Source organism: Dromaius novaehollandiae, chromosome 12 (assembly GCF_036370855.1).
Source record: "Dromaius novaehollandiae isolate bDroNov1 chromosome 12, bDroNov1.hap1, whole genome shotgun sequence".
Taxonomy (NCBI): domain Eukaryota; kingdom Metazoa; phylum Chordata; class Aves; order Casuariiformes; family Dromaiidae; genus Dromaius; species Dromaius novaehollandiae.
This window is the reverse complement of record NC_088109.1, coordinates 25976872-26041173: the sequence shown is the minus strand read 5'-3', so window position 1 is coordinate 26041173 and position 64302 is coordinate 25976872. Positions and strand designations below refer to the sequence as shown.

General features: G+C 50.1%; 2 protein-coding genes across 8 annotated transcripts; one reads left to right on the top strand and one right to left on the bottom strand.

Annotated features, from left to right (window-relative positions):
* Positions 1–4658: 4658 nt before the first annotated feature.
* Positions 4659–42935, bottom strand: LMCD1 (LIM and cysteine rich domains 1). Of its 2 annotated transcripts, XM_026099665.2 has the most exons (6): positions 42827–42935; positions 25292–25380; positions 22710–22965; positions 15499–15828; positions 9314–9529; positions 4659–8762 (listed from the first exon to the last, which is right to left on the bottom strand). In XM_026099665.2, exons 2-6 carry the CDS (start codon positions 25378–25380, stop codon positions 8604–8606), a joined length of 1050 nt encoding a protein of 349 aa, XP_025955450.1. In that variant the 5' UTR covers positions 42827–42935; the 3' UTR covers positions 4659–8603. The 2 variants fall into 2 exon arrangements, with proteins under 2 accessions (XP_025955450.1, XP_064375310.1); XM_064519240.1 differs by lacking the exon at positions 25292–25380 and having other exon boundaries at positions 42827–42933.
* Positions 42887–50346, top strand: LOC135329719 (uncharacterized). 6 transcript variants are annotated; one of them, XR_010391313.1, is made up of 3 exons: positions 42888–43980; positions 44330–47049; positions 47751–49480. XR_010391313.1 is itself a non-coding variant. In XM_064519244.1 (2 exons), the coding sequence occupies exon 1, from the start codon at positions 42983–42985 to the stop codon at positions 43940–43942; it is 960 nt and encodes a 319-aa protein (XP_064375314.1). In that variant the 5' UTR covers positions 42887–42982; the 3' UTR covers positions 43943–43980; positions 49956–50346. The 6 variants fall into 6 exon arrangements, 4 of the variants coding, with proteins under 4 accessions (XP_064375314.1, XP_064375313.1, XP_064375312.1 ...); XR_010391314.1 differs by having other exon boundaries at positions 44330–48263; positions 48362–49480; XM_064519244.1 differs by lacking the exons at positions 44330–47049; positions 47751–49480 and adding an exon at positions 49956–50346 and having other exon boundaries at positions 42887–43980.
* Positions 50347–64302: the final 13956 nt, after the last annotated feature.

Below are 64302 nucleotides of genomic sequence, written 5' to 3'. Positions count from 1 at the left end.
CCCGAGGACATAAAGCCAAACCGAACTAAACCTGCATGTTAATCACTCCCAAAACATAAACTGCTCGATTTCACTGCGTTTAAGAATGGTGCCTGGCTGCTGGAAGGCCACGTGCTGCCGGTACCGGGCATCAGCACCTCCTTCAGCTGCTAACGACTGCAAAACTCGTTACGCCTCATGCCCAGCCCTGGCCAGCAGCAGCAGCGGTCGCTGCGGCCGGCTGCTGTGTCACGGCCCCCGGGGCGATGTCCCCCCCGCCAAGGGCAGCCGGGGTCCGGTGCCGTTTGCACGCTGCTCTGCGGGGTCCGGTCTTCTCCTGCACGGGCACCGCGAGCACGGCCCAGCCGAGCAAAGCAGCAGCAAAGCTAAAACACGTTTTTCCAGGGGAGGATCTTTCTTTGGACTGTTTTTTTTAATGAGAAGCAAGAGAGTGGGAAAAAAGGTAAAAAAAAAAATCTGTATTTAAGGCAACATTTACGAAGTGCAGCAAAAATTATGGTCATCCTGTTGGTCACCCTGTCGGGGTTTGGGGGGGGCGGGGGGGGTCACCCGGCTTCCTGCACCCGTTTTGCACAGTGAGTAGCACCACCGACCGCGCTCATCCCCGTTCATGGAGAGCAGGGAAACACCCAGCTCCGAGGCATGCGAAGGAGGGAAGGAAAAAGCCCTTGCAAAGAACGGCAGGATGAGCGAGGCTGTCGCTGCGGCCGTGCTGAAGATCCCGAGCCCCGTCCCGCGCGGGCGCCGCTGCAGCCCCTGCATTAACGACACATGCAATGACCTGCGTTTCCAACCACACTTTTTTTCTTAATGGTTTGAAATTTGTTTTGAAATTTCTTGCAGAATTTCCCTGACGATGCGGGGAAAGATCTACGAGCTGCGTGGAATAAAAATACAGTATTGTGTTTTATTACAAGCCACTTGCGGGAAAAACTATTTTTTTGCGTGAAGGCGACCGGGAGGAAGGAAGCGCTGGGACGGCTTTGGTGCGCCGAGGGCAGGCCCTGCCCGCAGCCTTTGCACGTCGCGTTTTTGGCACATGGGAAACCACGAAGAAGAGCTGCTTCAGGTGAAACACGTTTCTTCTGACGTGGTGTCGGCGGAAACCGGGCTGTGCAGGGCCGCAGGAGCCGCTGGCGTTTCAGAAATTGTCCTGGGGAAAAACGAATGCCTTCCTTCTCCAGACAGCAGCATTTTTAGGAAAATCCTTGCCCCGGACAAACGAGGCTCCTCGGTGACCGCCGCGAGCCTGGAAAAGGCTTGGGAAGCGCCGATCCCTGCAGCAGTGCCGGCATGGGTGGGCGGGAAAGCAACTAACCCCACGGCCAGAAATACCTGGGAAAGCAGGTCCGCAAATTCATTTTTCCCCATCTTGGAAATAAAACCGTTTCCGAGGCTTGTTTGAGCTGGGCTCTGACTATCCGCAGGGCCACGGCTGGTCCTGGGGCATCGCGCGCACGCGTTGAGGACAAATGAGGCTGCAAACTGTTGACCTTGATCTTCCATTTCCCACTTTTATCCCTTACAGGAAAAACAGTGATGCTGATGGTCTTTTTGTCGCTCCTAACCACCCCAAGGCCCATCCCAGACATGAGGGAACTATTTATGGAAAAAAGGGAATTATTTATGGGGGGAAAAGGAACTATTTATAGAAAAAGGGAAGTATTTATGGATAAAAGGGAATTATTTATGAAACCCCTCAGCGCTGGGCTCGCTCAGTTCATCAGGGCGGTTGATTAAAGGCTGCTGTTAACCCGGAGGCTCCCGGCACGCCGTTGTCCTGCCCCTGTAACACCCCCAGAAAGGAAAAACTGCTGCAACGAGTCTTCCTCGGATCTGAAAAAAAAGGCCTTTCTTTTCTGCGGAAACCCAGGCTGAGCAGCGTTTGCATCCCGTGCCCCTGGCCGGTCCAAAGCACCGCAGCGTCCCCGGCCCCAAACTGCCCTCGTTTAACCCCGTTTCACCGGGCAGCCCCCACCTCGGCCGCCCTCAACGGCTGCAGCAAATGCGTCCTTGCGTTAGGGGTGGCGGGGGCTTTGCCGCAGCAGCCTCCGTGCCCCGGTCAGCAGCGCAGGCGCTTGCCCATCAGCTCGAACCCCCTTTGCAAACGAGAGGGGAGCGCCGGGGCCCCGAGCAGGCCCTCCGTTTTCCAGGTTCATTAGCAGCACGGTGCAGCCTGCGGACATTTAAAGACATAAACCAGGTATTTTTGCAGCGTGTGCAAGGCAGAATAAGGAAAGCACTGTACGCCGTGCGTGGTGCCAAAGCGCTTCTGAAGATGTTTGCATGCACGGACTCCTAAAATAAGGTACAAGCCATAAAAATCTAATTGTGGAGAGATTTATTTTTGGGGTGATTTGACTGGAGAGGTGGAATTAAAAAGTAAATAAAAGCTCAAATTAGATTTATAGAGGCACAATGAACCCTGCTTTTTACAGAATAACACGTGGCCCTGTGGACGCTATGATTTTGCAGAGCCCTAGAGCAGCAGCTGTTCCGGCCCCTGGACGGGCGCTTTCAGCCAAACACACCAGCGCTTCATGAATGCTTGCTTTTGCACCTCCGGATTTCTCTCTCTGGGGCTTTCAGGAAAGTTTTATTGTCGCGTTTATATAGCCACCCCGGCCTGCCTTTGGTTTATGTTTTTCTCACCTGACACCACCGAGTTTTGACGCTTAGTCAAAGGAACCAGAAATTACATTATGTGAAGGACTGAGTGCAATACTAAAGCTCTTCAAAATTTCTGTTCAAGACAAGCGTTTTCCAGCCCGGTAGCTGATAATTATTGAGTTACGCTAGCGATAACGGGTTTTCTGTGGCTCTCTGTTACCCCAAGGTGAACACCCAGCATCGCACCGAGTCCAACAAGGCAGGACCAAGTCAATGAATTGGAGAAATTCCTGAGCAAAGGGTGTTTTTTCCCAAAATGCATTACGCAGGAGAGTTCGGTCTAGTTTTTCTTGGCCGCGTTGATGTGAAACGTGGCCCCGTCACCGTCCCTCTGCTCTGCAGCGAGCGAAGCATCGGCGGCTTTGCAGATTCAGGAGCCGCTCGTTGCTCCTGGTTGCAGGATCCCACCCTCCCGGGCTCGGGGCCGCCCCAGCCCGGCTCTCCAGAGCCCTTCCGAGACGGAGCAGCGCTCCGCGACCCAGCTCCTTTCCCAGGGATCGCATTGCCGCCAGGTCGAGCGAGCCGCTTCCCGACGGGCAGCACAGCCGTCCCCCTTTTCCTCTGCACCTACCACAAAGCTACCGCGGACTGAAGAGCCCAGAAAAACGAGACGACAGCAGGTTATTTGCACGTGTTAATAGACTTTGAGCCGTGCTGGCGCTGCCCCAGCTCTCGGTGCACGGCCTAGCTGATGGACAGGGAGGTGCTGCAGCCCATTCTGACGTTGCCTAAAATCCGAGTAATTTTCAACAAAACAGTCACTAATTTCACTCTCTAGGCAATAACAGCATTTTAAAAAGCAATTACCAGGCTCAGAGAATCAGCATTCGTTTAAGCAAAAGGCTCTTTTCCATCGAGGCTGCCTCCCGTGCCACCGAAGTTGTTTTTAGGTGAGTCCCGTTTTTAGGTGAATCCCGTCTCTCCGCAGGCTCTCCACCTGTGCTCTGCTGTTTTCACCCCTCTCGGCCCCGTCGCTTCTCGTTTTAGCCCAAGGCACAGGGGCCTCCAGGCGCCGGCCGCCCTGCGGCTGCACTGCCAGGGACAGGGAGGAATCCAGACCCAAACTCCGGGAAATAGTTTATTTAACGTTCGAGAAACATTGCCACGTACTGCCAGAAAACTGTTGGGCACCCCACGGGCGCTGGGCACCGAGACCCGGAGGAACCAGGTCCTTTTGCTCTGCCCCCCTGGCCACCCCGGGAGGTTCAGCTGCTGCAGAGTCGCCGCCGGGACACGGCCGCCGGCCACGGGAATAAGCAGCGCTGGACTGGCCCTTAGACGAGTTTTCCCTCTGCTTTTATGAGCGCTACATTTAAGGATAAAATGGGGCGGGCGGTTCATCCGGGCAGCGTGGTCCCCACCGGCGGGACGAGGCCCCGCTCGATGCCTGGCAGCGTCCAGCCCCGGGGGCAAAGCCGGGACGCGCGCGGTCCCTCGGGCCGGGCCGGGCTGCCGTCACCCTGACGGCACCGTTCCTGCTCCTCTGCACTGCCTTGCAGTTCCTCCCCCCGTCGCCTTTAGGGACCTGCGCTGGAGGCGGGGAAGGAAGCAACGTGGAGGGCCCGGCGCCGCGAGCGCTGCAGTCTGACACTGCCCCGGGGCCCCAAGGCATCCTGCACCCACCCAAGATGCCACATTCCCTAAGCAGCAGCTTTTATTTGAAACAACGGGCTGGAAAGGGCTGCGGTACAAGATAGCTACTCCTGTCATACAGAGCAACCTTGCGAGACGCCTCCGTTTTTATTAATTTACAGAAAATAGCTTCTGGGCGCTGCTGCTGGCCCTCCGTGAGAGAGGCCGGCACACCGGCGTGGATTAACTTCCCTGAAAACCACCGGGCACGACACGCTGAGGAGGCAGCTGCAGCAGTGCCCTTCGCTCCAGGTGATAAAGCACAGCAAAACAAAAGGCAATGTCTTCACTCGGGGTGAACATCTCCTCACGCACACTGAATTTCAGTTTTAATAAAGACACCAAAGACTCGCATATGGTTTGAGCTGTTAAATCCATTAATTTAATGCACAGTATTTTGCAAAGCTGTTCAATTACAGTGAGGTTTTTTGGTTTTTTTGGTTTTTTTTTTTTTAAGCAGAAAGTATGTTACAGGCTACAGAAATACCCGAAAGCTGCAGTGGATGCCAGCAGTCCAGAAGACCCAAAGCGAGCACGTGCATGCTGAAACAGGGACGTTGGAGGAGAATTACAATTTATATTTCACAAAATCAGAATCCAAACCAGAACATGCTGCAGTGGTATTTTATCTGAAAATAGCTGAATAACGCCATTAGCAATGGAGCACTGCATTTACGGGGACGGACTGAAGAAAGGAGCTGCTGCTGACTGTAGTGGGAGGCCGGCAGACAGAGCTGACAACCCCGTAAGAGGAACCCGTGACAGAGGCACTACCGCTGAAGATGATCCTTATCTGCAAAGTGGACTTTCTGCCAGAACACAGTGCAGAGCAGCTTGGTTACCGTTGTCCGGAGAGGATGAGAAAGCAAGACCAGATTTAACGAGCTTGAGAGCACTACATTAGAGTAGGAGAGCGAGTTCTTTAAGAAAAAGTGCATCTGCAGCATTATGTAGAATACCCAGAAAAATGTGTTGATTGCTGATACTCAGAATTTTAGACAAGTATTTTTAGTTGCAAAAAGTTTTAGGACTGTAATAGTCGTGTTCTCATTCCTGTAGTTTAAACATTGGGCTTAATTCTGCTCTCATCTGTACAAATAAAAACATCTTAATTGTAATTAATTCAGCTATACTAAATTTACAGCTATGGAACAGAAAAAAAAGGCTGATAAAATATTTCAGGATGGAAATCAAAGACCTGATCCTGCAATCCTTACTTGCAGAAATGGCTTCAGTCAGACTATTTAGGTAAAGATGACGTGCATGTCGAGAGGAGGCAGAAGAGCTACAGAGAACACGAATACTGAAACCAAAAGCTTTCATTAAGGGTTTATACAACCTGCTCTGGTTTCGCTACCAGCTCGAAGTCATTAACGGTTATTTGGGAGACACGGGGAGAAACCCGCAGATGGACGAGGTCCTTCTCCTTCCTCTGCCGGACGGGACCCACGCGAACATCGCCCTAGCCCAGGAACGCACCCATGCCCCAACCACCCCTGCAGCCTCGCCGACTACCCACCTCGCCGGGAACTTTGCTGCAAAAAGTGATTTTTCTTTTTTTTCCTTTTTTTTTCTTTTTTTTTTCTTTTCTTTTCTTTTTTTTTTTTTCTTTTTTTTTTTTAAGTATTTGACACACGCTACCCTGTGAGCACTGAGCCGGGCTCCTGGGCCCCCGGAGGCTCCTTTCTGGCACAGGGAGCTGCCCGGCCCAGGCACCGCTGGGGCCACGCGGAGCTCCGGCTGCCTCCGGCACGGGGACTCCCAGCATCCCGGTTCAGACACGGCATTTCAGAAACATCCCCTTTTGGTCATGGCCCTGGCTCACCCCTCCTCTGCATTCATTCTAACACAGATATACCGCAAGGACTACACAGCCGCCCAAGGCAAGGCAAAACAAAAGAGAAAAACAGCCAGGGAAAAGACTGCAGCAATCTGAGGTTTGTGATGGTGGCAGTTATTTACTTAATGGTTTTTCGCTGTTAAGAACTCAGTGTTCTATTGATTGTTGCATCTGATTTACACGTCTCTGGAACAGCGTCTTCTCTCTGTACACCTAGCTGGTGGGCGATCGCTCCGCAAGAGGCGACCAGCTGCGTGCACAAACGGACAATGACTTTCCAGCAAGGAATGCTGTTTGGATGTGAGTGTCTTTGCCGAAGCAGCGTTTCCTAAGTGATTCGGGCTATTTCCATCACTGCTTACTTTGAGCATATGCACGTTTGGCTGCCTTAACATAGCAGGGTTTAGAACTACACTGTGTCTTCAAGAAAAGTTACAAAGGTTTTGGGAAGTTTCCATTTTAACAAAATAAAAAGAGGCAATAAAGTTAAGCACTGGGTTTAATTCTTCATCCCCCCTTTGCTAACAACCAAAGTGCCTGTATCTAAAGCTAGTCAAAGGCAGCTTAATTATTGCTAGCAAGACGTGGAGGCTACGCGTCTTCTGCCGACTTCCCGCGTCCCGCTGAGCTCCCGGAAGCGACACCCCCGACGCTGGACGCGGCTGCTGTAGAACCAGGGATGGGTCAGACGGACGCACGGGCCACGGGCAGCCCTGCGACACACGCCCGTCCTTCCCGCCACGTGCGGCTCTGGTCCCGGAGGGGGGTTTCATCTACTCATTTTGGATCTCCCAGCGTGTCCAGGAATATCAGCTATTCCAAGGGATGGCGGGGGAAGGTTGGAGGCATCCACCAGAGCAGCCCACGCTCACCCCCGGCACTGTCTGGACACGTCTTTTGCACCAAGGCTCTCTCTCACCTACTCCAAAACCGTGATGGGCTCGGACGGACGCCTCTCTAGGGGCAGGTATCGTCACCGCCGGGTGCGAGGCGTCGACAAGCTGCTCGGGCCGGGCCACGCGAGCAGAAGGACACAGGTGGGAGCCTGCTTCGTGCACCCCGCTGCCCAACTTGCATGCTCTCGTTTGCGAGTTATTTAACAGTAATTAAGCAAGCCTCCACAGCAGGGAGTATGCTCTGGAAGTGGGCAGCCAGCATCTTCTGTAGTGGAAAGAAAGCTTAGCAGTTGTGAGCTCCTTACACCTCTACAAAGAATATTCCAGTTTTCTGGCAAATAACGTAGACATTTAATATAAGAAAAAAGACCAAGCACACAGACATCTACTAGTCGGGACTCCTAGGTAGTTTGTGACTAACGGAAGCATTGCACGACACAGGGAACAACACACGAACGGATCAGTGCTGGGTTCTAGGACGCTGCCATCCCTATCCCGTCTGGAAGGCGGCAGTGGTCTTCCCGAGCAAGCGGAGCTGAGCCGGAGACCGCCACCGGCAGAACAGCGGCTCTGCAGGCTCTGAAGTGGAGATACATCTTTCTTGGACAGCATCAATATGTTACAGGAAAAAAAAACTGGCATTGCGGTATGTCAGACCCAAAAAAACCTAAGACAGCTCAGGCTAAAAAGTTTTCTATAAAATTCCTGGTCAAAACAAGCTGAAATAAAGGTCCATACTTTTACTGCTTAACTACAGTATTGCTGTGGGAACACAATGCCTCTCTTAAAACACACTCACTTGAAACGACAAGGTAGCAGGAGGCAAGCAAGATAAAACCGGGCAACAAGGTGCTGGGGGGAATTGCCAGGAATGTCTGCATTCCAGTTTCACGTCTAAAACTCAAATTAGCTGAATTAGTCAGCTGTCCATAACTACTCTGCCATTTGGGTAGATCTACAAGGTTTTTATCTTGCTAAGGTTAAATCAATCATTCTGTATGCCAGTCTTAACTTATCTTTACGTTATTGTAAACTTATGAGGAGAAAGCTACATAATGCTGGTATTTCATATCATTTGCTTTCAGAAAGTAATCACTTTAGTTAATCAAATTTTTTAAAACCACTGATTTAGTACAATTGTCAGCATTGTATTAATGTAAACTTCCAGTACAGATTTAAAGAAACACCTTGTTATTGGCCATCGCCATAGGTTTAGTACATCAAAAATTAATTTTGAGATGTGTTATTTCTAAGAGGATATTGCAAGGCCTTAAACATGAGAAGCTGAGAGGTTTGTTCATTTTTTTTAAACAACAAAAAAACTGTGCTTAAACCCCATCCTAGTAAGATGCACCAGGCACACCTCACGCCTCAGACACGAACAGGACGCAGGGGGTAGTTAGCTGCTTGCGAGTGAATAGCCGGGCTCTGATCCGAGCCCAAAGAGCAAATTTTTTTTTCTTTTTCTTTTTTTTTTTTTAAACCTTGCACTTCTCACGCGCTTGTCAAACTGCACCAACTGCCTTGGACCTGGGGGCCAGCTGCGCCTTCCACGCTGCCCGGGTTTAGAGACGCCTGCTCCGGCTGCAGGTGAGGCAGAGGAGGCTGGCGCTGTCGAGGCTGAAGGGCTTGCCGGCCAGCAGCGTCTCGCAGCCCAGGCAGGCGAAGTGCTTCTTGTGCCAGGCCATGCCCTCGGCCTGCTGGTAGTCCTCCGAGAAGATCATCTAGGGAGCAAGCAGACGCGGGTCATTCCCCTCGCTCCTGCCCGGGCAGCCCGGCCGGGCGCTGCGGCCCTCGGCCACGCGGATGAGCAGAGCAGCGCCCTGCCGAGCCGCAGCCCGCCGGGAACGCCGGCACCTGGCCAGGCGCATCATTAAACCCGTTAACGGGCCGCTGAGGGCAGTCTTGGGAGAACGTGTAAATGAAGAGCACGGGGCTACTCGGGAGCGACTAAGGGCTGCAGTTGGACCGTGAAAGTGCCAAGCTTTAAACGTGACCAGAGTTAGACCCCTGCTCTGAGATACGGCCAGCAGAGACGAGGTCTGTGCATTATGCATTTATACGTTGTACTTTCCCATCCTACCTTCCCCAGCCCGGGGGGAAAAGCCCCCAGCTCCCCAGCCAAGCCGTGTCCCCTAGCGACCCGCCCCGGGAGGACCCAGCTAGCAGGGGGCCTCCTGGGCAGGCACGGCATCCAAGAGGCATCTAAGCCGCACGTTAGGCCCCGGATTAACCCGCGGAGCGGAGCCCAGGAGCACGCCGGGGCCGGCCCTACCTCGTCGCAGCCGGCGCAGCGCGGCCGCAGGCTCTCGCAGTAGTGGCGGCCGCACCAGACCGCTCCGTTCCTCCAGAAGTAGATGAGGTCGACGAGGGGCTCGGAGCACTTGCAGCAGACGAAGCAGGCCGGGTGCCACTGCCGGGAGTAGCCGGCTCTGTCCGCGTAGACGACGGGGCAATCCGCCGGCACCGCCTGCTTGCAGATCTCGCAGCGCTGCAACGAGAACGCTTTACTGGCGTCTTCGTCGCCCCGACGCGAGCGGGGACTAGCCCGCACGCGGCACAGTCGAAAGCAGCGGTGCTCCCTGCACGTGCCCGATTTTCACTCTTCAGGCATCTCAATGCACAGCTCCTTTGCAATGCATCACTCTTAATGATGCAGTTGCTAAGAACAGCGGTTAGCAAAGCTCAGTAACACGTGTAATCTCGCTAAATATTCCGAAGGGACCTACCCTGTTCCTGCCCGACATGCATTGCACCAAGGAGGAGAGCAGAAATAGTGTTTAATGCCAGGACTGTTAAACCACATAGCTTAGGCTGTTTTTACTTTAGCTCTTGCTCTGCAAAGATAAGTTTAAGAATGCAAAAGGCAAATTTTACAGCTTGAAACGCTCTGAAAGCTTTATAGCTTCTCAAGCTATACCAGCTTGAAAGGCACAGTGAATAAAGGAGGGTCTGCAAGGGGGCTAGCGAGCAGCTCGGCAAGGTGCAGGGCAATGTCTGCAGCTTGAGAAAAAGCTGGGAAAAGTGTCCCCACTGTGCAGTCGAACTCAGGACACACTGGCAGCACCACAGTGCTCACGGTTAACACAAGCAGTGCCTCCAGACCGAGCGCCTAGGTCCTGCGTGAACGCCTGGAGCGGTGCTAAGCACGGACAGAGCGGCAGATTAAGATTTAAAAGTCATCATAAGTAAGTTTAAGTTTGCCAGCCCTCACTTGGAAAACTGTTTCCCATCTTCCAGCCAGATCCTCAGCAGGTAAGAAGGACGCTGCCCACCATCAGCTGTGTCTGGCCTTGGGGGAAAATGCCCTGAAAACTAAACCCAGCCTTCCCTAAACTCCGAAGGTTCTCCGAGAAGGCTGCAAGGCGCCCTTGTGCAGAAAGGGGACGACAGCTACGCCCTCGTGCAGAAAAAAGCAGCGTGTCAGAGAGGCAGGTACGCTGGGCGGAGATGAGGAACCTGCTCCCTTCTCTTTACACGCTTCAATACAAGACAGATGTCCCTCCACAGCTTTTCAGCACAGGGCTCTCAATTTACAGCACTGTAAAGAGGCAGAATTACAGTGGCTCATCTGAAGATTAATTAGCATCTATGCATATTGCACATAGGACTAACTGGCTTCATTCTCCTCTGCAGCCCACAGTGTGATGATGGTAAAGCAAGCTTTGAAGCTCCTCTCTGGGGCCGACAGGCCGCTGGGGGTTGCCTGGCTCTCACCTAAGTTCCCGTTTCAGCCTCGACAGTCCAAGAGGGGCTAATAGCTGCTGAGCCTGCGCTTTGCCAGTCTTTAAAAGAAGTGCCCGTAAGTAGCAGCGGCAGTTTCTTCCAGCAAAGCCTTTGGCTGCAAGGCTACACTTCTACTAGCAATCTTCGAGGCAATCTGGCTAAAGCTTTTATAAAAACAAGATGTAGTGTTCAAGCGACTTGTGTGTCACACGTGTTGCAGCTTAAGTGGCTCTGCCCAATTAGGCAGCTTACAGTGCAGCTTTCCCACTGTCCCTTCCAACACGGCTGCTGCAGCAAGCGGTCTGGATGGTCCCAAGCTGGGAATTTATCCCCTTCCAGCTCAGTGATTTCACCTATAAATGCTTTGGATTTCAGCTAACGAGTTTCTAATAGGTGGGTAGGAGCCTGATACAAAAACGTGTTTCTCAGAAGAACGTAAACAAGAGCTGCGGAGCTGCAGAAGGATCCCAGATGGAGACGGGACGTGGGCAGAGGAGGCAGACCAGCTGCCCACCGCCCTCGGAGCGTCTGCTGAGACGAGGGCCATAACCCATCCCAGCAACAAATCCACTACTACGAGTAAAGGCACAGCAGGACACAAAGCGTTCCCTGGCTTAGTTTTCCACGTGAGAATGAAAGGGGATCTGTCGACTTATACCGTCCCTTCCATTTCAGAGGGTTTCAAAAGCATTTATAAGGCACGCCCAAGAGCTGTGCAAGTGAACGAAGAAACTTCTAGCTGCGGAGCCACGCTGTTTCTGTTCTTACACGAAATAAAAACATGCAATTAGTGCTCGGTGCAGGCCTGCTGCCAGAGCGTCAGTCACAGCACCCCGGCCTCCCTCCTGCAGCGCTGAATTGCACACTTGCCCTATGGGACCAAGGCCTTATTTCTCCCTGTGTCACCAGTGCCTCCCTGAGGCTCTCCCACGGGATTTAAGCAGCAGTTCAGCACAGCGCGGAGAGCCCTACCCGGGCTAGCCTAAGCTAACCCGGCACTTCCACCCTGAGAGAAACCTCCAGGGCACGTCCGTCCCGCTCCTGCTTATCTTGCGAGATGCAACACTCAGGACTGAGCATAAACACCAGCAGCTTTCCAAGCCCCCGCTCAAGCTTCCTGCCAACAAGGACAGCTAAAAAACAACTTATTTCTTTCTGTCTATGGCAATTATTCACAGGGCTTTCACTAAGCATCAAAAGCGTTCTATAATTTCTATTCCCCTGCCATCTATCACACAAAATAAAAAGCAGGTCTTCAAATTTAGCACTGGATTACGGCTTGGTACTCATTTTGCTCCCCTGTGCAGGGAGATGAGTGAGGACTTTATTAGCAGTGCTACCAGCGGCACTGGCCAAGGGAGCATCCCTCCTCGTCTCCCAGCGAAGCTGTTTCTAAGCTCGTCTCGCCCTTGCTGCTATTTTACAGCCACGGCTTCCACAGTAGAAACTCCTTGGACACAGCTTGGCTTCCACTCAGTAGTTACTAGATTGCTGGCCTCAGTCTTTTGAGGACAACAGCTCATTTTGATCAACTGCTTTGCCATTGGATTCCAACACACAGCCTTGTAACGCTGGACTTTACAGCTCTGGGAGGGTTAAAGACTATTTTCTGCTTGGTGGAAGGACAGAGCTGCTAGTTACGGGTCCTCCCCGCAGCAGCAGAGTTCAAAAGGCTGTTTGAGCTCAGACGCCTTCCTCACGGTGACTTACACCGGCCCAGCGTTGTGCTTTACCCAATTAGCCGGCCTGAGCGTGCAATGAGAGGTTTAACCACCTCGGCCCAGGGACCACACAAACGCCCGAGAAAGTGGTTCCAGCTTGTTCCTTGGTGCAGCACTCGGTGCCTTGCTGGTTCTCTTTAAAGCAAGGGTAGCTTTACACCTAACCTGGGTAAACCTGTAGTTCAGGCTGCCGTCCTACTCTGAAATAGGGTGAAATCAAGCCACTGGAGCTCATCTGAAAGCTTAAATAGATTCAAATCTGCATCCTACTTTTAACGGACTCAGTCAAGAAACGCCACTCAAACTGCTCCAGAATCAGGATCTCAAAGCAGCCGCTCAGCGCCACATGAAGCCCCCTTCAAAGGCACTCTTCTCTTCGAGAGGTCTCGGGGGCAAACGCGTGCGCGGCAGAAGACGCCTCGCAGGGCAGCTCCAGGCAGCAGGACAGTTTGGACCCGCGCGGCTTCGACCCGGCTCCTGGAGAGCGGGGGGGGCCCGAGGGAGATCCCCCACACCTGGGTGCGGTGCTTACGTTTAACATCCCGGTTTTAGGGGATGCACAGGAGATGGTCAAACAAGGACAGAGGCACCCAGATCTCTACAGACCTACATTTCAGTCCCGAGCACCCTTACAGCATTAAAACGTCCAGGGCCTCTGCTTTTGTGTACTTCATTTCTCAGTCCCCTTTACGTTCATTCTGTCTCTTTCCCTAGACAGAGGTTTTTTATTTTGCTCACATCTCTGCTTTCGGCCTCACACGCACTGCACGATAAAGTGCTATATCATAACACCATTTGCAGCTCTGTCTCCTCAAGGACTAAAATACCTATATGCTGTCCTGTTTGTCTTGTTAAGAGATGCATTTGAATGACACTAACAAAGCCCCCATCTCTTTTAAGAATTTAAGAGAGGTCACGGAATTGGGTATGACTCGATGGGACTGAAGAGCCCGGCACCAAAACAAGGGATCTGCCCTTGACCAGTCCAGGCAAGCTCCAGCACATCTGCAAAGTCAGAGGCTCTTCTTGCATATTTACTACAACACTGTTTCAAGGACTGATTCTGGGCTATGGAGACTACTCGTGACATGTAATTTTGGACATCTATAGCGCTCTGGGCACCTCCACCCTTCCATTAACAAGGCAGAGAAGTTTGGCTCCTAACTCTAGGTTACCTCAACCACAGCCAAGGTAAATGCCTAAACGAGACTGCTTGCATCTCTCATTACGTTGGTGCAAAGAAATAAGGTATTCTGCATTCAAAATAGTATTTTTCAGAAAGACGTTAGGAATAGAAAATATTAAGTACAAAATGAGGGAAACGTGCATGGATATGATAACAGGGAAGAAAGGGAATTTATGATGCTTTAGCAAGGACAGCAGGGCTCAAAAGTTAACATCGCTATACAGCTAGGAAACAACCTGCTTCACACATGGTATTGTACCACGCGGAACAACAGCCCCGCAGAAGCAAGGTTTGGGACACACAAAGAAACAGGGAGCATCAACATCGGCCAGGCCAGCCCAGACCTCTGCAGGGAGGTAGCTTTCTACTGCTCCAGCTCAGAAGTATTTCACAGTCATAAGCAACTATGGAAAGATGGAGTTTTGCTGTCTGTTCGTTTTCCATGACAGCATTTTTCTTCCAATGCAGTTGTAAGAAAACCAATAGGCCTGTGGAAGCTTAGCACGTTCCATTTCCCGGGTCACAGCCCACTGCTATCACTTCCACAGCATCACTTTCCGCGTGATGGATCATGTTACAACTGGCTGGTGTTTCGTTAGAGTGGGAAATAGGAGGTCTGTCTTTGGTAGGGCCAGAAACTGGAGCGATTTGCAGTCTGCCAGCCCTCAGCTGCACGGTGTGTTAGTCCAAGTGGGCTCCTGCAGCTCCTCCTGGTTTTGAAGCAATTCCACGTTTCAGCTAGCGCCTCTAGAAAAATAATGCTCTAAACTATGGAGAACAACACCACAGTTATGTATTTATTTGGAAGCACAAACTTGCAGTCTAAATAAACTCTTATTGCTAAGATGACTTTTATTAATGAGCTTAATGGAAACCTTCCTTTTTTGGCTGATATTTTTTAGCTTATGCTTTGACCAGTTCAATGTTTTGCTGCAATAGCGAAAAATTTTTACTGTATCACTGGCCTTTGAAAGTCAGATACATGTTAATAGAAAAGGACACAGTAGATGTGAGACATTACCCAATATGGAATGAAAACCGACTGCACTTAACATGTTACAATCTCAATGTAGTAATGGCCAGAAAAATGTTGCTTAAAAACATTCACATGCCTTTTTCTTCCCCAGCTTTAAATCCTCCGCTGTAAGATATTCTCACAAGAGCCCGTGTGAAATACATCCACTCAACGTTTTTATGATAAGCATCTGCTCAACGATCACAGTGGCCACTCCAGACCCCTCTTCAGACTCGCATTCTCCAAGCGGAGTCTAAAGGATGTTAGAGAATCTCATCATCCCCTACGGAAATGTGTTATGTCCAGGGAAAGGTATGGCCTAAGCTCTCCAGAGCTACTGAAGTTTTTGGAGTATTTTCTCCATGTTCACAGCTTTGGGTTAAACTGAGACACTGTGCACTGTTACTTGTGTTTTCTACTTGAACCGGTCTAGAAAGCTGAGCTGAAAACACTAGTTTACAACGAGATGCAGCGTCTTATCCTGAGTCCCTTATTTGCTCACAGTCGCCCTAGGACACATCAAGCCCAATTTTTCAGAGTTGCAAAGAATCCGGAGTTACCTGGAACCCAGCGGCTCCTGCCACTACCAGAAAAAGGGCATTTATTTACCTTGGTGGTTCAGGGCAGCTTTTGCTGCGCAGGGAGGAAGAGGAGGAGAGGGGGCAAACGCTCCCGAGGGCTACGAGATGGAGGCAGCAGGGACAGCAGGGGCTCGAGGGGCACCGCCTGGGTCACCCTCCAACGGATGCCGCGACACAACGAGGCCAGCCTGGAAAAGCACCGCAGCTCTTCGGAAAAGCGTTCCTACTCACCGCCTGCCCTCCCGCGGGCACGCTGTCCACGGCTCCGTTGGCCGAGGCGCAGGGTTTGCCTGCAGCCTTGTCTTGCCGCTGCCCGTCGTCCTTCGCGCCGCCGCCCTGCCCGGGCAGCGCGACCTCGCCGACGCCCAGGGCATCGGCCTTGTATTTCCTTACAAAGTCTTCCATGAGCTTCGCCTCCCCCTCGGCGAGGCCGCGGCAGTGGGAAGGGTCCTGGTCGTAGACGGGGAGCTGCCGCATCAGCTGCCGCCGGCGGTAGTAGGCACCTTCCGTGCCCGCCACCGGCTGCATCTCCTTGGGGATCAGCTCCATGTACTGAATGGCCTGCGGCAGAGACAAGGGCACACGCTTACCCTCACAGTCCTCTTTTGCAGGGAAACACGGGCTTTTTTTTGCAGCGGGGCTTGTGCAAACAGCTGCGCTGCAGCAAACCCGTGCCCTTCCCAGCCCGCTCCACCTCACACCTCAGAAACGCGGGGCTGAACTTCTGCCGTTCCCAGCCAGGCTGCCAGCGAGCACCCGCAGCTTTCCGCGCTGCGGAGCACAGCGGTTTTACCGAGTGCCGCCGGCGCAGCTCCCCGGGGAGGGGGAGCAGGGGACGTCTCCCACCGCCCCTGGCGCCCAGGGACCGGGTTTCCCACGGCCGGCACTGGGAGCACTGGCCCCGTCCCACGCAGATGCATCCCCCCCACGCTAGATAAGCCTGGGTTCTCTTATCCTTACACATTTCAAACAGAAACCTCTTCCCAGCTGCAAGGGTTCTTGTCCGGATAAACAAGATCCTCTAATTAAGGTCACTGGCTGCAGAGAGGTCTCTTCCAAGCAGTAATTCCTCCACGCAGAAGCGCTTCTGCCAAGCACAACATCAGCACCGTGGCTATTCGGTGCGCGGCGCGAGCGCTGTGCCCCTCGGCAGCGTGGGGCGAGCGGGGGGAACGCGCTCGGCTCGGTCACAGCCCAGCAGCCAGGAGCAACGCGAGCACTTGTCAGAGCCTCGCACAGAGCGGTCTGCAGGTTCGGTGACCAGGAACGGCTCAGGACTCGGTGCAGGAAGAACAAGGGGCCCCACCTTTTACTTCAGACAGCCGCGGGCGGGTGCAGACACGCACCTCCCCTCCCAGCTGCGCGAAGCAACACTTCAGGAACTTGAGGCTTTGAGAGCTCCACCTGGTTCCCGCTCGCTTCGCTAGCTTGCAACCAAATCTCAGCACACCCGCCCTCGCTGACATCAGGACGCCCGTTTTCCAGATAATTACGGAACGACACTGCTGAAAAGGCCAGAACCCCACAAACCTCAAAAAGCACGTGCAGAACAAACCCAAGCGCAGGCGGTTCCAGGCTCCCCGTGCTAGGGCCCGGCCCGTCGCGCGCGGGGCCCCCAGCTCCCCCCAGCCCCAGGGCACGGCTGTCACGGCGCGATGGAGGACGGCACCTCGCGCGGTCCGGGGCTGGCACGCACCGCGCTTGGGCGAGATGTTAACGAGCTGGACAGGTTAGGGGAAAAGGCTCTAAACCTACTGGCAGCCAAACCTCAATTCTGCCTCTGCCCTTTACAGCTCACATAAAATCCTAATCCATGAAAAAAAGCAGTCAGATGACTGTCGAGCTCCATCTCTAAGACCAACAGCCACCAGCTTTACTGGACTATTGATTTTGCAGTAAAGGGAAGGTATTTGGCTATAGATGCCTTACGAGGTGGGAAGCAAGTGTAAAGAAACAGCCTGCAAAGCTAAGTCTCCTAGTCCGCTGGCCACTGGCCTCTGCCTTAGAAGAGGAGTGAACAGTGATCTCGCCACAGGTCTGTCCAGCCTGGATTAACGTTTGCAGGAGCGTGGGGTCCGTACAGTTAACTTTTTTCTGGCTTGGAGCTTAAAGGAAAGGGAGTTTCCCACTCAAGGCATTTTTCCTATTGTAGTGTGAAGAGCTCAGGGGCAGCCAGTTGGCCATTTGCCATGAAGTTTTAAAGACCAGCATGCAGCTGCATTAGATTTGTTTCTTACTTGGTCAGCATTTGCAAATTTAATTTTAACAGGATGGAGGAGTGATTAACTGTTTACCGTACACAGCCTAGCTTGATGCAGCCCTTTAAACCCAGGAAAGTTTACGTGCCGCTCAGCACTGAGCAACCCACCGTGCTCATGTGAAACAGTCAGCTTCCACCACGACCACATTCAGGCAGACAGCGATATTTCAGGGCTCCTCCCTCTCTCAATTTTGCAACAGAAGTCGTTAAATGATTTCACAGAGTCAGGGCCTCTTCGCTGTTGCGGGGAGCATGTGAATGGTGCTGCAAGTTACGACAGCGGACACCAAAGCGCAGTCCCTGCCGCCGCGGTGCAAGCGGGCGGATGGGGGAAGTTTCCTGGGCTGCAGCCTCGGGTGCTCAGAGCTGGGGGAGGCTGCAAAAGTGATCGGCTGCAGAGATGGTTTTCACAGAAGTCGAAAGACCTGATACGAACTACAGAAGCAAAAGACAAAATAAAAAGCACTCCAAGCTCATCCCAAGCCTCACACGGATATTGCCCTGCAAAACGCACTGCCATCAACGTTTGCGAGTTGAAAAAACAAAGTCTAGAGGCCGTATAGTCATGAACCCTGCAAGGGAGTAAACCCCCAGGCTGCTGCCTGAGGTCTGCTGCAGAGAAACACGAGCAGAGAGCAGTAAAACGTGCATCTTAATAGAAGAAATTCTTAACTCACGAGTGTGCCAAGGCTAACGCACACCTACACCACGCCACAGCAGCGGCACAGTGCCCGCGGATGCATCCGAGACAGAGTCCCACTCCAGGGCCAGACCACCCTATGTCTTTAACACAAACGAAACGTAAAAGCAAAGTCAAAGCCTTTCTCAGAAGTAGAACCATACTGGTCAGAGGCAAGACTGGCACAGACATGATTTCACTCCCTGATCAGGGGAACGCTAAAAGTTATAATTGCAGATGTCAGAAGATGTCTAGAGAATAGATCAGAAAAACAAAATTTAACCTGACACCAAAAACTACAATGAAGGATAATAAAAAGTTGTTTCTTTTGTTGCTATAGTGTGTTATTACTGTCAAATGCTTTATGATGTTGCCTTAGCTCAGACAGTTTTGAGGAAGAGCATTTTACGTTTTCGCCACTGTTAACTACTGGATTTCAGATATTTTACAAACTGCTCTTTCCCCTTTCCCCAGGGACTCTGGTATTTACTTCATAACTTATCCAGGCGCAGTGTAATGAAAACAAGTTCCGAACTTCCTCCTATTATTGGACCATCCACTTCATGACAATAATGTTAAAAAAAATCCCAAGCTTCCACTTTGCCTTCAGGAGGAAGTTACTGGAGGCAGGTCAGCTGTGCACAGAAAGCTTCTTGGCCAAAGTCCCCTTTGAACCGTCACGAGAACTGTCAGCATCCAGACTTTTTCCTGAAAGTTTGTCAAGTTCATCTTTAAGCCAGAAGTTATCAAGGTTGTCTTCAAAGTTACTGAGCTTTTTTTTTTTTTAAAAAAAACTTGAACTAAGATATCTTCCAGTCTCTTCAGACACTGCACCAATTTGCAAAAGCTTTCACGAGACACATCCGTGTGAGCCTCCCCTCCTGCGAGCTCTGCAGGAATCCCATTCCTCCTCTTCAGGAGCCGAGTTGGAGGGGCAGGAGCTCGCCGGCACACCGGGAGATGCCCCGGGCGACCGATGCTGCGGAGGGATAACCGCCCCGCATTCTGCAACGCGTCCTTGCCGGAGGATCACCGACGAGGAAAGCAGCTGCGTTTGGGCTTCGGCTGCCGAGAGTAAGAAGAGGGCCCTGCCCCGAAGGTGCCAGCTCTGCTCAGCAGCTGGCTTTGAGCAGTGAAAATTGAATTTCTGGTAGATCTGGAGCTGGGCAGGATGCTTAGTAAATCATGTTAGGTTGGAAAATTGCCATTATTGCTCTCTGGATCCCTCAGCAAGTTCCCTAATTCCCCCTGGGACCTGCGGAAGGCAAACACTGGTTAAACACGGATTCCAGCTGTGCGAGTCCTTACCAAAGGGGAGACGGGGGGGAAAGAAGAAAGGAAAAGGAAAAAGGGGGCTACCAGCAGCAGCACTGTGATAAAACAGCCAGACAGCCAAATAAGTGGAAGTCTTGGTCCCTCATTAAAGCACAGTGGTCTGCTCTAATTAGCACCACGAGCTAATCAGATAGCTACACGACTGCTTCCAGTAGGGTCTGCAGCCCCCTTCCACCCAGCCTTTCCAAGCAGGTGAAGGCAACCGAGCTAGACTAAATATCCACTCTGTCACCCTCATTCATAGTTGCATGCAATTTCACATTTTTTTTCCTCAATAATTCTTTAAAAAATCTGGTTGCAATTTCAAACAGCTTTAAACTATTTGTTTAATCTGAAGAGCAAAAACTGTCCACTAATGACAGTGTAATATGTAATGTTTTTAGTACCACAACAGAGTTTAAAGTCAGTTAAATACTTTCCCTCAAGAAGTCCTCCGCTGGCTAACTTATTTCCACATGCCTGAAAACACTTCCATTCGTTCCCATAATTGCATTATACGCTCGCCAAGACCAAAGAGCAGGCGCGGGACGGAACACGGGGCAGGACGTTTGCTCGCTTTCCAGCCGTCCCGATGGCGTGGAACGCGTGCTATCTGCCCTTCTCAGGCCTGAGGGCGTTCTTATTTGGTCAAGTCTGTTGAAGCTGTAAGAAAAACAAATCCCATCTTCAGTGGTGAATTTGGGAGGGGCTGCTCTGCCGGCAACCTCACGCAGCGGAGATGGGCAGAACTAGCATCCGTAAGCTGGACGCTGCATCCAGGAGGCTGCTGGCTAGACGTCCACCTCGCTCTCTTAGGTTAGTCCAGTTACGCTTTAGTGTATGTTGTCTTCATGTGCTTTTACGTTCCTCTTCCCTGGGGAAGGAAGCTCCGTAAGATTCAACCCGAGGGCAAACAGCTCCAGCCACTAAAAACCCAGCCAAACGCTAGAAAAGCACCATCGCAGAAGGAACCTGGAACAAGCAAGATCGGACGCTAACGCGTGCTCGCTGCCCGCACCACGTTCTCTTTTGGGGCCTGAATGTATTAGTCAAACTGCTAGGTTTAGATTTAGATCCAACATTTGTTTCTCACTGCACTGACTCAGTGACCTTGCTCTGGGGGAACTGAGCCGACTCCCCGCCCTTCACGTCCCGGTCTCGGCCGAGGTGGGAGGGAGCACCACGACGAACGTCTCGGGAGCGGCGGCGGTGCCTCCGTCGGCTTCCAGCCCGAGGCCGCGGCTCCCGGCACGAGCCTCCAAGTCGTTTCCCCTGTCTCCCAAGGGGCAGCTGGCACTTTGCAAGCCCTCGCTGCCCGTAACCCGGCTCCGTGCTGGCAGACCATCTCCTGCAGACGACGAGGGGCTGCCAGCGTATCCCGGGACAGGTGGCCAGAGAATCCCGCTCGTTCCTCTGCCATGACAATGAGCCCTTCAAACACGCGGCCTGAGGTCAGCGGCCCCGATCTGCGGTGTCGGATGGCCACGCTGAGCCACCGGGCAGGGATATTTTCCATTGAAGTGACGCCTTTCCATGAAAAGGAAGGACTTAACGGGGGAGAGACACCAGATAAGGAGCATCACTCTTTCCTAGGACCTATACCACAGCCAGCTGCACTTCCCAAGGACTTCAGACTGCAAAGCTTCAGTCCAGCCGGAGACTCTGGGGCTGGAAGGAGCTGGTTTGCCCTCAACTAAGCTGCGAGGCGGGTCAAAACGCAAGAGCAAGGGCAGGAGCAGAAGCCTCCTCCCGAAGAAGTGAGCTCTGCCTGCAGCCTGACCCTCTGGGGACGACGGCCACCTCCAGAGCGCAGGAAGAGCCCTGGGACGGGCCTATGCCGTCACTCGCTTACGTGGGTTTTGCAAGCCAAAGTGAAGTAAACGCTGTCAGTGTGCTGGCTGTAAAGTCTTGCCTCCATTTAGATATTTCTGTGGAAAGTTAACCCAAAGGCCGAGGTGATACAGAACTATTTCCTGCAGAATACAGTATTTGGGGGAGGTTTAGGGCCATTCAGTGATTTGCGGAGGTACAACTGAGCAGCAGTTACACTCCTGGCTAATGAAAATAGGTATGGCATCTCAAGTCTAACGTTACTGATGTTAGCAAGCAAAGAAAACAATTACTATAAAGATAGTTATTTCTCCCTTATCATTAAAGCCCATTTTCACAGCATTCGAACAGAATACTTTACAAACGCAGTGATAGATTTATGCGCTGCATTACTACTCTGCATCGATTGAATTTCACTGCTTTTGAGCCATGGACTCAAGTGTAATTTACTGAAGTGCTGGCTGCAAAGAGTCCAGATGACTGGCAGTGCCACGGATAACTGCCTCCACCTCCACCGGCCGGCATTTCAAGGCAGCCCCACAGCTGGATTTGCAGGACTCCAGCCTTTCAACAGGTAACTCGGGGCTTCTCCCACTCGGTGGGATGTCAAAGCCCTAAAGGACTCCTCCTCCCCACTTTTTCCCCCAGTTATATTTATCTTCAGGATAGTATTTTAAGTTACGACTTTGCTAAACCACACAAAAAGCTCATTTCCACCGTTCCTCCTGGAAGCCTGTGCCACCCCCTCGTTCCTTTCAGAGCATGGAAACAGGTCTCCAAAGCGAGTTCCCAGCCAGCTTGGGCTCCGTGCTCCCCACGCCTTGGCCTGGGGGTACACAGCTTCTCCCCCTCTTCGGTGACCTCCTCCGGGTGTATTTAAGGAGAGTGATCATATCCTGCCCCAGACTTTGTTATGCAAGGCTCGGACGTCCTGCAGAGGCCTGCGGGAATCTCTTCCACATATAGTTTGGGTTTTCTGAGCCTAAAAATGCTTATGTGGGCTGTGCAGGCATTATATAATTGGCAGGACAGCAGCGATGGGTTCTCTTCTCAGCAATGTTTTTTTGGGCATGAACTATACTGATGTGGTGAACTTTCTAGTTGTAAAACACATTAAGACTTCTCCTAGAAATGTAAGCAAACCTATAAGAACCCACTAGAGGCAACTAACTCCCTTCTTCTACCTACTTTGGTTATTTAAGCGGTTTCCCCAAAATACTAAACATAATGCGCATTTTTGCTCTGTGAGGCAAACCATATGTTTCACTATTTTTCATGGTAACTTTATTCCAAGGCGGAGTTACGTTCCCCGTTAAGTGACATTCCTCCACCGGCCAAGCGCGCCGCGGGCCGCCTTACCAGCTTCTGGGTCAGCCCTGGCGGAGCCCACTCGTAGGTGATGGTGTCGAAGGTCGGGTCCTTCCGCGACACGATGGGGTTGGTGATGATCATGCGGTTCCTTTTGTAGATGCGGACTCCGTCGCCTCCTTTCACCCTGGCAGTGAGCGTAGCGTACTTCGAGTCCGATAACAGGCGGCCAATTTTCCGATCGTCTTCCACGTCAGAGCTCAGGCTGTGATCCTCCTGGCTGCACTTGCACGACCTGCATAGTTTCCTGCGGGCGACAAGTGAGATCATCCTTTCGATATAAGCGGGACCGCAGGAGGCATGCGATCTTTGGAGGGCCCAGCCACCAAGCTGCAGTCGCTTTAAAAGGTTAAATACAAAACAGGGTTACGACACAAGGCAAAAGGCTTTTGTGGCACGAGCTGCCTTCGGGAACCCAGCGTGATACGCCCCGGAGGAATTCGCACTGGCGTGGAATATAAAACTATAAAACCCTCAGTGCTATCCCGAGCAAAGCGACAGCAGCGACACTGATAAACTGTTCCTACCAGCCCACTGCAGGCACCAGTTAGTTCCCATGAACTTTTAAGTGATGCTCAAAGGGATTTTTAATCTTCCAACTTCACCACGTAGTCTGCAGCTATAAAGCGCTAGCCTTCGCTGTTACTGTGCTTTATGCTCCATTAAAACAGACTTCTAGAAGTGGCACTGGTATCTAAATGTCTATTTTAATTATGATGGCTATAAAATAGAAAGGTGAGTCTATGAGGCCATTTTCTGATGGTTAACCCCACTCTGATGCAACCCCAACTATTCCAGCATGATTCTTGAATAAACAGGATTCAAACTATCCTCCAGTGGAATTAAAAGCAGGAAAAAAACCAGGAGCAGCTTAATCAAATGAGCTTTTTAAAGCTTGCATTTCCATGCCGCTTAGGCACTGAAATCGAGAACTGAAGGCTGCGTAGCAAAACGAAGTGCCACCACGGAGAAGCCCGCCGTAGCCCCCACGCGCCCCGGACAGCACGGGGCGCAGAGGCCGTGCAGCGATCCGGGGCGCGGGGGCAACCGCGGCAGCTGCACAGCTCGCAGCAAAGGCTCACGGAGCTCAGAAAGGAGTAGCGGGCTTGCAAGACAGTCTCAGAGGACATTAATTGTTGTGCAGTTAATGACATCTGGATACAACCCTTCTCCTTCAGAAGCTGCATGTTTGTTTTTCCCCTTTCGGATGGCCAACACATGGGGCAGGGCAGCAGCTGACTGCCACAGCTCAGAGAGGAGCACGCAGCACTGGCTGGCTTCCATCAGCTACTGCTATTAGCAGCTATTTGCCTAAATTCGTGTTTTTAAGAGGAAAAATTGAATCTAAAGTACCAGAGCGTCTCTGGCACGCTGCACACCCTTGCAGCCATCCCCGAGCAGCAACAGCTCCTGCGCCGAGGCAGCGCTGGGCTCCTGGAACAGGGTGACTTTGCTGTGGCCCTGCCCGTCGCTGCAGCCACGCACGGCGGCCGGGACGAGCGCGGCAGCGAGGCACATTGCGCAGCGCCGGCCACAAGCGCAGAGTTACCCTTTCGGTTCGCATCTGCCTGCTTCAAAAGCGAGCAAGGACATGTTTGAAACTGCCTAAAAACAAAAACGGTCTGACAAGCCTGGAGGGCGGTGCACGGCACGCGCGGGCTCTGTACGCCGGTGCAGCACGTATTTTCCCCGTGTGCAGCGTGCCGGGGCGCAGCGTGCCCGGGGCCACGGGCCGGGTCAGGCGTGGGGAAGGGAGGGCGCGAGGCCGCGTGACACTGCTGGGGAGCCTGGCTCCCGCGGGACATCGCAGTGACCCGCTTCGGGGCTTTCTCGGCGTTGAGGGCACGCCCGTCTCCTGCACGCGCGGGCAGGAGCGGATGCAAAGCAGCGGCGGGGACTGGACTTAGCAGAGTACAGACCGAAACACATTGTGACACCTCAGCCGTTGCGTACTTCAGCGGGCTGCACCGGCAGAGCCTGCTGCTCCGTGGAACAGAAACGGCCTGTTCAGAGAGGAAAAAACCTCTTTCGCTTCGCAGGTCCGCAGCTCCCTGGGCAGCCTGGCGGGTTCCACTTCGCAGCCCGCCGCGGCCGCAGCAAGCAGCCGCTTCACGGGTATCGGGGCTCCGGGCTCCAGAAGAGCGGGACGGCGCGATCTTCGGCATCGTGTGTACTTACCGAAACGGCGTGAGCGTCTCTTACCACGCTCGCAGTCTCGGAAGTCCCGGTACAGCCGTCCTCGCAGGTCAGCACCGCGCGGCACGCAGGGCTACGGCCAGGGGCCCCGCGCTGACGGGACCCTCGGGGCAGCGCGCAGCCGCGGGGTGGGACCCGTTCCCTTCACCTTCCCCTCCAGAGCAGCGCTTAGCTACTCCCGGGTGCCGGTCAGACCCCAGGCGCAGCACCGCACCTTTCCCCACGGCTTGTGCTTCACGCCCACCCCGAGGACGCTCGAGGTTGAACTCGAGGCCCCCAAAGCCCTGGGCAACACCAAGGAACCGCCGAGCCGTGCCCGACCCCCCGCCAGCCCAGCGCCCGGGAGAAGAGGGGCACCTTCCGCAGTGCAAGGTTACCTCCAGGGGTGCGGCTCGAAGCCCGCGCACGTCCCTCGGCAGCGGCAGCACGGGGCCCCTCTGCCCGCCGGCGGCTGGCTCCCCGACATCTGCAAGAGAAGAGGACACGGCCGTCTGCCAGGGCTGCGCGGGGCCGGGCGCTCCCAAGCCCCTTTCCCGCTGGGAGTGAGCTCCTCGCCCTGCCGAGCCCCAGGGACCCCCGCCCCGCCGGCGGGCACGGCGGCCTTGCTGCCCCTTCACTCGGGATCCCCGAGATGAAACCTTTTACCTTAAAATGAGCAAAACCGCGTCTCAGAGGTGTGACGAGTCCCGGGCAGCGTGAGAGGCGCTGCCTAAGGAGATGGCGCACCAGGCACGCAGCCCCTCTGCTCCAGGAGAGCCGGCCCTAGGGCTGCTGAAACGTTAGGTCTGGTGCCTGCTGCGTTACGAATCCGTGCAGGGCAGCAAGACTCCACAGTACGACGCCAAAAAGGGGTAATCTTGGGTACCAGCCACTCCTTCGAGCCAGGAGGAAGCCTGTTACCTGCGGTGCTCCCAGCAGCCCCGTGATGGTGCTAAACCTCCGAGCAGGGAAGGTGGGTGAAATCACCGGGGAGCCAAAACCATTGAAAACGAACCTGCATCCCTGCACGCGTTATTTCAACCAACATTCATTATGCCTCCTCCTGCCCCAGCACCTAGGTTTTTGCCCAAACTCTGCCAGACACCGGCATCTCGCCTGGGAGGAGGCGTGCAGAGCCGGCACCAAAACCAAAAACCAATTTCCTTGGAAAACATAGCATTCCTAATAAGAATGAGACAGTTTAACAGATGGCTCGAAACCGTAGGACCCTGGACTGCCAGTGTTAAGGCATACTGTGGGCTTTTATATGCCTTTCCCCCTCGCTTCTGAACTTCAAGTCTACATGCAGGACTGCTCATCCTTGAGAAAGGGCCCGAAACGTATGAAATGGTCCATTTCAGCCCACTTCTCCCAGGGGACTGGCATTCATTTGTGCTCAGCTTTTCCAAAAAGCTGAGTCTCTCCAGGACGTTTCGAAAGCAGGAGTTCAAATCCTGGGGCCAGCCATCGACCCGGCTCTCGCAGGCTCATGCTGCGGCGGGACGTGTGACGGGGAAGGGTGGCCTGGTGGCAGCGCTCAGGTTTCTCAATCGGTCTTACGGTTACGTCCCAAGGGTTTTCTCTTCCATTAAAAGAGACTACAAAGAGACATTTATAGATATGAATAAAGTATTTTCTGCTGTACCACCTCAGACAAAGTCCAGCGTTTTAGCTTCAGGCATGTCGCTGGGACGAGCACTGCTCACATCGCTGCCATTGCAGTATAAGGGAACAAGCGAGTTTACGACGTTGCTGTATCCTTGTTTTGAAGGACAAACACAGGAGACTAAACTTAGGGGCCATCTCTCATTAATCACTGCAGCCAGAAAACACTGCATTAGTCACTGAAAAAAAGACCTCTCACCCCAGGAATTCATAACAATGCAGCTTAGAATGGTCTTGACGTGCACGCGCGTGTGCGCACACTGCCTGCGCCTCTCACGTCCACGGAATAGGACGTTTCTAATTCGGCTGAGCCAGCGCTCGAGAACCCATAAAGACATTCAGGTTTCCGGCAAAGAGCCCTTGGCTATCTAGCACACAGCTCCAGAACTGACAAGGTTTTATTAACCGATTTTTCTACCGACTCTGATCTTAATGAGTCAGACAGAAGCTGAGTAGAGGCAAGGGACCATGAGTGTTTATTTTAAATACAAACATCTGGATTAAATAATCTCATTTAGAAAAGTCACATCACAGGGCCCAAGCAGGAAACAAGTAGACGGCAAAGCGCGGTCAGCAGTCATCTGCGGGACCACCGAGCCAGACATCTGGAGGCTTCAGAGTCAACAAGCGAGAGCACCAACGTAAAGATTCAAAACAGCGGATGGCCTTCAGCCTGGGGCCTCCAGCTCTGAGCTCCACATTAGAGTTTAAACCCACTAATTTGCTTTGTTACTTGAGTGGGTTCTTTTTTTTTTTTTTTTAAACCAACTTGATAATTTATTCTACTTGTCCAAATACGACTTCTGCTGCACATTCAGGGTCCAGGTCTGAGGTTAGCTTCTCTTTACTCAATCTAAGCACCATGGAAGTACCTACTAAATCTACTCCAACAGCTGCGAGACGGCAGGGTGAAGCTCCACCTCTCCAGCAGAGCTCTTGCAGCCCCCGGCACAGCGAACACCCCGCAGAAAACGCTTCCTCGCAGGGCCCAGAGCAGCAGCAGCGAGGCAGGTTTCACCTTCCCACCTCCAGCCCTGCAAGGCGGCTCTGCCAACATCACGCCCAGGGGTTTCCTCCTCAGCTCTCACTTTTGCCCATCAGTTACGTATTTGCTCAGCTCACACAACTGTACTAAAGCGGGTCAGACAGCGAAGTCTCAGCTCTTATCTTAAACTGCCAGTGTTTCATGGGCAGAACGAAGCCCCTCAGCGTGGCAGGCGATCCTCGCCTCTGAGCTCCAAAACGCGGGCTGAGGACCGGTTTCCTGGAGAACAAGTGAAGGAAGCCCAAGCCGCTGTGTCTGCTCGCGCACCGACTTGGGGGACGGAGCCACCAGCGCTGCCATTGCTTCGGCTGCTGCAGCCGAGGCTTGACTCGCACGCCTGAGCGACCAGGACCTCCACGGACGCTCTCGCGGGCAGGTTCCGGCCGTCCCGCCGCTCCCCGCCGCCTGCAAGTCCCGAGCTGCGGGACAACGCCAGGGAGCAGGGAGGGTCCGAACAGCACGTGGGGCTGGACCTGGCGCCTCAGAGGCGGCTCCCGGGACGGCTGAGGTTCTCCCGGCCTCGCAGCGAAGGGGGACAGGCTGGGCCAGCGGCTCGCCCACGCCGCGCCGTGACGCTCCCGGGGGAGAAGCACGCCGAGCCCCCAGCGCGCGGGAAGGGGCACCTCGCCTCCGCCGCCGCGCTTCCCCCTGCGAGCCCGGACGTCCCTGGGCAGCGACTCCCCTCCCAGCGAGGCGCAGCGACGGCCCCGGGTTCGGAGCCCGCGCGTTCCCCCTGCTCGGCGTGCAGGGAGGCTGGAGCCGCTCTTCGTTCCGTCTCCGCGCAGGGGCCAACCACAACACGAGCCGCTGCCCGTTTTCGGCTGCCTGGCCAGCAGTGCTTCCTGCCCAGATAGGGAGGGTCCCTTCGCAGCCTGCGGCTCCCACTTCGAATAGGCATAAAAGGAGATTTTTTTAAAGAGATGCATAAATAAGACAGGGCAAAAAACCCCAAACCCAGCAAGATAATGTGAAACAAATGCTCGCTGACTATCTTAGACTCCACCTATGCCCAAGACCATTTCAAAACACAGTATTAAAAGAGGAGATATAACAGATCTGAAGTGAAAAGAGTTCAAAGAAATTTATAATGCCTCTAAAAAATGCCTGTGTCAACAAACTGGTTGGAAGAAAAGCAAGTTCTGCTCACCATGGCTGGAGATGCAATGCATTTTAACATTTCTATTTTGGCTTTCTGTATGTTACAGCATTCTTGCCATTAAAAAAAGAAAGCTAGTCTGTGCAGAGGAAATTCTTAGCTAGTGAAATGACAGAAAATTGAGCCCATTCTACCCACAAAAACATCACAGAACAATCCCAGGAATATGCCAGCTTCTCAGCGTTACACCATGGTTTGCTACACTGGCCAAAGACGGGGCCATCCTAGACACTGGCAAGTTTGGGAAGTGGCTGGAAAATACAGCCTGTAATAAGAAGAAAGTAGGAAGAAAAGCCGAGACATGATTCCACTTGGGTTAGGGTTTAAGAACCCATTGGAAGGGAGCGGTGAGGTTCAAGGGCAGGTCTGGCAAGACAGACACCTGGTTAAAAGCTGAGATGGGTCAAGGTCAAGGTCCAGCTCTGCAGCCTTGCTCTATGCACGGCTCAGCTGCGATTTCAGGAGGTTTTCCCAGAGTACCGCTGCCCTCTGAGCAGTCCGGCAGCCCTTGGCCAATGGCCCTTTGGCCCAGCTTCCACCGGCGTTAGCTTGACGAAGTTTGCTGCGAGGGGACTGTCCTCAAAGGTGCGCGGAGGAAGCGCTGGCCTCGCATTCACATGACTTGCGAGTCCTTCTGCGTGAGCCTCCTCCCACCAGCAGTTCTCAGCGCCAGAGACTTCGTGCATCGAAGAAGAGTCACTTCCCCGGAAGCCCGTGACCCGGGCCCGGTGCGGACGCTCCCGCGGCGAGGACCGCGCCGCGCACGGGCTAAGGGGCCAGGCCTCCGGCGCACGGGCGGGCTGAGCGCAGGCCTCCCAGCACCGAGCGGACGCACGCGCAGCACGCGCACAGGTCCCCGGAGACCACTCCGCCCTTTCTGGGGTCGCGTCTACAGCAAGGGGCACCTTCCGCTTGTTACTCCGCAGGCCCCGTTAGGAGCCTCGGCGCTGCGGTCTGCATACGTCCCACCTAAAGCTGCAGCGACAACAGCTCGGAGGCACCACCAGCAGCACCCACGGTCCCGCCGGCCGCCGAGACCCTTCTGCAGACAGTCATGAACAGGCAGGTATTTAGCTTCTCTGCTTCGCACAGCCGTCAAGGTACGGGGCGACTGGCACGCTGCACCGTGCACACCAACGCCGGGGCAGATCCAGCTTGGGATCCGCAGCCACTGCTCTCCAATATTTTAAAGTCTTCCCAGCAAAAACTGCATCCTCCTCTGTACAGCAGAGCTGACTCATCTCAAACACCCCATTGGGGGAAGCAGGGGGAGAGGGAAAATTCCTCTGGTTTTCTTTTACGCCGAAGGAAATCCCAGCCCTCCCCTCCCCTCCCTCCGTCTTCCCCAGTTTTCCCAGCGCGAGGCAGCTCCGTGCGCCCGCTCGCAGCCCAGCGCGCTGCGTCCCTTACGGAGCCAGGCAAAAACACAGCTGCGAAACCGGACCCCTGCGCCCCGCACGGAGAGCCGGGCCTCCGGAGAGGCGGCAGTTCGGATGCCGACCACCCAGTTTCTGCGGGTTTTAAGACAGGGGAGCACAACGTTTCAAGTTGGTTCTCAGTGGTTCATCAAACCAGGAGATGCACAAGATTTCCTGTACCGCTAATTACCGTCAGACCTTTCACCTGCTCCTTTCTCACAAGGAAAACCAGCACCGAGTTTCTCTCAAATCAGATTTGTTTTTCAGCAAGGCCAAACTGCCCCAACTTCGTGGTGCCTCCCTGCACATACCAAATATCAAAATAAATCTGCTGCATTCACAGGTGTTGAACACATTTGCAGCAAGTGTCAATCCAGCGGCCTCTTGTCCCAAAAAGGTACAACAGCCAGGTCCAAATTGGATAAGATCTATTCAGTTGCCTAGACGGCACTGAAAAGGCAAGTTCTATTTAAGCAAAGCCAAGCAGCACAGCTTCGGGAGTATTTTGTTGCTTTTGGAGTATTTGTATAAGCAACATCATTGAGATGTTTGGATCATTTTACAACAGCCACTGAAGAGACGCGATTGCAAGCGAGTTGCATGGATCTCATTCGCAAACAAGATGCATCGAAGATGCAGGGGAAAACGTCGTCTAGTAGTGACGTGCCAGATAACCTGGAAAATTGTTTCATGGAGTAGTGAGTAGAAAAGACATAATGTTAATATAAAACTGAAAGAGCACTTAAGAGAAGCCCAGCGAGGAAAGCTAACCCTGCAGCTAATCCTGGCCGTTGCAGAGAGGTCGGTTTATTTGAGGTCATTCCCAAATCCAGAGGCTGCACTTCGCAATACCCAGATTAGCCTCCGGCATGCCGCTGGGACTCGATCACGATATTCCGCTTTCCTCTAAGGACCTCGCTGAGCTCCAGAGACCTGAAGGGAATCGAGCGCGGTAACAGCAGACCTGCGTCGAGCCAGGTTCACCCACCTTGGCGGAAGAATCTGCTACTGAGGTGGCCCGGAGGGAGAGTCTCGAGTCTGCCACTTGCTTTTAGCGAGGCTTGGGGCTTTCCTCCCTGTCTTTTGCTATCGGACTGCGAAGACCTGGCTGCTCCTTACACCACCTCCCTGGCCACGCACGAGGCACAGGCCAAGAGGGACTTGGTAAATTAGACTCCAGCAGATGTATGCTACGTGTCACGAGCCAGCAGCACAGGCTGGGGACTTGATAAAGTGACTCAAAAACAAGGCGGAAACAGGAAAGTGGAGCCAGCTCCAGCTGTGAAGTCATTCATCGTAACAAAAGGACATAACTGAAGCTATGAGATCCTTATCTGACCAGGGATGCTTAAAACATGCCCACCTGGAAGACCTCAGTCCTCACTTCTGCATGTCCACAACAAGGACTTCCATTTAACCATAAAAAAAATATAAAAAAATAATTCTGCAGATGGAAAACAAATACCCATTTCCTTTCAAGGTATCTCCTAGCAACAAGGTGTGTCATTAACGGTACCTACACACCAGAAGAAAACACCAGCACTGCTACCAGCAGTAGCATGGTAACGTGCCACTGCCAACGGGGAGAACTGCCCCACGGCATTTACGGACGAGTCACTTACCGCACCGAGGACTCTGGGACACAAGCCGAGCACAGCCACAAAGGCGGTTACTGCGGGAAGTCTCAAATTCCAGAGATTTTGCCCTGCATCAGACCCGATCAAACTGCAGCGTGACTTTGGCCATACCTGTCCACCGCCCTCAGTCTGCTTTAAGGAGCATCCCGGGTAGTAAATGCACTAGGTGCACGGGGACTTTCATTCCTGCTCCAATTTAGGGGCTCGGCTTCAAAGGGTCACGAACCTGGAGGCATCAGCACCCTGTGCCGCTTGACAGGCACGATTTGGCCGAGACACATTTGCTAGCTGACTGGATGTGTTAAAAGGAAAGCAGAACCTATTGCCAGAAGAAATTGCTTTTTTAAAGGAGGATCTTGAAGAGCTTCAGCCTCCAAAAATAACAGAAATGACCCTTTAAAAGCTCTTTCCTTGATTCTGCCCCATTTCAAAGGGGTACAAAGAGTCTGGAGGCTTATGAAATCTGTAGTGAAAGAGCCGTTACATCTTAGGAAGTGTCAGGCTTCCAAGGAACTAAAAATTAAGTTTCTTAAACCACAGTTTTAACAGTTTTAGGTTCTCCTATGCACACATTTTCTAGCTTACAAGAACACTCAAAACTGACGGCAGGCAGGGCAGGTTATGACTTTCTTCCTCAGGAGGAGTCGTGGCACGCTTCGAGCGGCAGCTCTGCAGCCCTTCACCCCGTTCTGCGTTCGACCACCGCAGCGGGGTTGTGCCAGCAGCCGCGTGCGAGCCTGCTGCAGCGCACGAGTCACACCCCAGTGCAAGAAGACTGAAGTTTTCCTTAGCACAGATAACATCATTTACTCGGTCGGGCTCATCTGGGCTATCCTGCACCGAAGGAAGGAGGACCCTTAGCACTGTGCGTTCACTGCACAGAATAGAGTGAATTAACTTATTTTTAAAAGCCGAGGCAGCCGTGTTCCCTGTCCTAGGCTCCAAAATAAAGCATTTTGCAGTAATACCTTTCTGCAAGGCTCGTGTATTTTGTTCCCTGCATTACCGCACCTGGCTATGCTTCGGCTGAAGCAGCAGACGGAGGGCAGGCTGGAGTCACCGTCGCCTGGCGTCAGTGACTGCAGCTACGATAACTTAACGGCATGTTTGGAGATGCAAACATTTCAGAACAGCAAATGGGAAGACCCGAGCGCTTTACACGTGCCACAGGTACATCTGCTTCTGAAACACTGCGACCGAGTACTCCACTCCAAGGAACACACTGAACCACCAGAAAGGATGTAGAAAACACAGCCAGTACTATCACGGGAATTAGGAAAACGTCGCGGCTTGAGCTCCAGGTGCATCTCGCAATACTTAGCCCATCACAGAGGAGCTAAAGGCCGGTCTGAGCGCAGTCGATGCCTCTACCGAGCACTTTGCATTCGAAACCCGCAAACACCTCAGGCAACCAGCAGATGCTGGAGCAGCGGTTCATAACCCGCCAGCCCCGCCACCAAGAGTCCTTTCCCCCTTCCTGGCCGTGCACTGCCAGCACCCTTAAATCACCTCTGATGAACAGGGGTTGCAGGGCACGCTGGCAGAAGAACCACTTGGCCAGCACGGACCAAGGCAACTCGCAGTCCAAGAGGTACAGTAATTCTCCTGGGGATCCACGAGCTCTGCTCACGGCCACGGGGTCGTCGCTCCTGGTGCGGACGTGGGGCAGGAACGAGCAGGACCACCTGCTTCCGCAGCGGTCCCAAGTACGGGGGACTAGCCTGGAACCCAGAGGGACTCAAGCCTGACGTAAGATTCGGTTTTGGCAAGTTTGGTTAACATGGCTACTAATCAAAGACTCAGAAAGCTTTGAAGAATACGCATCTTCCCAGAGGACAGTTTATTTTATCTATTGGACATGAAGCAGCAGTTGATTCAGCTAGCTCAGACTTCATCACTGTATTTAACGCCAGAAGAGAGCACAGTTACTCCCACAGCAGATTTACGGGCAGGCTTACGGGTTCCCCCCCAGCGCCGCTCCTGCTGATGCGCTGCCACGAGTCATCGCACGCTGCGTCTTCGGAGGGCGCTTGGGGAGGACTATCCGCAGCGGAGCTCCAGAAGGGACCGCCCGGCCGGGCCCTCCCGCTCGGGCCGAGCGCGTTCTGGATCCTGACTGCGCTTATTACCCAGCACCTTATTTGGAGGCTGAAAACAGCGATGGAGACACAACTACCTCAAGTATGTTTTTTCCTCCTTTTTAGGAAGGGAGCAGGAAAAGCTGGTTTCCGGAAAGCTGCTACAAGTTCACAGCAGCAGTTCAGAGCTGAGGTCCGCGCCTCACCCCCCGTGGTGGGCGGGCTGCTTCCCCCAGCGCCCGCACCACGGCCGATCAGCATCGACCCGCCGGACCTCCATGCAGCCGCAGCGTTTCACACTACTCCAGAAGTCGCAGCCAGGGCAGAAGGGAGTTAAAAGGCAGCTGCGGGAGTGTCTGGACACTTTGGGTGGGGTTCCTCCAGCTGCAAGGAATTTGAGATCAACAGTTCTGACTTTGAGAAAGTCCCTTCAACAGAGGGGAAAAGTCGTATGATATTAGCACACAGGACTAGCTTGCTTAGCACAATTGGTCAGGAATATTATTGATTTGTTGTCATTTAGATAATGCTTATTATATCATTGAGCTAAGCATGCATAAGAGCAGGGAGCTAACTCAAACTTCCTTTAAAGATTTATGCATAGGCTGTACATTATTTGGAGTCTTAAATAAGGTATCAGTGCTTCAAATAGCTATAGTCAAGCTAGTGTAGGGAATATTCACTCTGGACTAACACATGTCAGAGAAATGCAGATATGAGTAAGAATATATCTAATTCAAGCTGAAAAGCAGACACTAAGAAAAAGGAGGTTCTCAGGGACCTGGTTTGAATTAGAGATTGTTTTTTCCTAAGCTGTGAAAGGTTTGCATCAATCTCACAAAAATTTGAAGTTGTGGCTGCTTGTTTGAATGAGACCCTTTGCAATTTGCATAAACATAAAAACCCAATTAAATGCAGTAACAATCAGCAAGGTGAAACTTCCGAAGGCACTAATGCATCATTGCACATTGCAGCACAGCAGTGCGGCACAGTAACTCTGACGGCTGAGCTACCTGCTAAGACTCAGCAGCCACGAGGGGAAACTGAAGCAAGTTTCAAAAATAAAAAACCTCATTTTTTGTGCAAGAACAAACAATGGTCCAAAATTTCTGTTAACAAAAGGCTTTGAAAAAACTTGGCCTAAATGTCCCAATAGGGAAGGCAAAAAAAAAAAAAAAAAAAAAAAAAATACACGTAGCCCTTGTTTAGATCTCTAAATAAGCCATTATTTTGCTGCCTACAATACTGAGCAAAGGTCCTTCTGCCGCGTGGAAGAGCAGTCCCGCTCGACCCTCTTCTGGGTGGCAGGAAACCTCCTTTCAGAAGCTTGGCCTCCAGCATCTCAGCTCACAATCTGGAGCGGTAATCCGTCTCACTCAGCATTTTCCTAGGTAGTTTTCCAGTCTTCTAAAATCTTTTCAGAGCCTGCAAGAAGGAGACCACCTGCTTCTGATTAAACCTGCCTCTCAAAGACCGGGGGGGGAAAAGCCCCCAAAAGGCATCACCAGAGAGCTGAGACATTTCAGAGCGCTCTGGCAGACGTGCTCTTCGGGAGCCCCAGCGCTGGCCCGGCACAAGGACGGGCACCGCCCCAGCTCGCGGGGCCACTGGTCCTCTGCAGCACCGGGGTGGACGAAGGGACAAGGCAGCAAGCAAACCACCTCGGCACAGCGCAGTGACGACGCGCCTGAAAGCGGAACGTCGCGCCGACGCGGTGCCGGGTGCCGCAGGACCCCACTCGGCTGTCGAGCGAGGGAAGCTCGGGAGGTAGCAAGCACCCGCGCCCACGGCCCGAGGAGAGGGAGCCAGGCCCCGGCCCGCTTTGGGGGTGCCCCGGAAGAGACGCTGGATGCGGCCCGTGGGCAGGCACTGCCGGGTTTTACTGCCCCACCATCCACGCAGACGCCGGCTCCTGCTCATCACGCCGGGCGGAGGGGCACGACACGGGGCTGATCCCCGCCAGCGCTGCTCGCACGGAGCCAGCCGAAGTGTCACTGCCCTCCCCAAAACCCACCGCCCTGGCAGGCTGCACAGCGGAGCAGACAGTCCAAAGCGAAGCACTTGGACTAGTTACAGCATGAAAAATACTAATCGCAGAGGTGCTCTAGTGGTGCATACATTTCCCCTTTCTGTTGGTGTTGCCATTAAGGAAAGGGACGATAACAGCACAGCAGCAACAGGCTCTGCCTCTCCTGCAGGGCTCTGCCCTTGCTCAGCAGTTTCACTCCTTCGCATCACTCCTGTTTTCTCCCAACGATGAGCGACGAACCTCCCTGATTTCAGCAACGACACCGTACCAGGTGCAGTTTCAGGTGTGGTGCTCCCCAGCCAAGTCAAGGTACTGGCACAGCAGAAAGGCACCTGAAGCTACCATCGGAAGCCAACCCCCCGCAGAAGGGGGTATTTTCCGAGTGGAAAATTCAGCGCTGCACAGCACAAGGACAAGGACAAGCTTTCCCGGACTTCAGAAGGGGCTCCTTGACAGCGTTTGCACATGGCATGAGTGTATGAGTGTGGGACCAGTGACTCTTGGAAGGGGGATGAATCAATACATGAACTTGCAGCTATGATCATTTTGACTCTGAACAGCAAAGGATAGCTCTGATTTGTTTTGTTTTCATAGATGAAAAACAGTTACTGTAAACATGACCTAAAAGTAATTTGTTTCCCTACCAGATTCAGCAAGCAAGCACAGTTATGCAATTTATCGAGCTCACGGGGAAAAAAAAAATTACTTGCAAAAAGTTGCAAAAGATTATTTAAACTTATCCTATAGTGAGAGAATTTGAAGTTAATCACCAGTGAATGAGGTACCATCATCTGAATACTGGAAGCGCTAATTGATAATACACTTTTCAGAGGCAGAAGTTTACTGCCTTTTATTTTGGCAAAACACAAACCCAGGGAAAGGCACTGATATCTGAGGAAACTATTTCAGTAGAGCTGCCAGATTTCAACCTACAGGATAACAGAGATATAATAGACCCAGAGCCTCTGCAAATATCTTGCTCTCCAAGAGTGCATAGTTGGCAGGATTCCCTTCTCCAGTAACAATGTGTGAATTAATGATAAGGAAAGGGCAAACTTAAAAATAAGGCAAACAGATTTTTCCACTAGCAAGAAAAGACAGCTTCAGACACTTGGTCTAAATTATAAAAACAAGCTGTAAGTGTATGGAATGAATCATATAGGATTATATAAGAACCCACCCAAATTTAATTAAACAGCAGCTGTGCTAAGTTCCAAAGTGTTCAGGTAAGTGTCTTTTAATCATCAGTTATCTGTCAGTTGATCAGTTCTGTTACAGGAATAAAGGTGTTGAAGCATGCGAAGTGGCGGGGGCTCCCCTCAATACCTTGACACTTCGCACTTCAGTAGCTGCTTCCAGCAAGTTTCTGCACCTCCTAAATCTCTCCTCAGCTCTGCTATTCTCGTTTTACAGCGGAGGAAATCTAGACATTAGGAGATGTGCCCGGGGCACAAAGGCGTTTCGGGATGGGGCGTGCGCGGAGCCGCTGCCTCGCCTCTCCTCCAAGCCCTGCCGGCTCTTCTGCCGGGGTGCCAAGGGGCCCGTGGGCTCTGGCCACTGTCACACACACACAAATCCTCTGAAGGCCCCTCCAGCTGTGGAAGGATGCAAGAAACGGCTCAGGCAGGAAAAGTTTCCAAGGAAAGGCATGTGAAATCAGCTGCCCTCCAACAGCTAATGAGAACTCGCGGCTGCCACAGCCATCTCCAGGCCTGCAGCCTGCGTCCGGGATCAGGACATCCAGCGCAGGAACGAGTACTTTAAATAAGAAAATACTACTGCTCGGTTATTGTATCCTGATGATCTGGATTAAGGCATGCGGCTGGCAGGAGCTGCCTGGCTGCTTCCCCTCTGCAGACTCCCTGTTTTAGTTGGCACTTGCGGGTGCTCTTTTGTGGCGTAGCTGCAGAGCAGGCTCCGTAACGCGGGATAGGAACAAGGGCTTTTTTGTTGCCTGGAGCTTCATAATCCTGATGCATGAGTTACTCTCATATGGAGGAAAATAAAGCTTTTGCTTCTGAGCGAAACTGCTCCAGGTTCTCATAGGCAGCATATGAAGAAGTCAGAGTTTGTTTCGTGGCTGCTGATACCCAGAAGCTGAAGGGTTGTGCCACCTCAAATACGGCGACAGCATCACGGCCAGGTGCCCACGCTTTGTGGTAGATTTTGCTCTTGCATGCTAAGATGGAACTATATATATATATATATATATTTTTTTTTCCTTCCAGTGACAGGGTCTTTCACAAAGAAATGCTGTCAGAAGCACTCTGTCAAAGGTTACGCTAAAGCTAATCCTGAGAGAATTTAGCCCATTGCCTTAATAGGTCGTTCCGAACACAGCATTTCCACCAGGACGACACGGAGCTAGATTTAGCTTTCCTTTCATTTATTCAATGGGAGTTTTGTCACTCTTTCTAATTAAGGGCAAAAATCAAGTCCAGTGAGGCCTCAGCAGAAATTCTCCCAGAGAGCCGCATTTTCCCCGAGACGAGCAACGGCAACGCTCAGCCCGGGCGCGTTGCAGGGGTGCGGAGCGCAGGACGGACGTGGCAGAGGTGCTCCCGCAGCAGGGACGTCCTCCGCCTGGTCCTCGTCCTCCGCCCGCCCCCAGCCTCGCACCCCGTCTGAAACTCAGGCACCTAAAGCACCAACAGCCACACAACTGTGCTAGAAATAAACACTACTTCCACGGCACTTTCTAATACAAGAGCCACACGGCTCTTTCACCGCATCAGTATTTCTCTAAACCGTGGCAAGAAGTTCTGACATGTTGCAGGCAGAAGCAAAGCTGATGCAAAAATGCACACTTCTGAAAAACACCTGAAAGATACAGGTAACAGCATCCAGAATTAAGCATCAGCAGAAAAATCCTTTTGCATTTTTATTATTTCCAACTGCTCATCAACTGTCCTCACCCCATTCCTTAGTATTTTATGCACAGCTTTGACTTGCAAGTAGCCGCCCAGCACATGCACTCCTTATGCTCCCACTGTTCCTTTCCAGCTCACTTGGATCACCCATCCCCTCCCCTAAAACCATGGAAAGGGCTTTCCTTTTCCCTGTTCCTTTGATTCAGAAGATTCACTCCAGAACTAATTTCTGCGATATTGCACCTATGAGTTAAGCACCAACAAGTTACCGTGCCTTATCTGTCGGCAATCTTAGGCCAAAGTTGCTATTAATTTCAGTTTTAGCAACTTTTTCTTTAAAAAAACACTTGGCGTTTTACTCTTGAGACGCTGAAGCATAGGAGGGAGCAGAAACAGCTATCTGGCGAGAGGGAGGAGCGTCCTTAGAGGCAGACGACGAGCCCGCGCCCGCTCTGCCCGGAGGCCATCCGTAGCCGAGGCCAAGGAGCCGGGGTTTGCAGGGGGCAAGGTGGGAAGAGCAGGGGGAGTCAGGCTGGTCACCCGCAAGGGGAAACTCCTCCCCGAGATCCTCCCCCTTCTTTCAGCTTTTATCGTTAAACGAAGCAATGGCTTCGAGCTGGGACATCCAAATAGCTCTTTTCCTGAAGGGCTGAAATAAAAATATTTTCCCCACTTTAAGAAGAGACAGACAAAAAGCTCAGCCCAAACAAATACTCCAGACACTCCCTCCCTGCAGGATGAGGGGATTTTGTAACTTGTAAATTGTAATTTATGGGACTAGATTTAGGTCCAAGTCCCAAAATAAGCTCTTAATCCATGTGTTGCCTTACAGTTCCATACCGACACTTGGCCGCAGAGCCAAGCAGGTTTCCACACCAAGATCAACTTGCTGCTCTGGGCGAGGGCTGCAGCAGCAGCGTCCCCCAGCCCAAACGCAGCGACCTGGTCTCGCGGAGGGCAGATCCGCACCAGGCAGCGGCACCGGCCGCCTCCGGAGGGGAAGCCGCCTCGGGCAGGAGGGGCTGCGCCAGCCTTTCCTGACGAAAGCCCGAGCGTCTGGTCACGGGGACCAGGGCCAGTCGGCACGGACCCTCAAGAAAAGTCTGCCAGGGATAAATGACTTTGTGATCTAACTGTTTAAAGTTATGAGCTCTGACTTTCAACAGCAGAAATGAAACCGCTCGCACAGTCACTGACAGTGTTTACTCAAATGAGCACTGCACATTCAAGTGACTGATGAGATGGCTCTGCATGAATGATCACCGCACTTCGTGTTTACTATCTTCATCACCGCGTACCCACACTGCTTGGAAGTGCTTTGGGCGGAAGGGGGACTCGGCAGATGCCCTCGGCTGAAGGCCACTGGCGGGCACAGCCTCTAGTAGGTGGGAGCACGGTGTCTTCTCCGGGGACGGAGCAGCCATCTGGCACAGAGCTCCACGGAGAGCTGCAGAGGAGCTCTCATGGCAGGGCAGGAAGAACTGCATCTGTGAAGATGTTTTCCCAAGCATCCTACAGCCCCTGATCAAGCAACACAGTTCATGAAGTGAATAAAACAGCTGAGTCTCCCTTACTCCCCTTGAGTTTTCAAAAAGCTTTGAGGTTTGGACTTAGAGCACCCGTTCGGTCCCGAACGGAGCATTAGGGGAGGTCTTGCCTGCACGCCCGGTGGAGGGTCCTGCCCCCTCCGAGATCCCCCCTCATCGCAGCTTCCACATGCAGCTGATCCACTTTATCACAGCAGCAGCCACGCTCTCATCCTGTTCTATAGCTTGTCTGCTTTGCGGCTCTGCAAAACCCATGCTAGGGAACTGAAGGAGAAAATTAGGAGAGGAAAAAGCCTAATATTTGTATTAACTGAGCAAAACTTTACATTGGCTTTGACTAGTGCTTTTTAATTAGCTGGGTTATTTTCTTCTCCTGAAAAAGTTACTGACTTTTGCGACAACAGCACACAAGTCCTGGTGCCTTTTGCCTCCATGGTGCAGTTGAAATAGCTCCAGTAAAGCACAAAATGCCAGCCATCATGCTTTATCTTTGTTTTTAGTTTTAACTCTCCATGTAGAATTTAATCTAAACAGCCCCTTTGCCAGACGATGCCTTCCTGCTCATGCTGCTTTAATTTCCTCAGAAAGAATCCCATAATATGCTAGGCAAGACATCAGCAATAATTAAACCCAACAGTGACTGAAAAAATCAGTTTTTCGAGGCCTTGCGACGAGCCCTAATGAATGCCAGACTCGCCCAGCCTAGCTGCGCCACGCGGCCAAGCCAAACTGAAGCCTGGCAGCTCCTCTCCCGTGCCCAGAACAGTGCCCTTCTCGGGACTCAGCGAACCGGCAGCCATCTCCCGCACCGGCGCCCGCGTCCCTCTGCACACGCGTTATTCAGCCAGCCAAGTCCTGCATTTTTTCCCTGTTTTTGTTATGCCATTTCGTTTCCCTTCTGAAGCACAGACGAGCCGGGACTTCTCCTTTTTTATACCATTGTGCTCGGCCCCAGCCGAGGCGATACGAGACCGGCGGCTGGTCAGACGCGCCGCGTTGCACCCCCTCGCTCCACGCAGGTTTAAGCTCGGCTTTACCCGGTCACCGGCAACCGCGAGAAGACAGGTCACGCCAGCACTGCACCCCCACCGCGGGCGCGCTGGGCTCTTCCCTGCACCAGTTCAAACCCGGTTAAAGCCAAAGATGCCCCCTCGCCCTTCGCCCTGGCGAGCTACACACCAAGCCTTCTGTTTTGGGCCGGCTCTGGGGGATTCGTGCATTCGGGAGAGTTTTGGATCATGTATTTTCCCTGAGGGCACCGCAACGAGGGGAAGCGGAGGGGGCAGATGTGCCGGCACGGGACGAGGCGAAGCGGAGGGGGCAGATGTGCCGGCACGGGACGAGGCGAAGCGGAGGGGGCAGATGTGCCGGCACGGGACGAGGCGAAGCGGAGGGGGCAGATGTGCCGGCACGGGACGAGGCGAAGCGGAGGGGGCAGATGTGCCGGCACGGGACGAGGCGAAGCGGAGGGGGCAGATGTGCCGGCACGGGGGCCCAGGGGCGGCTGCTCCGCGGGACCCCCACGCACCGGACGCGCTGGCGGCACGTTTCAAAGCTGGCAGGACAGCGGGACACATCCACCTCCGAGACGGACGGCCCTCCCCACCCCGCAAGCTAGGGAGGATTTCCGAGGACAGCGCGGGCAAGAAGCTTCTCGGCAGCTGGCTCCATCCCTTGACGGGGAGCCGAGCCCGCGGTGCGCCCGGCAGCCCCACGGGGACCCGCCCGCGGCACCAAGGGGGGATGATGGTCAGGGACCCAGGCAGGGCTGACAAGCATCCAGCCCACCTCCTAACCACGCAGTGACACAAAGACACATCAAGCAAGGTCACAAGACACCTCTTTCCAGGCAACCCGTCCCACACAGCTTTGTCTAGCAATGAGCATCGCTTCGGTTTGGCACCACACCAGGAGGGACCCTCGGTCATCCCGGGTCACTCATTCAGAGGACACTGGAAAAGAGCTGGGGTCTTCCAGGCCAAGGCAAGCCTTTCACAGCCCGAGCAAGACGGGAGAACTTTTCCCAGAGTGTCTTAAATCAACGGAGCGGTTCCTCCAGAGGAGGCAAGACCAGCAGGCAGAGTCCTTACACGAGCTGACCTAGCTGGCAGGCAGCTGCTCTCCTGGCAGGAGCTTGACCAAAGTGCACTTCCCACACGGAACCCAGCAGGAACCCAGCTGCACCTCTGGAGGTGCCCACCCGGGGCCGGGCAGGCCCAGCGAGCGCCCGCATCTGCCCCCCGGGCGCGGCATGCAGCTAGGTGCGCCCGCGCTGCCCGCCCCCCGCGCGCTGCCCCCCGCCCCGGCGCAGCCCCGGCGCCTCCCGGGCTCCCTGCTCCGCTCGCAGCCGCGAGCGCGGAACGGAGACCAGCAGCAGCCGCGCTCCGGGGCGCTCCTCCCCCCCCCCCCCGCGCCGCCGGCTGCGCTCAGAGCAGCGGGACCGGGACCGGGACCAGCCCCGGGGGAAGCGGCGGCCCCGCGCACCCACCTCGTGCCCCCCGCGCTCGCTCGCTCCCTGCGCCCGGCTGCGCGGCGGCTCCAGCGGCTCCGGCGCGCCGCCCGCTCGGCCCCTTTCATTGGCGGCCGCAACTCCCTCGGAGCCCCCGCCGGCCAATCCGCGCCGCGCCGCAAACTTTCTCGGCCAATGGCGCGCGGCCGGGGCGGGGCCGGGGCGTGCCGGCTGGCCGGGCGCACGTGTGCGCGGGTGCGGAGGGGCGCGGAGCCCCCGGCCTTGCGCAGCCCCCGCGCCCGGCACCCCGCTGCTTCACGGCGAGGGCTGCGGAACAGAAGGGAAAAAGGAAAGAGGAAAGAAAGAAAAAGGGAAAGAAGAAGAAAAAAGGAAAAAGGGAAAGAAAAAGGGAAAGAAAAAAGAAAGAAAAAGGGAAAGAAAAAGAAAGAAAAAGGGAAAGAAAAAGAAAAAAGAAAAGGAAAGAAAAAGGGAAAGAAAAAGAAAAAAGAAAAGGAAAGAAAAAGGGAAAGAAAAAGAAAAAGGGAAAGAAAAAAGAAAGAAAAAGGGAAAGAAAAAGAAAGAAAAAGGGAAAGAAAAAGAAAAAGGAAAGAAAAAGGGAAAGAAAAAGAAAGAAAAAGGGAAAGAAAAAGAAAAAGGAAAGAAAAAGGGAAAGAGAGAAAAAAGAAAAAGGGAAAGAGAAAGAAAAAAGAAAAGGAAAGAAAAAGGGAAAGAAAAAGAAAAAAGAAAAGGAAAGAAAAAGGGAAAGAAAAAAGAAAAGAAAAAGGGAAAGAGAAAAGAAAGAGAAAGGGAAAGAGAAAAAACAAAAAGGGAAAGAAAAAGAGAAAGAAAAAGGGAAAGAGAAAGAAAAAAAGAAAAAGGGAAAGAAAAAAGAGAAAGAGAAAGGGAAAGAGAAAGAAAAAAGAAAAAGGGAAAGAAAAAGGAGAAAGAAAAAGGGAAACAAAAAGAAAAAAGAAAAGTAAAGAAAAAGAGGAAGAAAAAGGGAAACAAAAAAACAAAAGGGAAAGAAAAAAGAGTGCCCCAAGGATACCTTTAGCCCCTTCCCCAGCCCGAGTCCGGGGCCGCTCCCCCCCGCGCCCCTCCTGCGATGGCAGAGGAAAGGCCGCAGCCGCCCAGGCCCTGTCTGAGGCGGACTGACGTCCCCCCGAGCCCTGCCGGCGCTGCTCTGTACGAAGGTGGGCCGGGAGGGCAGGGAGCGGGGGGCTCTGGGCCGCGGTGCCGCGGGCTGCCGCCGGGGCCGGGAGCGGAGCGGAGGGGCCGCTGGCCTGGCCGCAGCGCGGGCAGGGCTCTCCGGCAGCGCGGGGTCGAGGCCGGCGTGGTGGCGGGTCCCGGGCTGGCCACCGGCCCTGCGTGCCGCGGGCTGGAGGGAGGCCAGCCGCCAAGGCGTGGAGGCTGCAGCGTGCGGGGGAAGAGGGCTTCTTGAATCAGACAAGAATGTGCTGGGTCAGGTCATCGCGGAAGACAGACGTGAAGTATTTTTAGCAGAGGACAGTGTCTAAAATCATGCTTTCCTTGTAATTTTAGTGCCTGTTAAATGTGAAAGAACAGTCTTTTACCTCTCGGTTTTCTCCGTGTGAAGCAGCAGGGTCTCCTCCAGCGCTCCCAGCAAACCACGCTGCCTGCGCCTGCCCCGCGCCTGCGCCTGCCCCGCGCGGAGGTCCGAACACAGGGCCCCTTTGTGCGGGGAAAGCGAGAGGCTCCTGGCGCGGGTGCGCTCGGCGCTGCCCCGGCCCCCCTTCCTCTCTCCCCCGGTGTTCCCGCTTCCCAGCCCTGAGCCCGGGAACGGGGGAAGCCGGCGCTGGAACAACCCAGCCCCGGGGCCGGCTGCCTGCTTACGGCCTGCGACGAAGGCCGACCCGGCGGCACCGCGCACAGAAGCCCAGCTCCACGCCGAACTGCCTCTCTGCAGCCTAACTACAACCTCCTAAGCACTCGTGTGTTACGTCCTCACATAGCCGGGTACTTTTTCGCGATTTCTTGCCTGCATTCCTGCACAAAATGGACGCAGACGCACTGCACTCTCTTCTACCTGCGCTTTGTTTAAGAGCGCGTCGTGGCTAGTGATGGCCCTTCTGCCGCCCTGCCCCTGCCTGCGCCCCGGCCGGGTTTGCTGGCGCTCGCGGTGCGCCCTGCCCCAGCACCTGGGCACGCGTTGCAGAAACAACTGAACACGATTCTTTTTGCAAAAAAGGAAACGGTGAGCCGAGGCAGAGCTGGTGCCTCACGGGGAGGAGGCTGGAAAGAGACGGCCGCACCGGCACTCCCGGCCTCCGGCTCCGCGCTGGCCGGCTGCGGCGGAGGTGAGGGTGTTCTGCGGTTCCCACCACTCGGCCTGCTGCCCCGCCTGCGCGGAGAAACCCCGCCGGGGACAGGGAAACCGGCACGGCGTCTCCCAGCACAGCCTCCTGCCCCAGGTCTCAGCGGGTGCCTCGGCGTGCTCAATGGCTGTGATGATGATGATGATGAAGTATCTTTTTACAGACTGAGCAATGCTCGGGCTTTCTCTGCAGCCCCTCTCCGTTTCCAACAACGTCGGCAAGAACGAGGGGCACTGGGTACCGCACAGGGTATGGCCCTTGGACGGTGCTTTTGTTGAGTTCAACAGAAACAATCCAGGTGATAGAGCTGCATAGGTAACACTGGCCTAACGCAGAAAATGGGCTGAAGGCATTTTGGGGCTGGATAACCGATGAATGAAAGCAATTGATTATGTACCCCGATAGGCACAGTGAGTTTCTAAATTTTTAGAGGAGATATTTGAGTATATTTAAATAGAAGAGAGATCTTCAAAATAATCTGGGTTAAAATGCTGGTTAAAAAGCAAACAAGGAACCACGCTAAACGCTGGTGAGGAATTCGGGAGAGAGAAAATCCCTCTGGGAGAGGGTTTTAACCTGACCTTGCAGAGGCATTTTGAGACTGAGCATAGGGAATAGCACAGGGATATTGTTTTTCAAACTCATGTCATGGAGGGTGGGCATTTGGCAGCCAGAGAAAGCATTTGAAATGGCAATGCGATGACATTATCTCATTTTCCTGATACACATATGCACGTGGAAAATAGGAGAGAGCTTACGAAGGGAGTTTTCAAACCTGCAGGGCACGGAGGTACGCAGTGAGGGGGGTCTGCGAGCATTTCCCCTGCCACACACCTTGCGGGTACCCGGCCACGTGCACCCAACAGTGGCTCTGACCAAGGTGCCGCCTCCTTTCATGTGGTTTCACCCCAAATCAAGGGACTTCACACCGCTAACAGGCTCCATCTGCTTCAGAACACAGCCTCTGCCTAACATATCCCGTAGCATCAAGAGCCAAGGAGGGGAAAGCTGCCGCTTTCGTGGCTTCCCCAGACGTTGTGCAGGATGAGATGCCGCCAGTCAGGGCTCGTCCCTGCCAGGGACGGCGGCGGTGCCTCGGCCCGCTGGGCCCGTCGCCCCCGCAGCCTTCGCGTTCGGGGGCAGCTGCTTAGGTGCCTGTTCGACCTCACACTGGCTCACATCAGAGAGACGTATTTCATACGAGCATGGAGAGAAAGTGCTTTGTTTACTGATGGCAAATGCATGTTGCAGGGATACTTTGCAGTTGCTTTCTTCACACAGAAGGGCTAGTTTTATTTTTGGTTTTCATTTTTAGTTTTAAATAGCAGTTGTGAAGATGCGCGCACAGCACGCCAAGGCGGATGAAGAGACTTCCCCAGCGTAACAAACGCTATTCGTCAGCGTGTAAACAATGGTTTGCACAACGTGCAATTAGGCTGCTTAATTTCTTATTATTCAAAGATGACAAAACCAAGATTTGAGTAAGATTCAAAAATATTCTAGATGCTTGTATCTACAACAAAAACATCTGAAATTGTTATAATTAATGATAACACACAGCAGTTATGGCAACCTGCAACTATTTGTAGTCAGAATGAGACACACTATCACGGGCAGAGTATTTCCAACCCCCTACCAAGAACACCTTCCGAAGCACCTGAGAGTGGCTGCTGTCGGAGCTGGGAAACTGGCCCAAGCTGGATTTTAAATATTTTCATTTCTGGGTTCTAGCTGACTCAGTCTGTCATCAGGAGTGAACAGTCACAAGTGTCTTTGAGGATGGGATTTGCTTTTAGCGTCACAGCAGATTGCTAAGCAGAGATAAATGCAGGAAGAGAAGCACTTCCCATCAGAGACGAAGGAAAGTTAGAGCCTGCATGGAGGAAGGCTTGAATGCACAAACTGTGTCACGGGAAGGATTCCAGAGTAAGTTATCACCGACGGCCTCTGAATAATGAGTCTGTGCTATACTTAGTTCCTTGCTAGGAAGAGACAGAATCATCCTATGACTAAACACAGCTAAATCTCTGTAGTAGTCGTTCTCCGTAAATTGATGACAAATTGACAAAGGGGGAAAGATGCTCAGTTATCAGAAATGGAGCAGCAAGAGATTTCAGGCTTCCTGTTGACTCACTGGCAGTTTTTAGCAGGACAAAACTATCCCCGCAGAGGTGTCCTCGGACTATTGCTTCCTGAAGCGCATGCAGAGGTCAGCCGAGCTACAAAGACACGGGCTTGTACCCCAGACAAAAAATAGTTGCTAGCTGATATAATGGCAGTAAGAAGTTGAAATTAGTAATCATTTCTCAACCAGAGTTCCTTTCTTTTTCTGACAAGATGCTGAAGATTAAGCTAGACTTCCCGACTCCTTTAAGTTCTTTTTTATTGGTTTGTCAGGGTCAGGAGTTTACTAGAACCACTGAGGACAGAGGAGGATAAAACATATTAGGTCATCTGTGGAGAGCCGTCTTTCCTAGTGCATCATTCCCTGTGATTTAAAACGTCTTTAGCAATACACATTTCTCAGGTCAGATCTGTACTTTCTAAGATAGATTTTGCAGGGTCCAACTCAGTTGAGTTTGCAGCTTTATTCATTATTTATATTCCTGCCACTTACATTGTTTCAGCCTTGACTTTGAGGAAGACAGCAAGCAATGTGAGCGCGGCAGCTGCAGCTTTCTGGCCCTTCCGACTTTTGAATCTGGAGAATTGAGATTGTCCTCCCTGCACCTCACCGAATCCCGAAAGCATTCAGCTGAGACTCACCTTGGCAGAGGGGTAACAATTTGCAAGCCTGGCCCTGCGTGGCTTGTGCATCAAGGTTGCTTCCTTGAGTTGGCAAGCACAGCTAAAAAACAAAATCTTGTTGCAGCAGAGATCCACCAAAAGATGGGAAGACAGGAGTGAAAAAAGAGAAGAGGCCTTCAGGTGGTGAAGGCTCTCTGCTATCGGAATTGACAGAATTCCTCTGTCGTTACGCCTGGCACATGATCTGCCAGACTGGGTGGACTGGACTGTGGCTTCCATCTCCCCTCCTCCCCCCGGGTGTCAGCACACACTGCCTGCGGGTGACAAGGGACACGTGGCATACGCCTGTTTGATGACCCACGCAGTGTCTGGTCCTGGCGCTAGGAATCCAGGTATGCTCAATACACTTCTGAGTGTCGGGCGTTGCATCGGGACTGCCTTTGTAACGGGCACAAACTCCCGCGCTCTTGCCTGTGCTTCTCTGCTGCAGGTCTTGCCAGCCAGCACACGAGTCCTCCTTAACCAGCAGCAGCCTGGCTAGTCCTGCTTAAAGTGCTGCCCAGTTTTTTACTGCAGCTTTAACAACACACAGTGTACATCAGCCAGAAGGACTGAAGGGAGGCTGGAGGGCTTAAGAGACCAAACCTGCAGAGAGAAGGTTAGAGAGGCTGGAAGCCCTTGTGGAGGAGAGAGGCAGCACCGGGAAGGAGCAGAAAGATGTTTCTTCAGATTTTGTGAATTTCTCCAGGAATCCCACATGAAGGAAAGGGCCAGATTTCTACCCGGAATTTATGCTGAATTGTTTTGTTGTGAAGAAATAAAATGCATCCCTGAAGAAAAAGGAATGAATCCTGGAGCTGCAGAAAATGAATTTTCATATGCTAACCAGAGGATTGATGCCACCGGCCTGAAAGAGCTAATATGATCCTCGCATTGCAATCAATACTGCTGCTGGCCCACGGGGCGAGTTCACGCTGATACCGCTAATTTAAAAGAGCTCCATTGGTCTTGCTCCTTGACTGATACAAGCGAAAATCTGGCACAGAGACAACAGAAATGGACAACGACTATAAATATTCATGATGCCATGAATTAGTTCAAGTTGCAGACAACGCGTTGTAATGGGTTGGTGTGGACTGCTGCGTGTTTGGTGATACGAGTCTGTGTATGGCTTGTGACGTCTTTTGTCTCTTTGAGGATAGTTTGTGAGCTGCAAATCAAGAAGATAACACTATGCTTAAAGGGATTTCTTCAAACTATGCTACATCATCTAGTCAAGAAATTTGTTATTACATTCTTGGCTAGTTCTCAATTTTTCTCTTTTGTACAAACATAAAGGGCTAAGTGGAGTAGAACACACTGCTCCACAGCTGCTTTTGATTAAGTTTTTGCCCCTATTCCATGAACATAGTGATAAAAATATAGATTTGGTTGAAATCTTTTTAAAGAAATTTTAATCCCTTGGACTCTTAATCAGAGCAAAGCAATCAAAGGAAAATAAGACTGAAGAGTAACTAGAAGAAAGTAATCAAGAAGGCAGACAAATGACAATTAAAACCAGGCAGCTCCTTTTCTGTTGATTAACAAATAAAACAAGCCAATTCCTGTATGTGCTGATTTTACCCATGGTTGTGAACAGATGTAATATTGCAGTGGGAAAAAAAATACTGCATTTTCTACTTTAAGAGATATTTTGTGGCAACATACTATGTTTTTTCACTGGTTGTAATCAAATGAGTCATCTAGTTTATAGTCAAAAATAGATCAAGTAATGTACATTAAAAAATACAGCAGCAATACATGTGGTTATGAACATAACTGTTGCGATATGGCTTTCCTAATTTGGCTATATTCATGCAAGATTTTTCTTCCAAAGCTTTCCACAGTTAGTTTCATCATCAAAAGATTATTTGTAGTGAGTAAAGCTCTTAAAATCATGGATCAGTCTGAGTCTCTGAATTCTGTAATACTATCTGTAAAGTAATAAACAACATATAGTCTTTATGAAGAAAATTAATCTTCCTTTTCGCCTTTTACTTTGAGTCTCAAAGGCTTTTTTCTTTATTTTTGTCTTGACTATGCAGGTCACACTAAATTGCTTGAGAAAGCAGTGGGTGTTTGCAAGGAAAATACAAAATGTCCAGGAAAAGGTGCTGGGGAGCGGAGGTCTGCGTGCAGCCTACGCAGGTGGCTGTGAGCGGGGACGCGTGGCTCCCGGAGCACGCTGGCCACGCGTCTGGATGGGGATGCCACGGCGGGATGCCGCGGTGGGGCTCAGGCGGCACGCGGCCAGAGACCGGCCCGTAGAGGCACTGCACGGGGTGGGCGGCGGGGCCTGAGCTGCGGCACGGCCCTCTCGCACCAGCAGAGGTTTGGCTGAGCGCTGTGAAACTGGGAGCCTGTAAACGGCAGAGACCTACTGACCAGCAACCCTCGTCTCTTATTTGGGATGCAAAGTGCGTATAAATAAAGTAGCGGCCTTCTGTTTCAGCACTGCGTCAAGTGCCTGTGTTTGCATCACACTGCTGGAGTTGTTCTTATCTGCAGACTGAAATGTTACGGCATTTAGCCTTCACTACCAGAAAGACAAATGGTAGAAGTGCAAGAACATAAAAGTAACAAAAGCAGTTTTGCAGATCATTGCAGTTAAAAATAAACAAACTAGAACTGACCTTACCTGACGCTAGGCTTTAGAGTTTGGCACTTAGTTTTATGGATTAAATGGTGTGTCATTTTGACGCTGAGTCCTCTTTTAATTTTCCAAAACTTACATCTGAAAACAACTGAGGAATCTCAAAAAGAAAAATAATTAAAACAAAGATTTCTGCTCTAAGTACAGTCTTACTTGAAAAACAAACCCGAAAGTCTCTCCCCCACCCCCTACCTTTATGCCTTCTTTTAGAGAAGAATTTAAGACTAGCTTCACATAAAACACGCACCAACACCCACCAGCCCTGCTGAATGCATCGCTGCACCCCTGAGCGGACACAGGATGAAATACTTCTCTCAGTGTCATTCATGAACAGAACACTAATTTTAATGTCCAAGTTATGATTGGTTTCCCACTTTTTGCTGTTGTTGTTGCCACTCACAGCACAGAAGTTAAGGCGCCTCACTTATTGATTACCCATGTAATCATGCATACTGTTTGGAAATCTCTGCTTTGGTGCGATAAAGTGTTTCCATTTAAATTGATATTATGATGCCCCAATAATTCTTTTTAAAAGGTTGTCATATCACCCCAATTATTCATTGTGGAAGGACCCACTGTGGTTTGACAGTAGGTGTCCTGTTTTCTTAAATTAACGATATAGTGCATAACTGCTAGCATATATTTAAGCTGCCATTTACTATAGTAATAAATATTAATCAACCTCTAAAAGAAGAAATGTGCCATTGTTGGAAGGAAGTAAAAGAAAATTTTATGTTACCCTAGGCTGTCTAGTTTCTGCAGGGACATGAGAAAAATGGTGTTTATCATTTGGTATTTCAGTAGAAAAACACTGTAGGGTCTTTCTAAATCCATCGAGCTTAACTGGTTGTCCACAAGCCCAAAAAACAACGATGGATTTAAAAGAAAGCATTTATTTCCTTAGAGTTTAGCTAGAGTTTATCAAATGTTCTTGTGAGTTTAAACCATGCACTGCTTAAAAATGAAAGGCATCTCTGTACTGTACGGGGTTTTTTTGAGCAATTGCAGACAAAATCACAAATGTAATAGTTTCCATTATTTGTTCAAATGATTACAAGAGCGGCAAACAGCACAGAAGGGTTTCAATTCAAGTATGAGGTTACATGCCTAAAAAGTGAGCCTAACTCGAAGTGATAAACTCTGATTTACAACACGACTCTTGCAAGCGCGTTCACTAGAATGGCACCTCTGTAACCGCCTCCGCACCGACTCCTGCTTCCCCACAGCTAATTACTGTATTTGCACCACTGGCATGAGCTCAGGAAAGCTCTCTTGACATCCCAGGTTTCAAGCAGAGCTCAGAACAGTATATGATAACGTTTTCCCCTACTTCGCATGAGCCCTTGTTAACGTCTCCTCTTTTATTGTTCTTTAGGTGTGGAAGCTAATAAAAACATATTTGACGAGCCCGGAGCTATAGCCATGCGTTTACACAGTCACATTCAACAGCTCCAGAAGAGTAAGCAAATAATATTCTTTTTATACTTCGACAGTCTGAGGACAGGAAGCAAGCAAGGTCTGTAGAGAGAAGTAATACCTTTCTTTAGACCCACTGATACAATTGAAAAATGTAGAGTTGATGGAGTTATGATCTGATGAAGTCTCTGAGTCCAAAAGCTTGTCACCTTTTTCCAAATATATCAGGCCACCTAATAAAAGATATTTCCCCTTATCTTACCCACATTTTGTCCAAACGAATTTGAAGGATAAGGAACTTAACATGACCTGCTTACGACAGCAGGGAAATTCTGCGCCAAAGTGGCAAAGGTCAGATGTCTGGATTTCCAGTGCTGTGCTGGAGCCATAAAATCCTCTTTTCAATGGCAGAGATTTTTCTACTTCTGTTAGTATAAACTCCACCTATTAATCAATAATCTCTTTTTTTAGTTAATGTTTAACTGAAAGAGGACTAAGACTTCAGACTAGCTGGAGATCTGACACACTGAAATCTTTTCTTAACCTTGCTATGAACGTTTACAGGTTGGTTTAGGCTCTTAGTTTTTCAAAAAGATCTGCTCTGCACAGAAGGAGTAGGCCATTTTTCTCTTATTTTAGTTTTGGTCTGTAATTGGGAATCAACCTGCCAGTATAAATTTTCTCTTTTTTCAAGAGCCAACTACGTGAGCTATTTCTGTGGTACCCTGCGCTTACGGACTTCCTTGGGGGACATCTCTACGAAACTGGGCGACCGAGCCCTAGGTGTGTACCTATGCACATCTTTAGGCAGCTGAAATGCCTTTCACAATCTGGCTCAAAAAACAGGAGCAAGTTAGGTTGGCAGCCCTTTTTTAATCACTAACGGTGAATTCCCTTTCTTTTTCCCTTTCATTTCAGAGTAGATCATTCACGTTCCAGCAACGCAGCGTAGGATTTCTGTCTGTGATTTAGTAGGTATGAGTTACCTACTCCTGTCTCAAATACTTTGCCAGAAGTCTGGCGTGCAACCCCCCTGACATTACACGGACATTCTGTGTATTTATCTCCATTCATCCATTAGTTTTGTGTTAATCTTGTTTATTACCTCGTTGTTACTCCTTAAAAAATGTCAGCTCATTCATCTCATGGAGGCTCCCACTCAGATGCTGTCTACTAATTTGATTTAAGGCGCTGTAACTCTTCAGACCTGTCACTAGAAAATATGCCCTCTTGGCTCACCGCGGCTTTAAGAAGCTCACAGTCTGAATCAGCATCGAGATAGATGGATTATTAAAACACATCTCTGTCCAAAGAGTCAGGATGGGAGACAAGCATATCTGAAAATAACACTTCCCAATGAAAGCCTTAACGTTTTTAATCGAGTTTGGTCAAGTGCCGTAGAGATGTACAAAGAGCAGGGTCAGGTGCTCTTTCCCTAGTCTCATAACAGCAGTCACGAAAACTCAGAAGGGGCAAGAGGGTGAAATGGCACCTGAAATGTTACTGCCATACAACAGTCCCCAGTCACAGCGTGGGGATCCTGTAAAACACATTAGTTCACCCTGACACACTTCACAGCTGCGTAATTCCCTGCGCCTCGGCTGTCTTGCAGCGCTGTCCGGATGAGAGCATGCCCCCATCGACACCCGGGTCGCTGGCGAGAAGATGGCCCCGCGGCTCTGAACCCTGCCGAGGGCCCGTGCCCTGCCCACAGCACCAGCGGCAGAGCGGAGAGAGAGGATCGGAAATGCTGCACAGGTGACACAGGATGACTGACACATTCTGAGCACATTGGTGGTGATTTCTGAGGAATGCAGCACTGAAACCTGTAACTGTGAATAAATGTGAGGGGGAGAGGATGTTTCATAACTTTAAAAGATAAAGTTATTTCTGTTCTCTAATTGGGTCTTTGAAACATATCTCTTCTGGGAAATTAATATAGATGAGAAACATGCTCAAGTCACCATCCAAATAATACTAATATATTAATATTTTAATTCTGTAAAGTAGGCTCAGTAAAATAAACAATGCCACAATGTAGAGCTCATGATGTGCAAAACAGAAAGTCTCCTACCTGCTCTAAGCAGCAATAATCATGTTTAATGTAAGCTATACAGCTTTGTCCTAGAATGACTGTGCAGAACATTTTTCTATGTATGCATCATGAATGGAGCTGAAATACTCTAGAATAATACCAGCTGATCATAATATAACAGGAAAAAAATGAGGGAATGGTGGTACAGCTTGCAGCATACATGGATCCTAAGCAAACAGACTTTTTTACTCTTCAGGCTGTGGCTTCACAGTCATTAACACCAAGTCTGTGTCCTGTCATAGGGCTCAGGGTATAGATTTGATATAGAGCAGGGCTGTACACACAGTTAAACGTCCGTTCTATTAGCCAGCATGCGCAAGGTGATATTGATGTTGGCTTGTGCTTTGCTACTGGATGTGAGATAACAGACAATATCTGATCTACTATAAAGCTGGTGTAGCATGGACAGATGATACATGATCTGGCATAAAGTGAGCAGGGCCAAAGTTAACCTTTGAAACAAATTTGAATCTACAGAAGGCGTTTTTTAATGGATGAGTGTGCTGTATCATGTGTCCGTGGCATTTTTATTAGGGATTAGGAATTCTAAAGCTGTCTTTACAGATGTATCAAATGACGGTCGGAGTGGAAATCTGGAGAAGACTCCATTTGGTATTGAACTTGCATATGAAGTATTGAGAATATTTGGGAAAGAAAGAAAGAAGGAAAATTCATTGACTGCATGGTTGACTGAAACCTATCCTTCACAATGTGATATGAATATGCATTCAAAACTTGATTTTGGAGTGTGACTATCAGTCACAAATGAAGCCAGATTTATAGTTAGTAGTTGTGTAGAAGCATGTGGAAATAAATCTGGGCAAAGGAGTTTCCTTGTACTTATCATTATATAGATTTTACACAGTACAGTCCCAGCAGAATTTATTTATCTGTTAATCACATCAGCAAGTGAGGAAACAGAATACTACATAAGCATTATGAAGAAAGATGATTTTGCATCTGATATTCATTTGACTAAGGGTACAATAATGTGGCTCTAAATCCATGTAAACTGTACACTGGCATAAAGAACATAAAGATAGATTTGATTACAATATAGCATAATAGGTGACAAAAACTGATTAGCTTAGTAGAAACATGCTGTTAGGAAAGCAGAAGGGAAGGCAAGAATGAAAGTCTGAAGGAAGGATGTTGAACAGACCAGTACACAGGTAAATGGAGTTTGCCATTTCTAGATGGAAAGTTAACCAATTTCTCAATTATAAGTGATAAAGACATAAAATAAATGACTTTGCTGACCTTTTCACTTTTCATTACACCTTGATCTAATGTCTGGTCATCATTCTAATGCTCACAGAGAAAAAATCTTATGCCTCCTAGTGAATTCTGGTCTTTGGCACTAAATGGCACTTTGCCACTAAATGGCAATTAAACCTAGGGATATTCTTGGGTTGCTAAATAATATGAAATGTGAATAGGGAATGCATTTATCCAGAAAATATATGCTCTGTGAGTAATATTCTTATCTGCAGGGAAAGTGGCAATGTACAGTCTATTCCACATTTAAATACGGGGGAAGAAATGCTAGAAACGACACACCTGCAGAAAAAGCTTTAATTGCAGTTCATGTCCTAATGCATACAAAAGAGGCCATGCAAGAGAGAAACCTAAGTGTACATTCCTCATGTCTTAAAGGATATCTGGCTCCTTTTTCATGCTTAGAGTAGTATTCATAACAGAGCTCTTCTGTGAGGATTTTCCTGCGTCAAACACAACATGCCTCTGTGTCGCAGCCTTTCCCCCAGCAGGAGCATTGCTGCTATCGCTGCCCCGTCTAGCCCGGCACTGCGACGAGACTCGCAGGGTCTTAATGCTGGGGAGACCTTGGCCCTGGGTACAAGTTGGCTGAAACTGGCAAATAGGTTAAAAAATATTGTTTGGAGAAGGGATGAAGAACTGACAGAGTTAGCAAGATCACAAAAAAAAAAAAAAAGATAGGTTTGTTGTTCCTGTTGGACGAAATCCTAAGATGAGTGTTTATTTTCATAGTCATTATGAAAGGAATAATGATCGCTCACTTCAGGGAAAGACTAAGCAGAACGCATGAGGGCATTGGGAGCTCTGGATCGTGGGACTTCTCTAGCCTAACAACAGGTTAAGCTTTTACCCGTGCCTTTGAGGATTGCCATAATGGGTCATTGAATTCTATCATATTTGTAATTGCTGTTTTATGAGAGCTAGAGAACTGTGCAGTGTGAGGAAAAAAAAATAAAAAAGCTAGAGTGTAAGTTAGAGCTACCCAGGGATTTTTCTAACTCATTTTCTGGCCTCAGCTATGGTTTTATGTGTCTCTTTCCTTTAAGCAGTCAATAAAAACACTGCTTGCTATGGCAACTACCTCCTTCATCATTCAGACAGACATAATGCACCATTCTGAGGACGCTCGTGCCAATTAGTACTGAAAACTTTTATAGATGAAGAATTTTAAAGGAGCTACTCTGTTACATTAGCATTTTCCATTAACATCTTTATTTTTAATCATTCAAAATGTGTATTAATGGTCTGATTCCAACTCTCTGGGTATAATGAACAATGGAAATTTTGCAGGGATGGTGCTTCCTTGAGAACTACACAGTGGGAGGGAGCTTCCTCATCTCTGATGCACATAGAGATAGCATCCGTAACTACTCATATTCGGAAGTCCCAACAGAGCACAGTCCTGAATCAAAAGGCAAAACTGCTTTTTTTAACTTTCAGCTGCAGTATGAAACATACCATATTTGCAAAACAGAGCTTGACGTGTCTGCATAACTCATTGCTGTGGAAAGAGTCATCAGGATGATGTATTGAAACACAGCCATCTCCGTTATGGTATGCCATGTATGTTTTTAAAAGCTATTTTTAAAACTAATAGTACTCTCTAATGCTGATAAAGTAGAAAGCATTTATAATTTGTTGCACTCCCAACCTTTTTCTAAACCCACATTAGTCTGCTTTCCACTTGACTGAAGTACATCTTTTTAAAGATGTGATGTTTTGAAATTTATTAATAGTGTACTAAGGGAACAAAACCTTTATTATTTAATGGGTACATCATTTTTAAATGTTATATAAAGGCTGCTGTTCTTACTTTCCACCATTAATTTACACCTCAATATTTTATGTCAATGCTTCTAATCTTCACTGTTGCATGAACATTTAAGCTTATCTCATAGGCTTCTTTTTCTTGGCTAAGGGGTTGAATAAGGTATGTCTACGCTGCACAGTGCCACACAGGATGGAGTCACCTTCAAAAGCTCTAGTTCATGTGCCAGAATGAGTCTACATACATTAATGTGAAATTCAGTGCAAGCTCTTTAATGCCAATGTGAAGGCTACAGGAAATAGCACTTTGCAATATATTGAACTTTATGCTTACACCTTTGATTTTCTACACTATCAGGTTTGAAAAACCTGGATTTCCAAGAAACACAGATTCAAATTGTATGAATCATTTTCTCAGGTTCTAAGTATTATGATGTGGAGGTCACTGAGGGAACATCTAAAGTCTAAATTTCCATTTCCTACCATAAGTGGATATTAACATTTTAACACTGCATCTATTTTCACAGATTAGAAAATTTACAATCTATTATTCAAAAGTTTACACTTAGGCATGCATTAGCATATTTGATTCAAATAGCCTGAAACACATCTTGAATTATAGACATGGATTTACTAGGTCAGAGAAGAATCTGGTGGTTCCCCCTGCTCCCCCCCCCAGCTCCCGTCTGAAGCCACCAGGATAAGTACCTGAGCCATCTCCAGGTAATTGGAGGCTACATCTGACCTGGATACAGGTCCCTAAGAATAGTTGGGTAAAGACAAACCCTCTGGTGTTTCTGTACTGTATATGAAACCTGGACATCCAAAGCATGAATGGGAATGCTTAGACTTGTATTTGAAAAAGAGGCAGTCTAGATGTACTGATTCTCTATTAATAGCTAGGGCTATCGTTCCCGTGGTGCAAGCCAAAGGCTGCTGCACGCCCGCTTGTGCTGGCTGCATTTGAGTACTACTGCCCGTCACATGCTGTGGGAGCCACCCACTGCAAAGAGGAGGAATATATCAAATGGGAGAGGTACACCAGTCCTAACTATTTATGCCATTCACACTTTGTAAATGTCATTATGTCAGGTGGAAATCCATCTTCTGTGCCTCTATAATATGCTATAAAAACACTCAGCCCAATGTAAAAACAAACAAACAAAACCTGCTGTAATTAACTAACTCTTGTGAGTTCCTATGTGACTTTATCCTACTCCAAAAATGGAACATTCGAAGTAAAGGTGGGAGCTCCTCCCTTTTATTCCTTTTTCCATGAGCTATTTGGCCACTTTGGGTTGAGGTGTGTCACAGTAAATGGCAATGGTAGTTTAGCCTTAAAATATCCAATTCAGTTTGTGAACAGGACTGACTTTGCATGTGGGCAGAATCCAGACTACATTAGGTCATATGGCGTTAGCACAGGTATAAGGTTCTTTGGATTCCTCCTTTAAATAAATACATCTATCTCTAAGCCTGCGGTTAACACAGAGAGTAAAATCTTCTGACGCATCTATCTGTTTTCTAAGTTACAAAGTCTGGATTTGCAGTAACTGACCTGGCCTCAGAAGAGCTGCTTGTTTCCTTCTAGCAACTGTATATTGCTTCATGCATTTTCTGTGACTCCCAGTCCATGCAAACCTACTTTCTGCCTCCATCTCTGCAGGCGTTGCAACTACTGGCACTCAGAATTAGCAAGTATTCTTCTACTGGGTAGTAATAAGGAACCAGGACAAGCAGGCTGCTATAGCAGTAAAGTAGGTGCAAATTCCACTCCATAGTAAAAAGTAGCTAAGAAAGGGTGGGAAGGTGACAGCTAGAAGAAAGGGGAAAGGAGGCACTGACAGTCAGCAGGGAGGATGGGGAACCAGTGCCCACCAGGCAGTGGGAGGGGATGAGGTTTAGTCATTTTCTAATACATACTGAAAAAGAAACCTTACTTACACTGGACCACATTCCTCCGTGTCTGAGGACCCCTTACAGCACTCAGGAACAGCTGCCACATTGCATTCGGTGAGACTCTGGCCAGCTGCGTGCTATGTGGTTTGAGAAATTCAGGAGTGGATCTTGAGTACTACAGAAAGGCACGAGGCAATAAACAGTCTGATGTTTCTCTTGCTCCTCATTAAAGTTAACAAAATTCGCTGAGATATGTTAAGAGCGTCACAGTGAAACCCAGACAAAATAAAACACCGCTCAAAACCGAACCCAAACTCTAAAACTCTACCCGTCGGCAGCTGCAGGCTGAGTCCCGCCCGGACGGCTGCATCCTTCTTGTCCGTCTGCATTTCGTGCAGCTGAGAGTTTCCCTCCATGGGACACTTGGCCCCGGGGAGCCATCCCACGTGCTATGTAAAGGCTGGGATGCAAAACTCGTCCCCAAAGGACACGGCACCTGAGACTGACTGCCACAAGGAAAGGGTTAAACTCTAATCGATCTTGCCTGCTGTCAGAATCACGTAATATATGATACTTTAAGCAGTTAGACAAAGACTAGGACATAAATATGCCTGAGAGAAACTATCAAAATTATTAATGGTGTTTTTCTAACCTTTTTATGAGGAGATACTCACTTCGAACAGCACTGCCAGTGTTGGCATGCTTGATTTTTTTTCCAAAGAGGTTTAATTGAGCTAGGTATAAATAGCATATCAGTAAACAAGACCTTTTGGCTCTGTGAATCATGTCTAAAATATTTGTAAGCCCTCCACAGTCTCTCTGATGGTGAAGAATGTGCTCATTAGGCTAGTCCAGATGTATTCTGCAATCCAGTGAGAACCTAACTTCTCCAGCAGATAAATCATAGAAATAGTAATGTACTTGCCTGCAGACAACTCATGCTACAAGCCTAAGGCAGCAGCTCATAAGACCATAGAGCATGTGTCTGTTGGACTTCCCAGACCAGAGAGGTCCACCTAAAAAGTTTCTTGAACAAAGAATACCAAGAACCTGTGTTTATTTCATTCCATTTAATGTATAGCTTATCTGTGAGTACCCCAAAATGGCTCTAAAAAAACCAAACAAACCTGAAATGAAAACAAAATGGGAGCTCGAAAAACTACTAAATTTTACTCTGAGTTTACATACTGGGAAATTTCTCAAGTCACTGCTTGTATGACAAATATGTCTACCTAATCTTGCTTTGATACCATAAGTGTATGGTCCCCATCCTCTTCAGGAAAGCATTTCCTTCCTCTGGTGATCTCCATGGGATTAATTACACAAATATGTTTAAGTGCATGTGGACTTTTCTGTAGCACTGAAAACTCTCTGTTTATCTCTAAAATCAGACTAGTTACAAAAATACGTGTATATGTGGACACATATATACACACTACCTAAATCATAAAACAGATTTGTAAAGTTCAGGTTCAAAAGGAGACACAGAATACCTCAAAGGTAAAGGACAGATACAGTGCTGATTTGACCTGAATAAAAAAAGGGAAATGTCTAGGCCTAAAAATATTCTAGAATATACTTAGGCCTCTGATTCTTCAAATTTCATTAAAGTGAAAATAAGGGTGTTGGAACTTTCTTATCCTGCCTAATTTGCTGCATTTATAGACTGCCTTTTATCTGAGGACTTCAAAATGTGCTGCTAATCTTAATTAAATCCACTTTACATAGAGTTGCACACGGTTAAAAGTCTTGACCAAGGAAAGAAAAACAAGTTGGTTAAAAAAAAGAAAAAGAGAGAAAACCAAAAGGCTGGTAACACACAGGCATACAGAGTCCACGTCACCTGCCAAACCCATCTGTTGGTGATTCCTTTTACGCATCAGCAGCATCCTTGATGTCTATTTCCACTTTGAACATGAACACTAGACTATAAAAAATAAAAATAAGTGCTGTGCTAGGTGTGATCCTCTAGTCATAATCTGCACGCAGACATGTATTTCACTGGCTGCTACTTTGAAGTCCCCCATCTCCTGAGAATAACACCAATTATAACACCACCAGTAAATATATTTTATAAGGCTTCCCAGCTCTGTTCCAGAAAAAGTGCATTAATATATCTGGCACTTCATCACTTCTGGTGGAGAAGTAATAGATTAAAATTGAAATCATGCATGACATGAAGCATGGCCCAGGTACCTTTCAGGGATAGGTATTTGGAGGGTCATTTTGTTGTGGGCATTTTATTACCCGCACATCTTCCCATCATTTGTGGTGTGGGAATTGCTTTATTATCTCACAGGATACAGAGGTACTTTGCTCTCTGTGGAAGTAAATATGCACCGGTCATGGGTTTTAGTGAAAGCCTTCAGAGCATCAGTGCTGCCACATTGAAGAAACTGCACAGCTATATGAAAAGGACTCCTGGGTCACAAATGTTTCCCATTATTTTCAAGCTATCACCTTATCTGTTTTATTTCAAAATATAAAAGAGAAGATTACTTGGCTGTAGTCGGGAGATGCATCTGGGAGTTCTTATTGACTTAAAACGTAGTGAACCTCACCCCAAAGCTGTTCTACACACTTTCATATCCCACAGTATGAGGTTATCTACCATTTCTTTTGACACTTCTTGGATATTAGAATAGGAGGCAATAAAAAGCTCAAGCATAATGGATGATTTTATTTTGGTAGTTTTAGTGCTAAGTAAGCTCAGAGATGACAAACAGGAAGACAGTCTATAATCTTGAACCACATATTAAATGATTATTTGTTGACTATTTTATAGGTTAAAAGGAGAACAGCAGCCACTCCCAAACTGCATCTGGATCCCTCAAAGAAAGCAAAAGCACAAGCTGTAATCAGAACAATCTGAAATATTTTCAAGCGAACTAAAGTTTGTTTGTGATTTCCTCATTCATAAATCTTGCAAAGTCAGAAAAACATGAGCTGTGATTTTTCTGGAAAAGTGGGAAGGTTGAAAAAATATTCTTGACCATTTCAGATTTCCCAGTTGTCTAATCACTGCTAATAATTTCCTCTGCTCTTTAATATATACAAGCACGCATACTTCTTAGCCCATAAATCTTGAGACGGTCTATAGCACTGGTGCTAGCCGGGAGGGATTTTGTCGTGCCTCTGAACGACCGTGAAGGGCAGTTCCCCCGCAGGGCTCTGAGCGGAGGCCCAGACGCTCCTGCAGAGCATGCCCATAAAGGCCTCCGCCTTGCACTTCACCTGCACTTTGGGAAGATCTAGTCCTTGCATTTAATTTGCAAGGGCTAGTTTATTTCAAGGCATGTGAAGCAGTTTGCAGGGCTTCATTTCCCATTTCCAACAGAGCCCTGCAGGAGTGTGTATGTCTGAAGATGAACGTGCAGGCTCACCCAGGCTGCTCAGCAGGGTCCCGGAAAGCCTGTAGGCTCAGATACCGCGCATGGACCTGGTTGTGCTATCCTTACTCTGGCTGCAGGGAGTACCTTTTCCCTCAAGTAATCCTGCCAAAGGAAGAAGAAATATTGGCTAGCGAAGTACTCCTCATTGTGGATTAAGTAACAAAATCTAGCTCTATGGTCTTATTCAACCTCTAAGTGTAAATCAGGATTGAGAATTGCACACCCAAATATTAAGAAAAACTCCATTAAGTAAGATATCACCTGCCACCTAGAGAGTCATGTCAGAAATGCAAGGAAACACATAAAAGTGATTAAATCTGTAGATAAAATTTTCTTCTTAAGGGTGTACAACTCATATCCATTCTGGCCTTTCCCGTGTCTGCGCACCTTCTCTGAGGTATCCTGACACTGTGCTAAGTGGCCACCGTCAGTGCAAGAGATGCTACCCTTCTTCCTCAGAAACCTCACCAAAATCAAGCAGTGCAGTGGGCTCAGGATCACAATTTTGTCTTTGTGGCAAATATTGTCATTTTTACCATTAAAGGAAAATAAAAATGCCCTAACAAATACTACTGAATATGGTATGTATTCACATATGATGCCAATAACGTCCAAGAGTACCGGGCACACAGAGAGCAGTATATTAGAACCAAAGAATGCTCCACAAAGGGAATACATTCACTAAGAAATCAAGATCTAGTTCAAATGAGCCAAATGAATTTTTCTATCTGCACATTTATAATGTATGCTAAGAATAAATTATACGTAACATATTCATTCCCACACTTATTCAGCCCTCACAGCTTCAGTATCCATCACATCTTCACATCCATCCAGCCTTCAGGCCATGCTCTTACTTTTGGGACTCCTAAGCCCATAGTTTATGAGCAGAAAGTTCACTGCATACAGTATCAGATGCATCCTGTGTTACACCTCTTACTTTTAGAAATAATCTAACCGTGGGGTCTATGTTTGTGCACATACATATAAGTAAAGAAGAATGCAGAGAAAGAAGGGAAGAGTACTGAGTTCAGACAGTGTGGCCATGGAAATCACACTGAAAAGTTTGTCCCCACTGATACAGGATTAACACGTGTGTGAGGAAGAGGTTGAGGGTGCAAATATACGGGTGTTTCCACTGATTAGCAGGCTAGCAGGAGCGTAGTTAGTCTTTCTCCAAAGGCAGTTTCTGTCTTACTCTGAACTTTTCCAATGTGCCGTGGCAGTAACAGCACAGCCTTCACCTCTGGACGTGACGCCTGACCACCCGAACACGCGGAGATGGCAACCGGTGCCAGTGCTGCCACGGGGAGCAGAAAGGGCAGAGCTGCGGATAGCGTTAAGCGGCAGAGGCAAGAGACGCACTGCTGCCATGGAGCTGTGGCCACGAGGTCCATCTCGGTCCCCGTGTCATCGACTCATCCTTCCTCCCGCAGGAACAATTTGTTTCTCCGTGTGCCTCTTTTCTCTTATCACTTCCAAATGCTGCGTTCAGTTTCCAACAGTTTTCTGTCTGATCATAAGGAAACAATTCTGGTTTCGTTTATAACTAAACTGAGCTGTGAATGAGGTGCTCCCTGAGAATCTGGCCCCAGGGCCGCGTTATGAGCAGCACAACACAACTAAGACTGATAATATACCTCTGATGAGAATATAGCAATGAGAGCTGCGAGATGACTTCTGAGAGATGGCACCTGAGCTCAACAGACACAATCCAGTGCATGGAGATCAAAGATAAAATTAGGCAATGTAATCATTGGCTGGAGATATTAACAGAGTTCTTGGGAAAGGCAAGTTCCCCTACCCTCAACAAGAAAAACTGAACTCTCAGCAAGAAATCAAGTACTTCCATTCACAAGTCTGCCCTACTGCTTTGATATCACCTGGATGTT

Coding starts and splice junctions, on each gene's coding strand:
- LMCD1 (XM_026099665.2), bottom strand. CDS start 25,380: ATGTCGGGGAGCCAGCCGCCGGCGGGCAGAGGGGCCCCGTGCTGCCGC. Junction 22,966..25,291: donor TTCGAGCCGCACCCCTGGAG/GTAACCTTGCAC, acceptor TGTCGCCCGCAG/GAAACTATGCAGGTCGTGCA. Junction 9,530..15,498: donor TGCCCGCGGGAGGGCAGGCG/GTGAGTAGGAAC, acceptor TTCTCGTTGCAG/CGCTGCGAGATCTGCAAGCA.
- LOC135329719 (XM_064519244.1), top strand. CDS start 42,983: ATGGCGCGCGGCCGGGGCGGGGCCGGGGCGTGCCGGCTGGCCGGGCGC.